At 41.9% G+C, this 72,089-nt stretch overlaps 1 protein-coding gene and 1 non-coding gene across 4 annotated transcripts; both read right to left on the minus strand.

Moving 5' to 3' along the window:
• Positions 1–32,456: 32,456 nt before the first annotated feature.
• On the minus strand, positions 32,457–52,720 carry LOC128067350 (serpin B8). Of its 3 annotated transcripts, XM_052660351.1 has the most exons (7): positions 52,588–52,720; positions 43,917–44,094; positions 41,469–41,606; positions 39,124–39,241; positions 38,391–38,533; positions 36,662–36,814; positions 32,465–33,246 (listed from the first exon to the last, which is right to left on the minus strand). In XM_052660351.1, the coding sequence occupies exons 2-7, from the start codon at positions 44,082–44,084 to the stop codon at positions 32,842–32,844; spliced, it is 1,125 nt and encodes a 374-aa protein (XP_052516311.1). In that variant the 5' UTR covers positions 44,085–44,094; positions 52,588–52,720; the 3' UTR covers positions 32,465–32,841. The 3 variants fall into 3 exon arrangements, with proteins under 3 accessions (XP_052516313.1, XP_052516312.1, XP_052516311.1); XM_052660353.1 differs by lacking the exon at positions 41,469–41,606 and having other exon boundaries at positions 32,457–33,246; XM_052660352.1 differs by lacking the exon at positions 52,588–52,720 and having other exon boundaries at positions 32,464–33,246.
• TRNAK-UUU (transfer RNA lysine (anticodon UUU)) lies at positions 49,592–49,664 on the minus strand. Its single transcript has one exon. It is a non-coding gene; the product is annotated as a tRNA-Lys (tRNA).
• Positions 52,721–72,089: the final 19,369 nt, after the last annotated feature.

A 72,089-nucleotide genomic window follows, 5' to 3' on the forward strand; every position in this document is an offset into this window, starting at 1 on the left:
TTGCCTTTGACAATACCTCCAGCCCTGTGAAAGGGGAAAAGCCTGGATTCTATTCACTCTGCCACTCACTGACCTGTTTTGCATTTACATATCCCATGACATAGCTTCTCATCCTTCCCTCTACACAAAGAACAGCACCCAATTTGCCTAATTTCAAAGGTATATTGAATGACCCTTGACTTTGATCAAGGATCAAATGTTATAGAAAGAATGGGAAAGATTGTTATTTTCAGGGTATCCATCTTACCCTATAGCTAGAGCTGGGAACCCATGAGTAGTGGAGTCCTTGAGTTTATACCAAGGGAAAAATGTTTGCAAGGGTGACCTCTGGTGGTGATTTTTATTTTACTCTTCTTTGATTACTTGATCTTTTCTGAATCTTACACTGATTACCTTCATAATATAATAACAAACAGAGGAAATATTTTTAAAAGCCTTTTTTGACTGGGGCCATTTTTAAAGTCTTTATCAAATTTGTTACAATATGGCTTCTGTTTTATACTTTGGTTTTTTCGGCCACGAGCCATGTGGGATCTTAGCTCTCCAACCAAGAATTGAACTGACATCCTCTGCCTTGGAAGGATAAGTCTTAACCACTGGACCACGAGGGAAATCCCAGTCAATATTTTAAAAATCAGTTTGAATACCAGCTAGGACTTTTCAACTGCACTCATGAAACTGGGATGGATGACCTAACCAAATTACTGGAATTTGCTTCTACTTACCTTCCAGCCACCCATTAGCTTAAAAGTATTTTTACTCTATCTTATCTCTAATGTCTACAAAATATATATATATATATTGGAAAGGCAGATTCTGATTTCTGTCCAGATTAGTCCTTTTAAAGCATGTCCCATAACCATTTAAAAGCAGTTAATTCATATCTATTTGTCTATCCACAGCTAGACCATCATCAGTGAAATGTATTTGTCAGTTATTTTCCCTCTTATTCTTCTTTTAAACTTTCTAATGCAAAATTGTGCTTGCTGGGAAAAATCCAGTGACCACAAAATCAATGCTTGTATTTTCTTTGGAAATGCCTTTTGGAAAATGCAGCCCCAATTACCTTATTCTTTCTATTCTTACGTTAGTAATCTAGTCTATGTCCCATGCTTTTTGGAATATGAAAAACAGTGTGAAATCTGAAGCTCTACCACCAATATCTAATAATGAGTGGTTGACCCTAAAAGCAGCTACATTTAAACATTTTTACTCAGTACACCTGAAAGTGGATCTTTGTTATATTAAAGAAATAAAATAGTATCACTATCTAAATGTGATTTATATATATATATATATACATACAGGACCTCTGGGTTCCTATTTCTAAATTCTGAATAACTCTGGGCAAATTACTAGAACTTTGTAAGTCTTGGGAATAAAGATATATAGAGTTCCCGGAGGTAAAGTCTGGTGTGCTACAGACAGGAACTATTTCTATGATATTTGAGCAGAAACCAGAGTGATGAATGGAACATGGGCATGGAAGATTTAAAGAAGCAAAAAGGGTAGAAAAGTAATAACCATGCCTAGAAGAATGAGGGAAGTTTAAAAGGTATTGTTGACTGAAAAAAATATATATATAACCTGAAAGTTGACACTTGTGTTGTAATCAACTTTCTTATGACTTCAAGCTCTGGACACATCTTCTCAGATAAATGCTGAGAATACTCTTCTGGAGAGGAAGAGGGGAAGTCAAGACATGGGGGTTTTTGCAACACATTATGGTCGGAACAAAATATCATTGTTAGTAAAAGAAAACTAGATATCTCAAATTAAGGAATTTAGTGCTTTTCTGTGTGGGGGAAGATTCAAGATTCTAGTCTCACTGAAATCATTCCTTTGATACACACCTTAGCTCTCTGAGGCCAGCATCCTGTGTTTTCAAATCCTGAGTTCCCTTAAGCTGCACCACTGGGGGTATCTGCAGTCTGATGATTGCTAGATGGCAGGCATTTCTTATTTCCATGATGAGTCCCTTCAGGTCTTACCATCTGGGAGGTTGTTAATGTGGTGGCTAGATCCTTTATTTACTGATATGACAGGCAATCTTTTTCTTTCCGCAATATTCTGGGTGGAAGAGAAAGCATGTACAAGTCTTCAATTTATGTATGCAACTGACATGTACAAGGGGCAACGAGACCATCAGTGTGGACTTATCCTGGGGCCCATAAGCAAGAAGGAAATTTGTGCAGCCTGTGCAGCTTTCCATAACTAAGTTATAGGTTTTGTTCTCAGCCCATGGGTAATGGATGCTGGGCAAACGAGAATAAGTCCCTCTCACTGGATGTTCTCAGAATATGAAAATAAGAGAAAGTGTTTCCCCAACCGATGGAGTGACGTAGAGCATATCTGAAAGCCTCTTCTAAGCAATGGTCAGAAGGAGGTCATGACAGGAACTGTCTCACCTTGTCTGAGAATAACTCATTTTAGATTTTTCTTAATGTGTTAAATCAATTTAAGGAGTAATTTCAGAATTGTGGTTTGCATCCTCAAAGTTGTGTCATTCCACAGTCAGTAGATGCTTTGATTCTGTTGGTGGAAGTGAAACAAACCAAAAATATGTGTGGACCAGTGATCTCCTGCTATTGAGATTTTTTGTTTGTTTGGGCTGTCTTGGGTCTTCATTGCTGCATGTGGGCTTTCTCCAGTTGAAGTAAGCAGGGGCTACTCTTCATTGCAGCGCATGGGCTTATCATTGTGTTGTCTTTTCTTGTTGCAGAGCACAAGCTCTAGGCGTGCGGGCTCAGTACTTTTGGCGCACGGGCTTAGTTGCTTCGGGGCAAGTGGCATCTGCCCAGCCAAGGATCGAACTGGTGTCCCCTGCATTGGCAGGTGGACTCTTATCCACTGGACCACCAAGGAAGTCCCCCTACTATAGTTTATTGCTGTTTAGTCTTCTTTTCTCCATTTACCTCCTGTCTGAGGCTAAGCTCACCCTTTCTTATTTCAACCACAACCTGCACTGCTGAATCTCAAGTTGTACCTCCAGGTAGACTTACCTGCAGGAAGTCAATTTTCATTTGAAGTGGTGCTGAGGAGTGTCTTTTCCCTTTGATTGCAATTTACAGAGCAGATATGGAGAACTGGTACAGAAAAAGCTAGTGACTGAATCAGAATGTTCCAAATCAGACAGCAGGCCAAAATAACAAAGAAAATAAGCTATTAAACTCAAAACAGAAAGCTCTGATTACCTCCACTTTTACATTTTGTTATACCTTACAGTGTCTTCTAATGTAACATTAGTCAAGCATTATTACATTTTCTATTTTCCATGTGTTTCTCTCTTTCTAGATTTTAATTCATCAAAGGGAGGAAATTTTACTTATCTTATATCCCTGGTGCTTAGACCAGGGCTTAGTACACAGAAGCACTCAAACACAAAACAAAAAACCCAAAATAAATGAATATAAAAATTAAAACTACAGCGGAAAGTTTTTGGCTCCTCCACAAGAGCCATTAGATCTTAGCAGATTCACAGCATCTCTGAGGCACAGAGTCCGCACTGAGAGAGTTCTTAAAGGTCTTCAGATGCAGCCCCACCTAACAAAGGACCTCCCTCAGTCAGTGCTGTCTGAAGACAGAGGATGTCAGAAGACACATTGCCTTCTGAAGCCCTTTGTTCATCCTTTGAGCAGCTTAAATTGTTAGAAAGTTGTTTCTTTTATGAAGCTGACATCTCTGGTTTCCTCCCACACATTCTAGTCATGCCCTTAAGGCTTTCAGTGAATAAATATAATCTCTCAGAAGTTTCTTTGCCATTGATTTGAGAGCCACGTCTAGGCCATATTCGATTTCAGACTCAACTTGTTCCTTGGCTTCGTCTTTTCATTCACAAACCCTAATAAAAGATTATTAGAAACCCAATTGAGATTGCTCAGCACAGCAATATCAAAGTGATAGCATCTCTCTTCGAGGCTGATCCTTGTTTAATCGAGGGAGAAAAGAACTGTAAGTTGTTTCATGCCAACAGTGTGTCAGCTTGTGTCCACACACTTCTAACTTCAACTAATTTAACTTCTCCTATTACAGTACAAATAGTATCTTCATTCTCCTCTTTAAGATAAGCTAATTAAGCCAAATCCAACCTCTGTACCCTACACTAAATTAAGTGTCAGAGACAAAGTTTTGGGTGATGTAGAAAATGCTTCCCGGGTGGCTCAGACTGTAAAGAATCTGCCTGCAGTGAGGGGGACCCAGGTTTGATTCCTTGGTTGGAAAGATTCCCTGTAGAAGGGAATGGCAACCCACTCCAGTATACTTGCCTGGAGAATTCCCTGGATGGAGGAGCTTGGCAGGCTACAGTCCATGAGGGCTGCAAAGTGGACATGATTGAGCAACCAACACTTTCACTTTCACAGAAAAAGAAGAGCTTTATCGCTTTGCCAGGCAAAGGGAGTCACAGTAAGCTAATGCCCTCAAAACTGTGTGTCCCAATCCAAAGGTGTAGTGAGAAGTTTTATACTAATGAGAGGGCAGGGTGTGATCAGCTCATGGACACTGTTCTGATCGGTTGGTGATGAGGTAATTGGGAGTCAGCATCATCAGCCTTCTGGTTTCAACCCGTCTGGGGTCCGTTTGCTTGTGGGCACTAGACAGGTAACTTCTCGCACCTAGTGGGGGCCTCAGCATCTGCAAAACAACTCAATGGTATTATTATGACCGTCCCTTGACGGGGAACCAGGACCTGCCACAGAGCTGAGCTGTTGTTTCTCCAGAAGGTCTCTGCATCCCCTCCCTTCCCTAATTAGCAACTGTTTAAACCCGCTCCAGGAACTCAGGGAAGGTCCTGGAGGTTGAATGAAGCCTGCTTCCTATCATCAAGAAATTGGAGACACAGAAAGGCTTTTGTGCCCTGAGCCCCACAGGGTCCTGCTCAGTATCACTAATAAGCATTAATAAGTTAAGGGAGCCAGTTGTCCCTGGTTTATTTGACTTTAGATAGATTTGATTAAGGATTGTCATAAATTAATGCATGAATTTTAAAATGTCATGAACTCATGCATCACTGGGCGAGATATTGTCTTCCTCTAGGAGGGCGCCATGGACTTTGGAATCAAAGCAATCTTGGTTCTGTTTCTTGGTTCTGCCTCTTTGCGCTAAGTAACCTAGAACAGCTCATGTCACTTCTCTGGGAGACAGTATCTTAATCTGTGAGGAGACGGAAATAACATACACTTGGAAAGGTTGAAGTGAGGATAAAGTGGGCTCATGGATGTAAAGACTGAGTACAATGCCCAGGACATGACACAATGAACATTGTGCTAAGTTGCTCCAGTCATGTCTGACTCCATGGACTGTCGCCCAGCAGGCTCCTCTGTCCATGGGATTCTCCAGGCAAGAATACTGCAGTGGGTTCCCATTCCCTTCTCCAGGGGATCTTACCTACCTAGGGATCAAACCCGCACCTCTTAGGTCTCCTGCGTTGGCAGGCATGTTCTTTACCATTAGCGCCATGTGGGAGGTGCAGCTAAAAGACACATAAAATTTTGGAGACAGTAGGCACTTTGGCAAATACTCAGTCAAATCTTAAATATATACATGAAATATATATTATAATTTGATATAATAAAACCGGAGAGGACCCAGGTGATAGAGCAAGTCAGCACTGACCATCTATCCTAGGTCCGAGTTCTTCCCTACAGTCAGAGTCTGCAGCCTGGGCATGTCCTGGTGGTCTTACACAGGTCAGGCCAGAAATCAGCAGGCAGAGGAGCCCCAGGCCCCCAGCTGAATACAGGGCGCAGGAGAGAGAAGACACAGGGTTCCCTTCCCAATTAATCACTAAAGACAGTCACATGAGAAATGAATCTCCCTTTCCAGGGGGTCTATCTGCTCCTACCACTCCCCTACACGTGACAGCTGCCTGCTCAGGAACGCATCAAACAGTCGAATAAAACACCGCCATCAAGGCTGCCTTACAGGGGACGAAAGTCAAAAGGACAGGGCGCCTCTGGAGGCAACAAGCTCATCTGCCTTCCTTGGCTCTGCAGCCATGCTCCCCGTTCATGAGGAGGATGAGAAGAGTCTGTCAAGGCGCTTCCCCAGGACGTGGGGCCCTCAGCCAAACAGATGTGCTGAGTGTGAAGAGGAGTTTTCAAAAGCCTTCCTCACGCCCTGCCTGGGGCAGAGCAAACAGGGCTGGGCCATCCCAGCCTCTTGCCTCCAAGACGGCAGCCCCAGTTACTGGATTTTAGCTTCACCCTCTTACTCTCCCCTGCCACAGTTAGTTTCATGGGTTTTGTTCTTTTCATTTGGGTACATTTGTAAGATGATTTTTCTTGGATCTTCTCTATCATACTGATGTGCAACAGAAAATAGAAAATGAAAACTGTAAGCTTCTGTCTAATCATGTCTGAGTGACAAAGGTGTGATATTGACAGGAAAGGAGGGATGAAAAGGGCTGAACCCTGTTTTCTAGTAGCTCTCGCTTCTCTTTATCCCTTTGTCCAAGGTGCCCAGTCTAAACAGCAGAGTGATGGTTGGAAATCATCGCTTCTGTACTCTGAACTTTCTATAGGGAAACCACATCTCTCCCATTTCCAATCCATCTTCTATTTCCAATCCATCTTCCATGCTCTGGTGGGCAAGTGACTCATGTCTGACCGTCAGAGGAGAGAGCTCACGCATACATACTGATGAACATAGGCATGACTATGTGATCCAGCCCTGGTCCATTGGTTGCATAAGGCTTTTTCTTACTAATGGAAAAGAACTACATTCTTGCATCTGCTGACTTTAATCTGGAAATACATGAGCCTAAAAATACTGGGGGCCACCGCATGGAATCAGAGAGCAAAGGCTACCCAGTAGAAGGCAGAGCCCAGAAATGAATAAAAACCGAACCTGATGAAATCGTTTGAGAGCTAGATCTAGCAATGACTGACACCATAAATTATCCTTCTTGCCAGTTTCTGAATTCTGTTATTAGTAAAACGAAAAGCAACTGGAACGATTTCATCTGATAGTCTACATTAATAAAGATTTTGGTACAGCAGATTCAATGTGAAGCTGCATGAATTTGCTAGCACAAAATATTGAAATAAAAACCTCATGGATTATTTCATAACATAATTTGGTTTTTGGTTTCATAACATAATTTGGTTTCTTTGGCTAGTACCACATGAGAAGAAAATTGTCAGGGATAAAATTATGTTAGTGATTTAGTTACTGATATGTCTTGAACAGTATCATAAAGTACCCACCCATTTATGACCCAGATGAATGTTTTTCTGAACTCCAATTCTCTCTTTGTAACAATGTTTTCCTTTTTTCCCTAGACTATGAGCATCCTGCCTGTGTTCCTTCAGATCCAAAGGGTCAGTCTGAGTGGTGTTCCTCCAAGGAAAGAGAATTAAAAGTGTTTTCAATACCAGAAGTTGAAGTGCTCTTCAGTAATAGCCACTGGTGATATCTGTGTGTGCTCACTCAGTCGTGTCCGACTCTTTGTGACCCTATGGACTGTAGCCCACCAGATTCCTCGGTCCATGGGATTTTCCAGGCAAGAATGCTGGAATGGGTTGCCATTTCCTTCTCCAACTGGTATATGTGGCTGGTAGTTTTAGGAGATAAAGAGACTACAGTTTCCAGCCTAGAAACAGTTTCCTCTAGATCCCAGTGAGAGACAATGGTCTTTCTTTTGCAGTGTGATGTCCAAATACTGGCACTGCATGCCAAAGCATTCTAGAATCTCAGTTTACATACAGAGCCACTCCTTGAGTAATGCCCAAACTACCAGGGTAACTGGATTATATGCAGTTTGTTAATGAGCAACATACTGTATCCAGAGATAACAATATGAAGTTGAGGGGAGGGAGAAAGCGAGCCTTTATTGACCTCAAGAGATCAGTTCTGATTTCTGTGATTGCTGACAGAACTAACATTCTCCAGCCACCTGGTGGGGTAAGATCTGGGGGAAGGAAGGCTCAGAGGTGCACCCAGAGGTGCTGGGCATTAGCGCACAATAAACTACCACACATCCTCATACAAGTCTGACATGTATACTTTTCCAAGACCACATAATTTAGGAGTAATTTAAATTTTTCTTGTTGACACCCAGAGCAGGATATATATTTTAAATATATTTATTTATTTGGCTGTGTGTGGTCTTAGTTGCAGCATGCAGCATCTAGTTCCCCGACCAGTGATCGAACCTGGGTCTCCCGCACTGGGAGCACAGTGTCTGAGCCACTGCACCACCAGGGAAGTCCTGGAGTATATTTTCTATGAGGAGTCAACTCTCTAATATATCAAAGACTAGTTTCCATCTGGGAGAAGGCAATGGCACCCCACTCCAGTACTCTTGCCTGGAAAATCTCATGGACAGAGGAGCCTGGTAGGCTGCAGTCCATGAGGTCACTGAGTCGGACATGACTGAGCGACTTCACTTTCACTTTTCACTTTCACGCAGTGGAGAAGGAAATGGCAACCCACTCCACTGTTCTTGCCTGGAGAGTCCCAGGGACGGGGGAGCCTGGTGGGCTGCTATCTATGGGGTCGTACGGAGTCAGACACGACTGAAGCAACTTAGCAGCAGCAGCAGCAGCAGTTTCCATCTGAAACTAGACTCCTCCATTGTGTTCTGCTTCATGCTTCATCACAACAGCGCTTCTCTAGTTTAGAACAATGTTAACATCCATCTGTGCCTGAGTCCCTAACCTACTTTCCACCCAGTGGTATCTCAGGAAATAACACACCTGCCAACCACTCTACGATATTAATAGCAATACCCCCAAATATCCCTGAATGCCAGTCTAGGCCTTCTACTTACCATCAAACAAGTTTTCAAAGTTCCACAGCCCCTCCCCACTGTCAAGGAAGGATTGGCCTCAACATGAATTGTCTTGATTCTATGTGAGAAGTACTTAGACTCAAAAGACCAAGTCCTAGTAGCAGTCAGCTTTGATGAGAATAATGTCTTAGAATGAGGGCAGTGAGAGCCACCTCCTGTGCACCAAGGACTTCTGAGATCCCAGCTGAAATGCCTCTGACATGACATAAATGATTGTAACATTTCATCCAGGATTTCTCACTCCACGGCTTGGAAGCCATTTGAGAATCGAGACCCGAAAGCCAGGCAATAACTAGCCATCAGCGACGGTCAGACCACCCTGAAGGACCACAATGCACTGAAAAGGATGAGGAGGATGAAAAGAAACACCTCGGGGGGTTGGACATGGATGCAGGAGATGAAGGAAGGAGACAGAGACTTTGCAAGGAACTCTGTGAGGAGACCTGGCCAGGTCTCCACCCAGTGGCAGAATGGGCAGAGTAGATAGACAGGTGCTACCCCAGGGAGACCTCCTCAGTTTAGATGACCTCATACTGAGTGTCCATGTGCCTTCAGGACTCCATGATTAAGTATCTTTTGGACCCTGCCAAACTAAAGAACCAGGATTTGAAGGGGAGGGAGTCGGAAGTGATTTGGTAGAAGAGGAAGGGATCTATTTACATCATGGGCTTCCCAGGTGGCACTAGTGGTAAAGAACCCACCTGCTAGGGCAAGAGACAAAAGAGATGCGGGTTTGATCCCTGGGTCAGGAAGATCCCCTGGAGGAGGGCGTGGCAACCCACTCCAGTATTCTTGCCAGAGTCCCCATGGACAGAGCAGCCTGGTGGGCTACAGTCCACAGGGCTGCAGAGAGTCGGACACGACTGAGGTGACTAAGCACGCCCGTCCTTGCTTGACATCCAAACGTTGCATCTCGAGCAGCTGTGGAGGTGGTGAAGGTGTCTCAGAGCTCCCCTATGGCCAGCTGAACACACTGATGTCCACCCTCTGGAAAGAAGAAGAATATAAGACCGTCCAACAAGCAAGATTGGAAGATGAGACCGTGGCTCTTCCGTATCACCTTGTGCTCAGTGAAGGAAGGGAGTGAGTGTTATGTTTGTTTGTGTTTTGAGTGTGGGCTTTCTTGTTTGTTTTCAGTGAAACCGTTAATTCTGAGAGTAGCTGTGAGGGAAGCAGAATCTGCTCCTCCAGATGGAGAGGCTGGACCCTGCGCCTGGCAGCGGGGCTGTGGGAAGGAGAACAAGAGGAAAAAGGACGTGGGAGCTGGTAGGCGGTGGGGAGAGGGAGTTGGGAAGGAGGCAAGGTGGGCAAAAGGGACAGACTTGTGTGGAAATCGCTGGTGTGAATCAAGATCCAGGCGGGCCTGAAGTTCTGGCAAAAGCTCTGGGTGAGACCTACCTTTAACCTGCAGCCAAAGGGGGAATGAATCTTGGACCCCAAGGGGGATGAAGTCTTGTCCACGAGGCAGAGCCATCTGTGCTTAGTCACTCAGTCGTGTCCAACTCTTTGTGACCCCATGGACTGTAGCTCACCAGGCTCCTCTGTCCTTGGGGGTCCTCCAGGCAAGAATACTGGAGTAAGTTGCCATGCCCTCCTCCAGAAGAACTTCCCAACCCTGGAATCGAGCTGGGGTCTCCTGCATTGCAGCCAGATTTTTTACCAGCTGAGCCACCAGGGAAGCCAGCAGAGCCATCAGCCTAGGCTTGAAACTGCATCGGAAGATGAGCAGGGCAGAGACTGGCTCCATATTCCTAATTCTTGGTTGATGAGAGGTAGAAATTAACAAAGGAAATGGACTCTCTGTGTTATACAGTCGTGTGTTAGTTTTCTGTTTTTGACCTTGGATGTCATTTTTAATGCTAACATAAAACCCTATTAATTACTCCTGGACCTACAGGGGTTCTGCAAACTCTTACTGTAAATGTGAAAGTCCCACTTAGGCTTTCAGACCGTGAACCTGATGGTGTACAAACAAGAGGAGAGAAATTAAAAGTTCAGTATGGCAGATAGCTATTAAATTCAAAATATTTAATTTTTTCATATTCAAATGTATTTTGGATGCAAATTTTGAAATAGAGATAAAAATTACAGATGAAAACACTAAAATATGAAAGACTAAAAATTGTACACCCAGACCAAAAAATGGCCTCAGTTAAGTTCAGTCGCTCAGTCGTGTCCGACTCTTTGCAACCCCATGAATCACAGCCAGGCCTCCCTGTCCATCTCCATCTCCCGGAGTTCACTCAGACTCACGTCCATCGAGTCCATGATGCCATCCAGCCGTCTCATCCTCAGTCGTCCCCTTCTCCTCCTGTCCCCAATCCCTCCCAGCATCAGAGTCTTGGAGCTTCAGCTTTAGCATCATTCCTTCCAAAGAAATCCCAGGGTTGATCTCCTTCAGAATGGACTGGTTGGATCTCCTTGCAGTTCAAGGGACTCTCAAGAGTCTTCTCCAACACCACAGTTCAAAAGCATCAATGCTTCGGTGCTCAGCCTTCTTCATAGTCCAACTCTCACATCCATACATGACCACAGGAAAAACCATAGCCTTGACTAGCCGGACCTCAGTCAGCAAAGTAATGTCTCTGCTTTTGAATATACTATCTAGGTTGGTCATAACTTTTCTTCCAAGGAGTAAGCATCTTTTAATTTCATGGCTGCAGTCACCATCTGCAGTGATTTTGGAGCCCAAAAAATAAAGTCTGACACTGTTTCTACTGTTTCCCCATCTATTTCCCATGAAGTGATGGGACCAGATGCCATGATCTTCGTTTTCTGAATGTTGAGCTTTAAGCCAACTTTTTCACTCTCCTCTTTCACTTTCATCAAGAGGCTTTTTATCTCCTCTTCACTTTCTGCCATAAGGGTGGTGTCATCTGCATATCTGAGGTGATTGATATTTCTCCCAGCAATCTTGATTCCGGCTTGTGTTTCTTCCAGTCCAGCATTTCTCATGATGTACTCTGCATATAAGTTAAATAAGCAGGATGACAATATACAGCCTTGATGTACTCCTTTTCCTATTTGGAACCAGTCTGTTGTTCCATGTCCAGTTCTAACTGTTGCTTCCTGACCTGCATACAGATTTCTCAAGAGGCAGGTTAGGTGGTCTGGTATTCCCATCTCTTTAAGAATTTTCCACAGTTTCTTGTGATTCACACAGTCAAAGGCTTTGGCATAGTCAATTAAGCAGAAATGGATGTTTTTCTGGAACTCTCTTGCTTTTTCCATGATCCAGCGGATGTTGGCAGTTTGATCTCTGGTTCCTCTGCCTTCTCTAAAACCAGCTTGAACATCAGGGAGTTCACGGTTCACGTATTCCTGAAGCCTGGCTTGGAGAATTTTGAACATTGCTTTACTAGCATGTGAGATGAGTGCAGTTGTGCGGTATTTATGGCCTAAGTAACCTTTAAAGAATTAAAATGTAATTGTTGTTTAGTCACTAAGTCATGTCGGACTCTTTTGTCACCCCATGGACTATAGCCTGCCAGGCTCCTCTATCCATGGAATTTCCCAGGAAAGAACAGTGGACTGGGTTGCCATTCCCTTCTCCAGGGGATCTTCTTCATCCAGGGATCAAACCAGAGTCTCTTACATTGGCAGGAGGATTCTTTACCAGTGAGCCACCAAGGAAGCCTAAAATATAAATACTTAGGACCAAAGTTTCGTAAGGCAGACTTCTAGTGTAGATGCTGGGGTAGACCACCTTGTTTGATTGATGGTAAAATATGTCTAAAACAAAAGCTCAATGAGTTATAAGCTTCAGTAGCCAAACCTGTTTACTGCTTTCCTTGGCAGGATGTAGATGTAATGTTACTACACAACTTCTAATGAAGAAAAAAGTCTTTATTCTCAAACTGTTCAATTTTAGTCATTATGGAGTATGTATGCACAAAGGACTTTTTAGCTATTTTCAAAACCAAAGGTAAAATATACTGGAATAATTTAAATCCTGTAATAAACAAAGGATATAAGATATAATAGCAACTCTAAAATACCAGGAAAAATTAACTCATTGTAAAATTGGTATTTAGCAGGTGTAATGAAGAAGATAAATTTCAACAATTAGGAACTAATGAAGTTTTGTAAAAAAGGCTATTTATAAAGAATAAGTGAGAAAATGCTTGGGAAACATGACATGTATTAAGCAATAGGTCTGAATGACAAATGCCCTGCGCTATTAAGGAAATTAGTCAAGAAACTTAATTAACTTACAATGATTTTTTTTCAAAACTCATAGGAGATTGGATACTGGCAACATGGTACCCATTATCTGAAAATGATTGAAAGGAATGAGCTCAGAAATTACCAGCTGGCAATTTTTCCACTAATTGTATTATTAGTAAAATCCTAAGACTAGAATTCAGTGCTTAACAAAAAGATCAGAGTGCCAGAGTCATAATAACCAGGAACATATTTTTAAAATTAACCACACAAAACCAAGTAACCTTTATTATTTTCCATTCAATATCACTGAAATACAGAGGAAAGGAAAATAAAATTCACATCAACTATTGAGTGTGTATTTTTTTAATAATTTTGGAATGTGAAAAATCTAACATTCACTTGCCAAAATGCTTTTAATTGACTTGTTTAGAAGTTGAGCTATGTAAATTGAAACTTGTCCTTAGCAGGGGAAGACTAATAGTTATTATCTTCAGTCAGAAAAAGTCTATTTAAGGGTCACAATAATTGATCAGAGGGCTAATTTTCTATTAGTCTATACCTTATGCTAATGAAGTCAATACTGAACGTTCCGACATTTGTTTGTGTCTCAAGAGCGAGACTGAGTTTAGGATTTAAACTTTCATTGCACAGGGAGTTTGTGGTTATCATTGATATGGGAAGGAAAAGAGTGTACCTAAAACCTCAAAGCCAGGGGAAAAAATAGATTTAAATGGGAAAATTGGAGACAAGTTGTTGAGAGGAAACAAAGTCTTTAATGAAGATAAATGGGTGGATGAAAGCAAGTAATCAGTGGAAGAGGGATGTTCCCCAGATGGTGGCAGTCCTAATGAATTATTCACTAGAACCGTGGCCAGCTAGGAGCTGTCCTCTTCTAGCTAGTTCTGCAGTAGTTAACTGGCAAAACAGTGCGAACTTGACTGGAGCACTCTGGGCCCAGCCTGGAGGGGAGTCAGACTGTGACACGTTTGGTGGAAATACCTTCTTATTGTTCAGATAGATAGTAACTTATGTCCACATTAGACACAGATTCTATGGAGAAGTAAATTCAGTGCCACCTTGAATAATATTAATATTAAATCACATTCTTCTAAAGGTTTTATCCTGATGTAAAACTGATAGTAACTTTGGGACTTAAGACTTGGCCTTCCAATGCAGGGAGTGTGAGTTTGCTCCCTAGTCAGGGAGCTAGGATCCCACATTCTAAGATCCCACAATATTACTTCCATCTTATGTTTTACTTTATGGCTGCCAGAAACCGAAAGGCCAAAGCACAAAATGGAAGCAATATTGTAATGAATTCAATAAAGACTGAAAAATGGTTCACATTAAAAAAAAAAAAGAAATGACAGATAGTAACTTCCTCAGTTCAGTTCAGTTCAGTCGCTCAGTCGTGTCCAACTCTTTGCGACCCCATGAATCGCAGCACGCCAGGCCTCCCTGTCCATCACCAACTCCCAGAGTTCACTCAGATTCACACCGTATAACAATTAAAATATTTTGGGACTTCCTTGGCAGTTCAGTCCTTAAGATTTCTGCATCTCCAAGGCAGGGGGCGCCAGTCTGATACTTGGTTCAGGAAGTAAGATCCCTCATGCCAAGCAGCCAAAAAAATAAAATTACAAAAAAAGTGAAAGATTTGTGTTAAAAAAAAAAATCTAACATGATGCTAATTTAGTCTTTAATCTTGGACAAGTGTCTTAGTTTCATTGCCTTTGTTTTCTGTTTTTCAGCAGTAAACAGCGATGAGTTTTGAAAAGCCTACTTAAAGTGAGCAAGAAGCTTAATGAAGTGAGTCGTCACATGTGAAAGTTATTCACAAATTTTCAAGTGTTATCCATTAGTTATTATTTTTGCCATTCTGGGTAGATTACATTTGTACTCTTCTCCAAAGTATTAACATATACATGGGCCCATTTAACAGACATTTATTTTACCTCCTAATCTGTGCTGCAATGACGGGTCCAAGGATGCAGTGATGTATAAACAGTTCTCTGCCCTCATAATTTATATTGTATGGGAGAAAGGACTATTACAACACTATGTGACAATGATTCTGATTTTTTTTTTTAAATGTGTATACATGAGAGACACACTTATTCCAGTCTTGGAATAAGGAAAGCATCCTGAAGGAAGTGACATCTAAGATGAGGACTAAAGGATGTGTAAAATTTAGAAAAGTCAGAGATTTTGATAGGGGAGTACAACCCAGATAGAAAACGCAACATGTGCAAAGACCTGGAAGGCACCTTCATTACATATTTCTGGAACTCCACACAGTCCAGTTTTCATAAAATGAATAATGTAATTTTGTGTATAAGGAGAGATGAGTTAGGACTGTTTTATAGAAATGAAATCTTGATGGTCTTATACAACATACAACAGAGGCTGGACGTATTCCAGTAGGCAACAGGGTTTTAGGCAGGCTATGGCATGATCAGATTCGAATTATTAAGGATTGAATGAAAGATTTAGACTAGGGTTATTGCAGTAATCCAGATAAAATTCAATAGCAAAACGTTCTAAGACAGATCTGCACACATTTACTGTTCATAAAGTTTTACTGAAGATGGTTATATTCACTTACATATTATTTTTGTCTTCTTCAGTGCTGCAGTGGTAAGGCTGTATGGTCATGACAGAGACTGTTTAGCCCCTCAAACCTGAAATACTCACTATCTGTCATTGACTAAAAAAGTTTGCCAACCCTTGATCTAAGGAGGAAATATAGTAGGAATGAAGAACAGAAGGCATTGCAGAAAAATCACAAATTGACAGTTTGTGACTGATTAAATGAAGAGTAGTACTCTTGCCTGGAAAATCCCATGGACGGAGGAGACTGGTGGGCTGCAGTCCATGGGGTCGCAAAGAGTCGGGCACAACTGAGCAGCTTCACTTTCACTTTTTACTTTCCTGCATTGGAGAAGGAAATGGCAACCCACTCCAGTGTTCTTGCCTGGAGAACCCCAGGGACAGCGGAGACTGATGGGCTGCCTATGGGGTCGCACAGAGTCGGACACGAGTGAAGCGACTTAGCAGCAGTGGCAGCAGTAAGAAAGATAAATCTAACAGATGTTTGACACGCACTGAATTAACAGGTACTAAATAAATAAATTGTATCTGATACCCTATCTTTGTGACTATTCAACTACTATGATATAATCATACTGAAATTCACAGCTTAGTGTTGAATATATCTAACATGAGCTTCTCTTGTGGCTCAGAGAGTAAATCTGCCTGTAATTTGGGAGACCTGAGTTCAATCCCTGGGTCAGGAAGATGCCCTGGAGAAGGGAATGGCTACCCACTCCAGTATTCTTGCTTGGAAAATTTCATGGACAGAGGAGACTGTTGGGCTGCAGTCCCCGGGGTGACAAACAGTCGGACATGATTGAGCAACTAACAATTTCACTTCTTTTAACATTCATCCATAACATACTGCAAAATGTTAAATCTCCCAAACTGTCGATCCATATGATTTAACACATATTTAACAGACCAGTATTTTATTTAAACTGAAAATTAGAATGAATATTATTTTCCAAATAAAGTTAAACATGCCCCTTCAAATCTGATTTTGTTTTTCTTGAATGAATCTTATAGAAGTTTGTAACTTTAAGTGTGTGTCTTGGGAAACCCTTTCAAGTCTTAGTTTTCTCATTTGCAGAATCACTATTTATATTATTCCTAACATCTAAAAATTCAAACTTTAATGATTCTAGAGCATTATGATTTTAGTTTAACTTGCAGCAGAGGAAAAGAGCAAAAATAGGGTGGAAGGGGCTATAAATCTGAGAAATGAAACATCAAGTGAGAGAATCATATGATAAGAAAGATATTCCTAAGCTAAAAAGGAAAGTTCCAGGCACTTGGGAGACATATATCCAGTTTAGTATAAAACTGGGCTGGATACACAGTATGTTTAGTTGGTTCACACTTTTAAAATGTTTTTAATGACCTATTTCTACTTTCGAGATGCCCTGATGATTTATCTCTATTGAGCCATGCCATGCCAAGTTGCTTCAGTCATGTCTGACTCTTTGCGACCTTGTGGACTATAGCCTGCCAGGGTCGTCTGTCCATGAGATTCTCCAGGCAAGAATCCTGGAGTGGGAGTTGCCATTTCCTCCTCCAGAGGTTCTTCTCAACCCAAGGATCAAACCCAGGGCTCCCACATTGCAGGCAGTTTTATTTCTCAGCTGCTCTATTGAGCAGCTCAATACAATTACTGACTTGTTTCTCTGTCTTTATTGTGTAGAACCAAACAGTGCAGTTGGTCTTTCAACTGACTGATCAGTGTCTTGGAAATATTGAGACGGTTCGACGGAGATATAAACCCTGGTGAGTTGCTTTGATTTTTGATGTTCTAGAGACTCTTCCTTCCAAAAGTTTCCTTTGCCTTGTCTTTATTTATTTATTTATTTCCTAAGTCCTGATAGAAGGAGAGAAGTTGGGTCTTTTGTGGTATGATACATTTGGTGGACTCTGAAATCATTATTCAAAAAAGGAGACTGGGGGAGCAAAAGTCACATGTACACAGGGTAAATGTTGCATTGTCTATAACTTGAGTACTTAGATACTTACATTTAAAATCCAGAGCAAAAATATTGTGAGTCAGGATCAATTTTGCTTTAAATCAGTTGGATAGAGGCAGGGCCAAGGCACACTGGCAGCCAAAGGACCTGTTTAGAGAGATGATAAATTGAGTCCTTAAGTCCTTGGCAGAAGAGCCGACTTATAGATAAGAGATAAGGAAATGAGTTTGCAATAGAATCTCGACTGATTAGCTGGGATGGAAATCAGAAGGTCTTCTGCAGTCTGGATTGCATTTTATATTATCTTTGCCACTTATTTAGTACATCAGCATATTTTGCAACTTCCCTCCCACCCCCACCACCAACTCAGTCCCTTCAGTAACATCTTTTGCTTGAGTGAGCAGTAAATAACAAGGAGAACTAGGGACAATTAACTATTATTGTAGCCCTATGACTAATGAAAACTCGTGCATTGCACATTGGGGAAAAATGTACTTATTAACATGCCTGTGGGGGGTAGGTTAATGTTGCTATTTTAACTTTGCTTGGGAGAAACTGAAGTCAAATAACTTACCCAAGGTTATCGAGGCGTCTGTGGCTGTGAGAATTACACAAGCTGAGTTCCTCCCGTCAGTGGCCCCAAGACACCTGGTGAAGAAAGTCCAGGGTCCCAGCAGCACCCTCTGGCCGTATCCCAGACTCTAAACACAGGATTCATCTCTGTGTAGTGAGGCTCATTAGCAGGATCACTAAAAATGCATGTAGCAACTAGTAAATCTTGCTAATCTCAAGGCTTTTCTCATGCACCCACACATTCACTGGATCATTCCGTTCTGAAGATTTTTTTTTTAACTGGAGTATAATTCCATTACAATGTTGTGTTAACTTCTGCTGTACAACTTGAATCAGCTCTGTGCATACATGTATCGGCTCCCTCTTGAGTCTCCTTTCCACTCCCCCTCCTCAACTCTCTAAATCATCATAGAGCACCGAGCTGAGCTCCCTATGGTATATGATAGCTTCCCACTAAGTATCTCTTTGATATGTGGTCATGTGTATATTGGGCTTCCCAGGTGGTGCTAGTGGTAAAAGGCTTGCCTGCCATTGCAGGAGACATAAGAGACGTGGGTTCACTTCCTGGGTCGGGAAGACCCCCCTGGAGGAGGAAATGGCAACTCACTTCAGTATTCTTGCCTGGAGAATCCCATGGCCAGAGGAGCCTGGTGGCTATAGTGCCTGGGGTTGCAAAGAGTCAGACACAACAAACACACAGTGTATATATGTCAAAACTAATCTCACAATTTATCCCGCTTTCTCCCTCCCCCTCTATGTCCACAAGTCTGTTCCCTACCTTTGTGAGGATTTTTTAACCCAGTAAAAATGTCAGGACCCCCAAAAGAAAGCTTTAATGGTGATGTGACAGTTGGCAGAGTTGGCAAGCAGGTTCGTTAGGCACAAATGACACTGTCACTTACTTCTTTATTAATTCGACCAAAACTTACGTGGCACTTATTGGGAAGTTCAGTGCTGCTGAAGTATAAATCTTAGTAAACGGAGGACTGCGGCATTAGGTGGGGCAGGTACTGAGGACTCTCTTTGTGACATAAAAGGGAGTATTCTATTGTATAGTTAACGGTTGTTGTTATTCAGTCGCTAAGTCTTGTCGGACTCTTTGTGAACCCATGGACTGCAGCATACCGGGCTTCCCTGTCCTTCACCATCTCGCAGAGTTAATGGTTAGCCGCTGGAAAAGTCTGAACAGGGGTGTGACTTAATTAGATTTTCTTGACTGCTACTGACAACAATCTGGCAGAGAAGGAAGAAAAACCAGAACTAGGAAATAGTCCTTTCCTGAGAGAGAAGATAAGAACTTGAACTAGATCTTTAGCCATGGGTTTGGCAAGATGAAGATAAACAGAGATATTAGTATTCACAGGACAAACAGAGAGGAAGACAAGAGTGGCTGGAGGTAGGAGACAAGAAGGGGGGCGAATTTGGGGATGACTTCTAGATTTCTGGTTTGGAGGATGGAGTAGATGATGCTGTCATTCAGTGGTTCCTCCTAGAATTACAGGAGGCAATTGAGGTGGAGGCTGTGTAGGGTACAGGAGATGCAGAATAGGAAAATGTCTTTGCTTTGAAATATGCTGAGCTGAAAATGCCTGCAGGCATCTGGACAGTTTCCAATAAGCAGTTTGCTATAGAGGTTTAGCCCTCAAGGAGAAATCTGCACTAACATCAAGATTTGACAGCCTTGATGTAGTGGCACTCGTGTATCTTGGCTGGCCTGGATTCCTCACCCACCCAGTGTCTGATCCTGAATTAAAGGTTATAACCTGTAGAACTGAAAAATTGGACATGGTCATTCACTTTCTCTTTGCCTTTGTTTTTATGTTGTTGCCTTTGTTTTTAAGCCATGAAAATATCTGATATTAGCAAGTGCTTGGGAAAATATAAAGTCAAATATCAAGATGTGTCTAAGAAACCTTGATAGACTTATAAATCCATTATAACCAAGAGTACAACTCACAGGTGTTTATTTTTTTCCCTTGGTTTCCTTGAGTTTTTTTTACTTTTGCCCTTGACCTCATGAGAGTCATTAGGATAACATATTTTGTAAGTTGCAAAACATTAAACAAAAGTGGAGGATTAAAACTATCATAATGATAAAGATGATTATATTTTAAAATGTAAACATTTTAAATGCAATGTCATTTAACACAATGGCTTCACACAATTGTTCAATCAATATTATTTTTCTAAGCCACTCCAATGGAACCAAATGCTTACAACATCTTCAGCACAAGAAAACTAGAACAATTCTAATAATCAAACCACTAGTTGTAAGAAATCAATTCTTAATGTTCCATTCACTTTGTATTGATTGGCCTTTAACAACATTTTAAGAATTCCTTCTGGTTCTGTAAATTCTGCTCAGTGCACCAAGATGATGGATGTAATTAAGGAGGCTTTTAAATTAGACAAGATTTATTTGTTCAGAAGTGTCTCTGGAAATAAACTCAAAGTTGACTACTATTAACTTTTGAAAAATAAAATTAAAAAGCAAATATTTTAGTTGAATTCTAATATATCTATTCTAGTTTAGCTCAAAAGTATTTCTTTAAAATAAACAAGTTGTCATCTGTCTAGAATATGTGAAAAGGAAATTGTGGTTCAGTTACCTACATACAGGCTAATAGCAACACCAAGTGGCAGCATATTGGAATTGTTTTCAGTCTGTTTCATGAACGCCTAAGAGAAATTACAATCTAGGAAAGTGGCTATTGTGAGCAGCGTAATCTGTAATTGGCCTTTAAACGGTTGCAGATTTGAAGTATAATTACAACTAGTGCTTCTGTAATAAAAGTTTTATTTCCAGTCCAGAGTCAGAGTCAAAAATGACTCTCCATATGGACAATCTTAGTATATAAATGAGCATAAGGAAAGTTGCTTATCTTTTGGAAAGAAAGAGAAGGCATGTGCAGTGCGGTGGGGCCATCAGCCTGCTACAGGGGTCACTGCTACCCCTTACTGATGAGAGGAACTAATGGGAATGGTAAATCACGCAAGGTTAAATCCTCTGCTGCTTGTTGGATATATGATTTCCAGTTCATTATCTTAAACTGAATAAGGTGTTGTGTTTTTTTTTTTTCCCCATCTTTCAAGTGGGGACAGCTACACTCCAGTTACGGAAAGGGGAAGCCAGCTACAGAAAGATCCAGACTGGACAGTGGATCTTTATCACTTTCAGATGACTGGGTTCCCCTTGTCTCACCTTTACCTGGGAACCGCACCTGAGAAGTTCTCCAGGTTGCAGGGTATATATGATGGGCAGATCCAGGGCGCAAATAGGAGATGACAACGAGAGGGCAGGAAGCATCAAATGTGGCAAAGACATGAAGCCACATGGAATATGAATCAGGCTACCAAGTTCACTGTAGCTGAAGTATAAGCGAGAGAAAAAAGGGAAGCAATGAGAGTAAAGAATTAGTGAGGGGACTTCCCTGGCGGTCCAGTGGTTAACAGTCAGCACTTCCACTGTAGGGGGTGTGGGTTCAATCCCTTTTTGGGAAAATAAGATTCCATATACCATGCAGCACAGCCAAAAAAAAAAAAAAATTAATTAGGGGGCAGATCATAACTGGTCATGTCACTTGAACAAGTTTGGATTTTATCATACGGGCTTTGAAAAATGGAGAGTGGTTGAACAATCTTTATTTTTCGGAAGTATGACCCTAATAACAAGTTAAGGATTAAATTCAGGAAAGAGTGGATGAGACTGGAGCAGAACTAGTGAAGCGTTGGCAGGGTGGGAGAAGCACATGAATTTATGAAACAGGCAGGGTTTTAACCAATCAGATATTAATTAATTGGGGAACCAGAGAGGTGGAAATCAAGGATGATGCCTAGGCATCTCTTGTTTTCCTATAGATGATATTCTATCAATGGAGAAGGGAGGGCAAAAACAGCTCTCTAATCACAATTTCTGGTGGTGAAAGTCTTAGGACTTAGAAAAGGAGTTTAAAATTCAAGGATTCTTGAATACAGGTCTATGTTTCCCATTCTTCTCCTTCCACAGTCCAGGACTGCCACCAAGATTTGTGCTACTGAACACTTAATCCAGAAATATTTAATAAACTACTATAACATGTGAGGTGATCTTCTGGATGATGGACAAGCTATACAAACTCCCTGGGTCTTAGATTCCTTAAAACAAGGGTTTTAAGGAGAAGTGAAAAGTGTTAGTCACTCATTAGTGTCTGACTCTTTGCAACCCAATAGACTGTAGCCTGCCAGTCTCCCCTGTCCGTGGAATTCTCCAGGCAAGAATTATGGAGTGGGTAGCCATTCCCTTCTCCAAGGGATCTTCCTAACCCAGGGATTGAACCCAGGTGTCCCTCACTGCAGGTGAATACTTTACTGTCTGAGCCACCAGGGAAACCGTAAAATAAGGGTGGGATTTGGATTATTCCTAAAAGCTCCCCCTATTCAAATACTGAATCTCTGTGACTTTCCAGTAAACCCCTTTTTATTCACTAGTCATCTTTAGCCATAATAAAACTTATTTATCCCTTCCATTCATCACTATGAATATTTCTGTCTGTGATGTCTACCTGAAGGTAAGGAAATCAACCTTGCTGCAACCTCCCTTGAAAGCAGAAGTCTCAAAACTTCTGGGTTTTCTAAGACAAATCTGATTTCAGATCAGAACAAGTATCGTTTCAAACCAGAACACACCCAGTTTCAACCAGAATAAGAGGAAAAAACAAACACAATTTCCAACCTGTGTTTCTGAAAACACATTTGCATTGTGCCCTGACTGAGGATAATCAAAGCTGTGATCTTCCAGTAGTTATGTATGGATGTGAGAGCTGGACCATAAAGAAGACTGAGCACCAAAGAATTGATGCTTTCTAATTGTGGTGCTGGAGAAGACTCTTGAGAGTTCCTTGGACTGCAAGGAGATCAAACCAGTCAATCCTAAAGGAAATCAACCCTGAATATTCATTGGAAGAACTGATGCAACCTGAAGCTCCAATACTTTAGCCACCTGGTGTGAAGGGTCAATTCATTAGAAAAGACCGTGATGCTGGAAAAGATAGAGGGCAGGAGGAAAAAGGGGAGACAGAGGATGAGATGGTTGGATGGCATCACTGATTCAATGGACATGAGTTTGAGCAAACACCGGGAGATAGTGAAGGACAGGGAAGCCTGGCTTGCTACAGTTCATAGGGTCACAAAGACTCGGACACGACTTAGCAACTGAACAAACAATAACTAATTAAGGTTTGAGGGAACTGGTCTTGGCAGAGACAGCTAGAAAGATTTTCTAAAGAATCGTCTATAAAGCTTTGTGACCTATTGGATAAACAAGGCCTCTCCCAATGGAAGGACTTTCTGGCAAGCTTCAGTCACCAGCTGTACTTCTCAGGAAGCATAACCAGATCAGCTGTCCTGCCCCCAAACCCTGGACTTCCAGGTGTTACCTGAAAGAGGCTTAGCAGTTCTGTGAATATAAATAATCTTGCTTTCTAAGAACTGCACAAAAGCCACGTGAGCCTCTGAGCCCTGTGGCAGCTTTTTCCTCCAAATTTTGGTCCTCTAATCAAATGTCGCTCTCTTTATCAGGAAGCGAAGAGACTGCCTGGAGCCCTTGGTTAACACGTAGCAGGCTTGCCTAGACCCCTGTCTCTGACACAAGCCGCAGCCCTGGAGAACTATTAGCAGATGCCTTCATTCTGATGCGAGGAACTTCAAAGATCCCCGATGAGGAAAGCAGTGCCCCTGGAAAATGTTAAAATGACAAATAGCAATATTTCCACTGACAAAAGATGAAGATGAAACAAATGTAAGAACAGAAAACATGATTTTATTTTGCTGGGCTCTCACTGAAAACTGTCATCAAAGTCTTTGACTGAAATGAAAAAAAAAGGCGTCACTATAACAAGCCCGGTAGAGCCAACTTAGATTTCTAACACTGAAAGTCATCTTTGAAATAACAAAAGCTTACAAAGTAATGAAAAATCTCAATGCAGAAAGTCACGTGTGTGGCCCCAAATAGTCTTGTGCTGCACATTTGGTAGACAGCAGTAGAGCTGGAAGTCTCTTAGGGATCATTCAGGGAAACCCCTTCATGTTACAAAGGAGGAGAAGACATGCGGGAACCCAGAAGACATGCGGTAAATTTCTCAAGGTCGCAGAACTAGTTAGTGACTTCCAAATTCTTAGCAACTGCCTTTCTACATCCTGGGAGCCGATCGCTTCTCCCTGCAAATCCAACTTCGCCCAGTGATTGAGGCAGCTCTAATCAGGTGGTGCTAGGGGTAAAGAATCTGCCCTCAATGCAGGAGACCCGCGTTTGATCCCTGGGCTGGGAAGATCCTCTGGAGAAGGGAATGGCTACCCACTCCAGTATTCTTACCTGGGAAATCCCACAGACAGAGGAGTTAATGGGATCGCAAAGAATCAAACACGACTGAGCGACTCAGCACACACAGCTAGGACTGAAATTCAAGTTCAGTAGGTCCTGGGGCCTAACATTTGTCCTGCTATCTCAGGTCCATTCTGTGTTATACTCATTAAGCCATAGACTTGCTGAAACCCACCTCATCACTGCCTCACAGCTGCAGAGTCAGAGGTCCGTGTGCAGACCTATGCCCTCTGCATCAGCTCTGTCTGATGACATATGACCTGGAACACAGGGGCCAAGGCTGTAAATTTCAAAAAAGTTATGGACAAAAAAGATGAAGGGCTGATGAAAACATGGTGCATCTTAAAATTTGGAGCCCACAGAGTTAAACATTAGGGATAAGACAAAAGATAGAAATCCCCAAAGATAAAATGACTTTTTTCCAAACACTGCTTAATATGAGAAGTCCTAAGATCAGTCAACAGGTGAGACATTCAGACAGTTCAGCCTTTTAAAAGTTGTAAAATATTTGGAGTTTTGTGGCTTAATCTGCTTTTCAGATATACAGATGACACATTTTTCAAGAATAAGTAATTTTTTTTAATTTTAAGTAAAAGGCATAGAGCCTATAGAGATGAACCCTCAGATCAAACAAAAAGAAGTGGCATGGAAAATACTCAGAGAAGGGCAATCTGAGAAGGCTCTCCTGCAGAATCTGAAGGTAATGGATGGAAACTGGCATGTACAACAGAAATCAAGTTGATGAGTTATTTATGAAATTAGATCACACCATCCAAGAGGAAGGAGTCTGCGGTTGAAAAACGAGATAATTGGCTTACGGAAGGATTGCTGAAAGGACTCTCAATTTATATTCTTTCCACCTAGGGCTCTGCATCCCCAACCACTTCCCTGGCCTTGCATCATCTGACACTGTTCTGTGCTCCAGATCCAGCTATGAAGCTACCTTCTTGAAATAACACATACTGTCGGCCTTCATGAGCCACAAGTTCCACATCCATGGATTCAATCAACCACAGATTGAATTCCACAGATATGGAGTGCCAACTATTCATAAATGTTGCAAGAATCTCAGGGTTAACCAGTTCAAAATGGGACACTTGGTCCCCATGCCACCTAAAACTGCCTAACCCTGCTCCCCCTTCAGCTTTTCCCCACTGCAGGGAAAGCACCTCCTTCTGTTCCTTAACTCATCCCAGACCCTTCCATAGCTTAAGTTGCCCTCCCCACCCCCACACGTATCCTGGTACATTTTGTTCCATACTGAGACCTGTGATAACTTCTCTAAAATATGTCTCTAATGCATTCCCTTTTCTAAGCATATTCCTCTACTACTCTAGCCAGATCAGCCCTCATTTCTTGCCAAGACTGTTAAAATTACCTCCCAACTGGACATCTTGTTTCTATGTTTGCCCTATTTTATTCTCCATACAGCAATCCAAATCTTTTTTAGAAACTGCAGATGATTTAAGTCTTCTACTTAAAACCCTTTTACTAGGTGCCAATAGCATTAATGAAAGAAAGTGAAAGTGTTAGTCACTCAGTCGTGTCCTCTTTATGACCCCCTGGACGGTAGCCCACCAAGCTCCATGGGATTTTCCAGGCAAGAATACTGGAGTGGGTAGCCATTCCCTTCTCCAGGAGATCTTCCGGACCCAGGGATTGAAACTGCATCTCCTGCAGCTCCTGCATTGGCAGATGGATTCTTTACATTTAAAGCCACCAGGGAAGCACACCAATAGTATTATTAGTTAAATATAAATTTTTCTGTGTGACACACCCACCCTTCATGACTGACCCTGCTTCATTTTGCTTCCTTTTCACCCCTCCTACTCTGGCTCAAAACTTCTCTCACACACTGTTCCAGTGCTCCTTCAAATAAGCATCTTTCAATATCAGGAGTTTGCACCTGCTGTTTCTTCTTCCGGGTCCATTTTGCTCATTAACAGCATGGTTATCGTCACTCAAAATTTAGATCTTAGATGGTACTCCCTCAAAGAGCTCTTCCCTCTTTGGCCACCTAAGTAAGTCTCCCAGGGGATTCTCTCACCTCCTTTTCCTGATATTTAGGAGACTTTGTAACTATATTGTTTTGCATTCCTTTGCTTCATCTTTAGGACCTTCACTCCACGAGAGGTAATGGCACAAGAAGACTAAAATGATCTCACTAAAATGCATTATTATTTCATGTTTTGCTAAGGAATTAAAACATGTGCTGACTGAATTATGATACAATAATTGATGCTTTCCAATTGTGGTGCTGGAGAAGACTCTTGAGAGTCCTTTGGACAGCAAGGGATCAAACCAGTCTATCCTAAAGGAGATCAACCCTGAATATTTATTGGAAGGACGGATGCTGAAGCTGAAGCTCCAGTACTCTGGCCACCTGATGGGAAGAGCCGACTCATTGGAAAAGCCCCTGATGCTGGGAAATATTGAGGGCAGGAGGAGAAGAAGGGGGCAGAGGATGAGATGGTTGAATGGCATCATTGACTCCATGAACATGAGTCTGAGCAAATTCCAGGAGATAGTGAAGGACAGGGAAGCCTGGCGTGCTGCAGTCCATGAGGTTGCAAAGAGTCAGACACGACTTAGAGACTAAACAACAACAGCAGCAGCAATACTTTATTTCACTTGAAATTTCATGATAAATATGTAAAAAGTTCCTTTGTGTTTAGACATATCTTTTGGTATATCTTATTCATATGTATTGATAGAATGCAATATTTGCAAAATAAATAAAGAAACCTTAAAAAACTTTAGAATCTGGTTCTTGTAAATGGTTATGGGGCTTAAAACCATAGATGCTAATTTTTCACAACAGTATTCTTTATTATGCTGGCAAGAATTTTGGTATGTGGGCATTACCAAACATGAACAAACACAGTGCTATTTTCGGGAGGTTTTTCTTCCAAGCTACTGACACTCTTCCTGCAAGCTTCGATGTTGGTGTGTGAAGTGCCACCCTCTAACACACTCACCCACTTGTTCTTTCTTAGGTCCTACAACGTTGCTCTGCAAGAAAATTGGGAATTTCACTCATTCTCCAAACCTAGATATTCACTTCTCTAATATCAAATTCCACATCACTGTTTCACTTCAATAATTTTTAGCATTTACAATAATGTTTTCAATGTCAGATATAATCTTTAAAATTAATGGCGACTATTCTCAACACATACAACACCAAAAATAACTTGAAATGAAAAAAAATAGATACCTTGACTAAAACAAACATGTACGGACCGTGACAATTATATCAAGATATATCTTACTTTCAGAGGTGTGAAAATGTACAAAAATGGGTCTTATTGTGAAGTATGGTATAATCTTTTGCTTTTTTATCAGTTTTTTAATTATTATTCTTTTGTGTGTTCTTCTGTCCCGTTTTGAAAGAGGCACAGTGAAATTTAAATTGCATCTTCACTATGAATCGTAACTTTTCTATATCAAATGACAGCATTTTTCCATTTTAATTCATTCCTTAAAGTCTGATTTTTCTGGTATTAATAGCTTGATTCCTGTTGTTCCTGTCTTTAAATCTGCCTGATATATCTTTGCTGATTTTATGTCATTTTGCTTGAGATATGCTAATGGAAGATAATATTTGACAAAACACCATATTTTATTTTCAATGTAAGAGATTTTTATCTTTTAATAAGGAAGTTACATTTAGTTCCATTATTAAATTTGTAACAGTCTTGTTTCTCTTAGCTGGCTGTTGTTCTTATGGCATCAAACTATACCATAATTTCTCCATTCTTTTATTAAAATTTTTATTGTGAAATGTATCACAAATACACACAATGGATATATTTTTATATATGCATATTTAAAGATTAATAGTTAAGTTGAATAAAATTCTAATAGTCACTATCCAGCTTAAGAAACAGAGTATTGGGTATAATTCTGAAGCTTCCTGTTGACTTGATTACACTCTTTCCCTGCACTGGATTTAGTACTAGCCTGTATTTTGTGTAAACTGTTCCTTTGCTTTTTCTCTATGGCTTTACTACATATATGTTGCTTTAAACAATTTAATGATCAGTTACTGCAGATGGTGATTGCAGCCATGAAATTAAAAGACGCTTACTCCTTGGAAGAAAAGTTATGACCAAGCTAGATAGTATATTCAAAAGCAGAGACATTACATTACTTTCCTGTGGTCATGTATGGATGTGAGAGTTGGACTGTGAAGAAGGTTGAGCGCCGAAGAATTAATGCTTTTGAACTGTGGTGTTGGAGAAGACTCTTGAGAGTCCCTTGGACTGCAAGGAGATCCAACCAGTCCATTCTGAAGGAGATCGACCCTGGGATTTCTTTGGAAGGAATGATGCTAAAGCTGAAACTCCAGTACTTTGGCCACATCATGAGAAGAGTTGACTCATTGGAAAAGACTCTGATGCTGGGAGGGATTGGGAGCAGGAGGAGAAGGGGATGACCAAGGATGAGATGGCTGGATGGCATCATGGGCTCGATGGATGTGAGTCTGAGTGAACTCCGGGAGATGGTGATGAACAGGGAGGCCGGGCGTGCTGCGATTCATGGGGTTGCAAAGAGTCGGACATGACTGAGCCACCGAACTGAACTGAACTGAACTTGCTTATTGTTTAACTTTGTACAAATGCAATTGACACATGATATCTTTGCTCTGGACCATTTTATGCTGATGGCTGTGATTAATTCATTTTCCCTAATATATGGTGTTCTGCAAAAAATCGTAGAAGCTTGTACATTGTGTTCTGTATCAAAGGTGCTGACAATGTGGCTGGTGCCCAGAGCTGAAGAAGGTCATAACCCTGATCGTTTGTATGAATACAACATAATCTATTCATTTTAATAATTCAGTATTTTTCCTAGGGTTGTTTTTCTAACTTTTTATTTCTTTCTTTTTTTTTTTGGCCATGCTGCATAGCATGTGGGACCTTATTTCCCTGACCAGGGACCAAAACCGCCCCTGCACTGAAAGCACAGTCTTAACCACTGGACCACCAGGGAAGTCCTCCTAGGTTTCTTGAGCTTTCTTTAACAGTTTTTCCTTAGCTGCTTGCAATAGTGTTGCCATGAGCATTATTTTACATGTCTCTGGAACATATAGCTTCTCTAGGGTTTCCAACTAGAAGTGGAATAACTGGTAACAGTGCATACAAATACATACATCAATAAACTTTTGTTTCGGGCTTCCCTAGTGGACCAGTGGCTAAGGTTCCATTCTCCCAGTACAGGGGTCCCGGTTTGATCTCTGGTCGGGGAACTGGATGTTACATGCAGCAACTGAAAGATCCCATGTGCTGCACCTGAGACCTGGTGCAGTCAAATAAATAAAAAATAAACAAACTGATTTTCTTTTGTTAATCTTTTTGTTAACGAGTCTCAGCTGGAAACCTAAAACAGTGGATAGAAGATTCCCTTCCTTACAACAGCATCAGATGGATGGGGGACCACCATTGCTGGCTTTGAAAATGGAAGAAGCCACAGGAAAGGCTCTCAGCTGACAGGCAAAGAGGAAACAGGGACCTCATTCCTACAAGCACATGGAGCTCAATGCTGCCAGTAACCTGAAAGTCCCCGGAAATGAATTCTCCCTCAGACCCTGCCGAGGAGGCAGCCTGGCTGACAACCTGACTTTGACCCTGTAAGACCTAAGACAGGGCAGACAAGTCTCTGACCTACAATGTTATGAGACAGAGATCTCTTACTCAGTGTTAGTCCATCAGTCTGTCTGACTCTTTGTGACCCCGTGGACTGTAGCCCACCAGGCTCCTCTGTCCATGGGAGTCTCTAGGCAAGAATACTGGAATGGGTTGCCATGCCCTCTTCCAGGGTATCTTCCCAACCAAGGGATCAAAGCTGGGTCTCTTGCTTTGCAGGTGGATTCTTTACCCCTGTACCATGTGGGAAACCCTTACCCATGCCACTGAGACTGTAGCAATCTGTCAACAATAAAAACCACCACATTTGATGAGCCTAGTTTATGATAGTTTTGATGATTCAAATGCTTTTAAACAGCCTGATCAACATTATTTCAAATTAATCATTTTTCTAGTTTTGTCAATCTTTAATTGGCAGGAGGAGGCCATGAACTAAGAAGCATCACTGTTCAATTAAAGGCAAAATAGGTTGGGCGGAAAGGAGACACCTGATCAGTCTCCCAAGCAGTTATTATAGTAACTGTCTCTAGTTCATCTCTGTGGTTCATCTCTGTGGTTTCCAGACACTTTGCCCCTGTTGTTTGTTCTGTAATGGACAGCTGTGGAGCAAAATTTGGCCAGGCCATACTGGGGTTAAAGGGTGGAACTCTGCTTCAAGTTCTGTGGGGAAAGAGAAGGAAGATGACACACAGAGAAACAATAAAACCCGAGATGAAGAAAGAACCTAAGACACTTGGGTCTATGTTTCTGATTATTCCTCACACTTTTCCAAACTTGATATCAGATAATAAACTGCTTTTCACTAAGACAGAAATGTGTTTCAGTCATTTGCCAATGAAAAGAACCAGTCTTGAATGCTATATTCATTTTCAAATGATAAATGTAATGACTTATTAGTAAAACACCACACATTCACTGTCTCAAAGCTCTGCGGGTCAGAAATTCAGTGCAGGTCTCTGGGCTAAAACCAAGGTCCCAGCAGAGGCACACCCCTGTCTCAGGGCTCCGGGCCAGAAAGCATGTCCCTGCCTTCCAGCTTCTCCATCCACACTTGGCTGGTCCCGTTTCCTCCATCCTCAAAAGTCAGCAACGTTGACTCTCTCTCTGCTTTCCTCCGTGGTCACATCTCCCTCTGACCTCTAATGTCTGTTTTAATTTGTTTTCTTTTATGAATGACACTGAGCATCTTTTCATGTGTTTACTGACCTTTTCTATTTTCTCTTTTGTGAGTTCTCCGTTTCAAGCCTTTGTCAACTTTTCTATTGGGTCGTTTGCTGCTTTTCTTCCCATTTCTTTCATGGAACTATTTCACACTTTGGAGATTTATCCTCTAGCAGTTAAATCTATTAAACTATCATCTCCTGTTTTGTGCTTGTATTTGGTAATTTTAAACTTAATCTATATTTTAATGTAGTTGATTTTGTCCATTGTTTGTCTTACTTTTCTATATATTGATGAAGAAATTCTTCTTTTTCCCTAAAGTCAAAGGATATTCTGCTATATTTTATTGTAAAGCATATAAATTTTTCTTTTCTCACTAAATATTTACTCTGTCAATAATTGTTTTCTCTTTTTTTCCCCAATTAATTAATTAATTTAGTTTTGGGGCTGCTCTCTCTAGTTGTGTGACTCACTGTGGGTTTAGTTGCCATAGAGCATGTCCCTGACCAGGGATCGAACCTGCATCCTCTGCATTTGAAGGCAGATTATTAACTACAGGACCACCAGGGAAGTCTCATTTTTCTCTTTTAAATAAGGAAGTTTGCACAGAACATTATACTGGGCTGTCATTTTCTTACTGGCCTCTAATACCAGTCCTTTTCTATTTCACATTTTCATACATGCATTAAGTATGCTTCTGGGCTCTTTATTCTATACCATTAGTTGGTATGTCTATCCCTGAATAGATACCACAGTATATTACCAGTATATTTATAATAAGCTTTACTGTTTAATAGAACCAGAGCTCTTCAACTTGATCTTTTTCTTTAGTGTGTTACATCTTTTTGACCTTTTGCTTACTCATATACCTTTTAAAATAAACTTGTCAAGTTCCACAGAAACATGGCTGGAATTTGGATTAGAATTACATCTATAGGACAAGTAGAGGAGAACTGACAATTTTTTTAACTCAAGGTCATTCTTGATATGGAATATGTCCATTTATTTTGGTCATCTTTAATGGGTATCAATAGCACTTTATAATTTTTAGTGTCTAACAGTCTTACTTAGCTTTTGTTAATCATTATTTCTGAGAACATTATATTTTTAGTGCAAAAGTAATTACATTTTCTAACTGTTGTTTCTTAGGTACATAAAAATGCAATTAACTTGTCCAATAATGATATCATATGCTACTCTAAAAGTATATAAGTGTCAGTCACAGTAGTGTCTGATTCTTTGCGACCCCAGAGACTGTAACCCACCAGGCTCCTCTGTCCATGGAATTGTCCAGGCAAGAATACTGGAGTGGATTCCCATTCCTTTCTCCAGGGGATCTTTCCCATCCAGGGATCAAACCTGGGTCTCCTGCATTGTAGGTGGATTCTTTACCATCAGAGCCACCAGAGAAGCCCCCACGCTCTTTATCAACCCATTAAATCCTCTCAACAACTCTATGAGGGGGCGATCTGTTACCCATAATCGCATTTTATTTCAGCAGTCAAACCACTGCATCAGTCTGGCCACTGGAATTTGGAGTAAGGCAGAGTGTGTAGAAGCGAGAAGACAGAAGTACAGCAATTGCACCTCCTACGGAGAAGAGAACCTGCCACAGAACAAAATGCTGTTGGTTTCCCGGTGCCTGATGAAGAAGAGGAAAGGGTGGTCTGCACAAAATTTCAGTTCCATTCTGCAGCACCGGGAGTTCCTGACCACGGCAGTGGCCCCGGCTGCCTCTGTGCCCTCCTCGTTGACCTCCACGAAGCACTTGTGTGCAACCTTGGACATGGGCACGTTCTTCTTAGCTGACATTCCAGAAAAGTCTGCCTTGGCTTCCTCGAAAGCATCAGTCATTCCTAAACTTCGAAGAAAAGCTTCCAAGTCATAACTCGCCTCCAGCTTTAATCTGGGAAGAAAAACTTGAACTTTCTCCTCAGTCAGATTTTCTGGGCTCGTCCAGGTTCTGAACTTCTCATATGTAAATTCTTTTTCCACCTGAAATAATGAAGAGTTAAGTCTTAAAAGCTAGACAATAATAGCCTGGTACCCACCCACCTATTGGAGAAGGAAATGGCAACCCACTCCAGTGTTCTTGCCTGGAGAATCCCAGGGACGGGGGAGCCTGGTGGGCTGCCATCCATGCGGTCGCACAGAGTCGGACACAACTGAAGTGACTTAGCAGCAGCAGCAGCAGCAGCACCCACCTATTGGCTCATTAGCCCCTCCCCTCATGACCTGTGACTTGATACTGAGTTCTGTTCCAGGATAATCTACAGGATATTTCCTCTTATAAACACACCAAGATTTTCCCTCTATTTCTTTCATTTTCCCTGTTTTATGGATACAAGAGAGCAACAGCTAGGAAACACCTGAGACAAAGATGGGGTTTTATTTTGAACTATCTGGACCAAATTAATGTCAAGTTGTTTTTTTAGTTTAGGAAATTCTCATAACCAATTTATTGTATTTATGTAGATGATACCACTTTAATGACAAGAAAGTGAAGAGGAACTAAAGAGCCTCTTGATGAAGGTGAAAAAGGAGAGTGAAAAAGCGGGCTTAAAACTCAGCATTCAAAAACTAAGATCATGGCATCCAGTCTTATCATTTCATGGCAAATAGATGGGGAAACAGTGTCAGATTTCATTTTTCTGGGCTCCAAAATCAATGTGGACAGTGACTACAATCATGGAATTAAGACGCCTGCTCCTTGGAAGAAGAGCTATGACCAACCTAGACAGTGTTTTAAAAAGCAGAGACATCACTTTGCCAGCAAACTACGTATAATCAAAGCTATGGCTTTTCCAGTAGTCATGTATGGATGTGTGAGTTGGACCATTAAGAAGGCTGAGTGCCAAAGAACTGACACTTTTGAACTGTGGTGTTGGAGAAGACTCTTAAGAGTCCCTTGGACTGCAAGGAGATCAAACCAGTCAATCCTAGAGGAAATTAACCCTGAATATTCATTGGCAGGACTGATGCTGAAGTGGAAGCTCCAATACTTTGGCCACCTGATTGGAAGAGCTGATTCATTGCAAAGACCCTAATGCAGGGAAAAATTGAGGGCAAGAGGATAAGAGGGCTACAGAGGATGAGATGGTTGGATGGCATCACTAACTCAATGGACATGAGTTTTAGCAAACTCAGGGAGATAATGAAGGGCAGGGAAGCCTGGCATGCTGCAGTTCATGGGGCTGCAAGAGTTATACAACACAGCAACTGAACAACATCAAATGCAATATAGTACCATGAGTTTGAGAAACTGTTGACCAAAGAGAAAAAAGCATGACTCAGAACTTGGCTGAATGAAAAAGGGAGAACTCCGTGATTCTAGGGGAGGAGGGCAGGATGGGAAATTCCACAGGACTGTTGCTTCTGGCATCCTTGCTTGCCCTCTGCCTATTCTGGGGGTAGCTTCAAACCCTCCCAGATCCAGCCTTCATTCTTGTTTATTAACAAGGAAAATATACAGAGGAGCATCTTCCCCCCACCAGCAGAAGTCCAAGTGAGAGCTCCTCTCCAGTGGCAGATGTTTGGATGTCAGTTCTGTTCCTAGACTCTCCTAATTTTCTTTTTTTGGGGGGGTGGGGAGCTTTTGAAAAAATTGAAATATATGTGATATAAAACATTGTGTAAATTTGACATGTACATGTTAGTGTCATACGTTTATATATTGAAATATAATTGCCATTATAGCAATGATTAATACCTCATATTATATAAATATCATTTATTTTTTATTAGTTTATTTTTAACTAGAGGATAATTGCCTTATAATGTAGCACTGGTTTCTGCCATTCATCAACATGAATCAGCCATATGTATGTGTGTATATATATATATATGTCCCTCCCTATTGAACCTCCCTCCCACCTCCCACGCTGTCCCAACCCTGTAGGGTGTCACAGAGCACCAATTCGAGCTCCCTGCATCATAGAGCAAATTCCCAGTGGCTACCTACTTTACCGCTTTACCTGTGGAAATGTGCATGTTTCCATGCTACTCTCTCAGTTCATCCCACCCTCTCCTACCCCCGCTGTGTCCACAGGTCTCCTCTCTATGTCTGCGTCTCATTTTCTTAAAGTTGCCATGACAGATCTCTTCCTTGCCTTATGCCAGGAGATTCCTGATTCAATAGAGAAGCCAAGGAAATCAGGCAGGCCCTATCCTCACAGGGGTAGGGAGGCGTGCACTGGTATGCTGGAGCTAGCTTGCATCTTCTGCAAAAGTCAACTGTTAAACCCTTGGGAGCCTAAACTTGGCCATGATGCAGGTATTTACACCACAGAAATCAGCAAACATTATAAATGAGGGCTTCCCCGACACCTCAGGAGCCAGATAACCAGCATGCTGTCACTCCTGCACCTCCCACCTTATAAATTTACTTTCCCCCAACCTGAACCCTCTTTTCCTGTCATAGGAAAATGTCCTTTTCCTCCTGTCTAAGAAAAATTCCTCACCTCTACTTTAGACTCTTGCTCCTCAAAATTGGGTTTATGACCAACAGCATCTGTAGCACTTGGAATCTTGTCAGATGTGCAAAATCTCAGGCCATAATCCCCCTAAATCAGAATCTGCATTTTAACAGGATCCCATTAGATTAACATGCACATTAATGTTTGAGGAACACTGCTCAGAGCCATCTTTATCTTTTTCCTATTTTTTTGTTTAATAACTACTGGGCTCTCAACTAGCCCTTCCCTTCAGAATAAATAATAAAGTTTTTATTTTTGGAACTCTCTTCTTCTAGGCTTCATCAGAATTTGTTTATTCCAGCAATTCCACTCCTAGTTGTACACTCAACGGAAATGCACACACATGTTCACCAAAAGTCATGCAGTGGTGTTCATTTAGCACTCCTTAGAATAACCCTCTGGAGAAAGAAATGGCAACTCACTCCAGTATTCTTGCCTGGAGAATTTCACAGACAGAGGAGCCAGGCAGGCTACAGTCCATCGAAGAGTTGAACACAACTGAGCGACTATCACTCACTTACTCACTTAGCACAGCCCTAAACTGGAAATGCCTCAAATGCAATCCAGTGGATACACTTTTAAAAATGAGCTCAGATTACTTAGGATTGCCACAGGGAAGGACAGGGGAAGAGATAGTTAGCGAGATTGGGGTAGACATGTAAACACTGCTAACATTTAAAACAGATAGCCAGCAAGGACCTAATGTAGAGCACAGGGAATTCTGCACAATGGTACGTGGCAGCTGGATGGGAGGGGAGGTTGGGGGAGAATGGATGCATGCATATATATACATATATGGCTGAGTCCCTTCACTGTTCACCTGAAATTATTAAAGCATTGTTAATCAGCTATATCCCAATACAGAATAAAAAGTTTTTAAAAAAACACACGCAGGCTGGATCCATAGACACTCAGACTCAGCATCAAGGGCTTACCACAGCAAGATCCGTGTTCTCATCAGGCAGAAGGATGAGCATGCTCAGCTCGGCCCCCACGTAGGGCAGCTCCAGAACCTGGGCAGGCACCTCCTCCACGCGCCCCAATTTAAACTTGGCTTGCTTGAACATCATCTGTACTGTCTTCTTCTCCTGATAAAAATAGGAAACTAAAATCAAATCACTGAAATATGAGCACAGGGTACTAAGAACTGGTATATCTAATTCACAGAACCCTTGTGGTCATTCAGTCACTAAGTCATGTCTGACTCTTTACAACCCCATGGACTGTAGCCCACCAGGCTCCTCTGTCCATGGGATTCTCCAGGCAAGAATACTAGAGTGGGTTGCCATTTCCTTCTCCAAGAGATATTCCTGACCCAGAGGTCAGTCCCATGTCTCCTGCATTGCAGGTGGATTTTTTACCAGGGAAGCCCACGGAACATAACATATAGGTACATATAATTCTTATTTCTGTACATTTACGCTGATTGATGCAAAATCTTCATTAGTACATAGTAGTGTTGAGTAATAACATTCCATTGTCCCAGCACATCAAGTACTACCATGTGGGAGAGAAAAAATTGATGAATAGAGACATAAAACTCTCTATATTATTCTCAGAAGAAATTGTGCTTTTCTCTCTTTTTAAAAGATAAATAGAGTAGCACTCACAGGGACCTTTTAATTAAAAAATTATTTCTTGAAGTTAAGAGGAAAATGAACTAATATTCAAGTCTTTGCACTGGAAGATTTATTTAGAAAAGGTATATAGGCCAGAGGGAGTTACACTTTTACTCTGAAAAGTTGCTCAATTATATAATTGGTGCTATGGCCTTGCTTTTCTTGGAGAAAAAACCTTGATGAGATGTCCAGAGTCCACCATTTTTAAAGACTGCAACAAATGTTTTCTGGGCATGTAAATTTTTGTGCAATATGCTATTATCAAGTGGATAGAGGTCAAATTCCAAGCTGAGAGTTATTGACCTCAGCCATTATCATATTCAAAACTGAATGGAGAAAAGTTTTTTAAAGTTAGGCATAGAAGTCTAAAAATCAAACACATAGCATTATGACTATTGTTAATCATGGATTAATAATAATATAATTAATATAACAATAATATAATAATATGGAATGCTGGATATTTGCTAAGAAGGTAGATTTCAGGTGCTGTCATCAAGAAAATACGTGGCAACTATGTGAGCAAAAGATATTTTAATTAGCTTCACTGCAGTAATCATTTCACTGTGTATCGCAAATCCTCATCTTGTACATCTTAAGTATGTAAAATTTTTTATTTTTAAAAAAAGATCCAAAAATAAGCAAAAACAAAGCTGTCTTGAACATTTGCTAACACTTTTTTTTCTTGTATTCCGAATTGTACAGCATGAATTCTAAGGCAATAGTCATAGTTGTCGTTGACAAGTGCAAGAAAAAGTCTAAATACACTAAGTGATAGGATAATACAAAAGTAACTCCAAGGCTTAGAAGAAATTTTCTTTCAATCCAAATAACATAAGCAGAGACAGATCAATTTGACCAAGGAAAAAGATCAATATAACAATTATTTTGGTATTTCTCTTTCCCATTCCAATAAGAAATATACAGGGGACATGAAATTCATTCAGAAATAAATTAAGAATCAAGAAGGGGTAAAATAAATTATTTTTTCCATTCCTTCACAATCTTCAGAAAGTAGCAATATGTCTGCAAAATGTTTTCCTACCTGGTTAGTCTTAAAGGGCATTCCCCTTGTGTGCTTTCTGTTAAATTGCTCATTCCACTTGCCTTTGAAATAGATGGCATTCACCAGGACCAGCTTAGTCAGAGGACCGACTGTCCCAGCCCCTAGTATCTCTGATATCTTACCTGTAAAGAATATGAGAGAAAGTTACTGCTATTGGGGGAGAATAAACATTTCTTTTACAAAAGTTCTCTCTCTCGATATTGAAAAAAGGCTGGAATTCTGCCGTTCTGGCTGCCTGAGGACTCAGGGGGATGGTGTTTCATGTGGGGCACACATGCAGTGTAGTATCTGTCTTTAAACAACAATCTTGAAGCAGAGACTAACACTAGGTTTAAGCATTTTTCAGAAATCACCACTTCATAAGCCCAAGAAAAATACCAGATTGGCCCTGGGGCTTCCCTGATGGCTCAGACAATAAAGAATCTGCCCACACTGCAGGAGATCCAGGTTCAATCCCTGGGTTGGAAGATTCCCCAGGAGAAGGGAATGGCTACTCACTCCAGTATGCTTGCCTGGAGAATCCCATGGACAGAGAAGCCTGGAAGGCTCCAGTCCATTTCAGAATGGCATTACCTGCTTCAAAACCCAGCAAACATACATATAGGCTACTGGAAACAGCGTCAGAGTGGTCACAACCGAGGAGGTCACATCTGGGCAGTCTTGGCTCTGTCTCCCTGATAACACCACCTTTCCCGAAATGAAAACCGCTCACCTTCCGTCTTCTCCATCACCCAGTCATTTATGTGTTTCCTGCATTCTTCAGTGTCTTCAGCAAAGGACAACTCCTCCAGGTCAGCCTGATAGAACTTCTGGCAGGATTCTTTAAAAGCCTACAAATGCAGAATACCAAGTGTGGCCATATTCTACTTGGCAAAATTCCCCTAAAAGTGTGAAAACATTTTTTTTTCTTAACATGTTTCTGGCATAAATGCTTATACAGGGCACCCTGTACTTTAAAACTCATTTTTGTAATTAATCAAAATGTACAGACCACTGGCACTGTGCCAGGTGCGGGACACTAGGGTAAAGACAAGACTTTGGACCTGAGATGGCTCACAGTCTGCGGAGAGAGAAATATATATATACAGAGAGCTACAAGATGTTTTGAGAATATGGACAGTGGCAGCTATGCACAAAACAGCCTACGAACTTTCCTGTCAAACACTTCAACTCCATGTTGACCTTCTATTTGATTTTTATCTCCTCCACTACGTGGTCTAACCATGTTTTACTCATTTCTGTATGACCAGAACAGACCAGAGTGTCCAAAACATCCTTATGGAATGATTGGAAGGCTTGAACTAGACTATCAAAAAATCTTCCAGGTCTTCCAGGAGTGGAATCATTGTGTGTGTGTGTGTGTGTGTGTGTGTGTGTGTGTGTGTGTGTGTGTAGGGAATTAGGGAAAAAATGAGCAAGGGATAAGCCATGAAATGTAAATTGGGGTCAAATCAGGAAGGGCATTACATGCAACACGTTAAAATCCACAGGTAACTCACCTCATGAAAACTTGTTTTCTGATATAATGTGCCTGGCAATTGGCTCCCACCCTCCGCCCATCTCCTGTCCTCAAACATTCTAGTTTCTATGGAGGAAAGAAGATGCAGAGAGAAGAAGAACCCAAGCGACCATGAAAAGTGGAGAATGATCCTCTGTGTCCTCAGTATTCCCCAATTACAATATTCAAAAATCTGGCTGATATTCAAAAATGAACATCCATTAACCAGGAGATTCCAGGAATCACAAGTATTTATCCTAGAAAATCTAACTAGCTGAAGGACTCAGAATCATCTCCAAGGATACTGAACCCCAGAGCAGGCAGTCCGCACTGGGTAGCACCCAACAGCAGCCAGGACAAGGTTATATTTGAGTCTTACATAATAATCCTTGGAACTGCCAACTGCTAAGATGGCCAGACTTACCCTGATCATTTCATTAATCAATAACATCCTTCTGTTTATTGTAGAGCACAATTTTTTGGATCTCACTTATTGAATAATGGCAGACTCTTACTGGACTAGGGACCTTTGGAATTATACACTGCAGTAAATAGGAAATACTCAGATTCAAAATCTTATTTTTTAGGAACAGATTTTAATTTTAGAAAGACTATTCTATCATTTACCAACAAAGGTCCATCTAGTCAAAGCCATGGTTTTTCCAGTAGTCATGTACGGATGTGAGAGTTGGACTATAAAGAAAGCTGAGTACTGAAGAATTGATGCTTTTGAACTGTGGTGTTGGAGAAGACTCTCGAGAGTCCCTTGGACTGCAAGGAGACCCAACCAGTCCATTCTAAAGGAGATCAGTCCTGAATATTCATTGGAAGGACTGATGCTAAAGTTGAAACTCCAATACTTTGGCCACCTGATGCGAAAAACTGACTCATTGGAAAAGACCCTGATTCTGGGAAAGATTGAAAGTGGAAGGAGAAGGGGACGACAGAGGATGAGATGGTAGGATAGCATCACTGACTCAATGGACATGAGTTTGAGTAAACTCAGGGAGTTGGTAACGGACAGGGAGACCTGGTGTGCTGCAGTCCATGGCGTCGCAAAGCGTCGGCCACAACCGAGCAACTGAACTGAATTGATTCTATCGGTGGTGTGCAAGGACCAGGTTGGACTTAAGAGAGATCAGATAGAAAACAATTAAAATAACAGTGTAGAAGGTGTGAGAACCTGGACACAGGCAATGACGATGGTGATTCAGAAGAGGGGACAAATTTAAGAGACTTTGCATGGTCAGCTCCACAGAAAGTGCCCAGTAAAGATGAGACAAGGGTTAGGGGTTGTGGTCATTGAGATGGGGGTGGGGGAAAGGCAGGTGTGGGTGCAGGAAGATGGACAAATTGAAATTGACATCTGGGAGTATGATACATCAGAAACAGTCATTTTTTAAAGGACACAGTTCAGAAGTAATCATAAAATTCTCAAATGCAGAAGTATAATTCTAAGCACATTTTTAAGGCAGCACAACTACACTTTATTTCTGCTCTTCCATAATTTCTGTTTTACTTTCAGTGTCTTTTTTCATCAATATGGGAGCACTACTTACTGGCAGGAAATCACATGTCTTTTCCCCAAACAGCCTGTTGGCAGTTCTGAGCAGGCACTGCGGGCCGGACATGCTGACTTCCCTGAGGAGTGACTGAAAACCTCGGTGGACATCTCCACCTTCATTCAGACAAAGTGCCTGGTGATAGAAGACAAGAACACTGACTTTTAACATGCCATTTTCTCCCTCGAAGAGCTCTTCCCAAACAAATTTCTGCGCTGAAAATAACAAAGGATCCTATTTTAAACCATCCTAAATGGTTTGACCATCTAGCACAGAGTTTCTCAACCTGGAAATATAGACTTTTGGGGCCACAAACCTGGGGGCTCAGTGGTAAAGAATACGCCTGCCAATGCAGAAGACCTAGGAGAGGTGGGTTTGATCCCCGGATTGGGAAGATCCCCTGGAGCAGGAAATGGCAGCCCACTCCAGTATTGTTGCCCGGGAAATCCCATGGACAGAAATCCCAAGGTGGGCTACAGTCCATGGGGTCTCAAGAGTTGGACCCAACTTGGCAACTAAACCACCACCACCACTTTGCTGTGAGGCTGTCTGGCACACAGTAGAATACATAGCTGCATTTCTGGGCTATGTCCACTAGATGTCAGCAGCACCTCTCAGGGATGACAACCAACAAGGTCCAGACCTTGTCAACTGTCCCGGGGATGCCGAATCACCCCCAAGTGGACAGCCCTACTCTAGCAGGTTTATCTATGCCAGGAAGGCAGCGCCCAGGAGGGAGACTGAATAGAACAAACAGGGATTTTGAATAACCTCTAGGACACAAAATGACTGCAGATGGTGACTGCAGCCATGAAATTAAAAGACGCTTACTCCTTGGAAGAAAAGTTATGACCAACCTAGATAGCATATTCAAAAGTAGATACATTACTTTGCTGACTAAGGTCTGTCTAGTCAAGGCTATGGTTTTTCCAGTGGTCATGTATGGATGTGAGAGTTGGACTGTGAAGAAAGCTGAGCGCCGAAGAATTGATGTTTTTGAACTGTGGTGTTGGAGAAGACTCTTGAGAGTCCCTTGGACTGCAAGGAGATCCAACCAGTCCATTCTGAAGGAGATCAGCCCTGGGATTTCTTTGGAAGGAATGATGCTAAAGCTGAAACTCCAGTACATTGGCCATGTCATGCGAAGAGTTGACTCATTGGAAAAGACTCTGATGCTGGGAGGGATTGGGAGCAGGAGGAGAAGGGGACGACAGAGGATGAGATGGCTGTATGGATGAGTCTGAGTAAACTCCAGGAGTTGGTGATGGACACGGAGGCCTGGCGTGCTTTGATTCATGGGGTCGCAAGGAGTCGGACACAACTGAGCGACTGAACTGAACTGAACTGAACTGAACTAGGATACAAGTATGAGCAGAAATAGACATGGGAATGTTTCATTGAGAATTCCACAGAAGTCCTCCAGTCTAGATGGGATTTAAATGTCAAATCAAAGTGAGAATTAAGGCTGTTCTCTTATCTCCCAACAACACCAGCCCAAAGCCCCGCTCCTCCAGGGAGCTGAAAGAAACAGCCACCAGGGACTCAGCTGTGGCTGGGGACTGATTCTGAGTAGGGTCGGTGCACCCTGATATGGAAATATGATGCATATATGACAGTTTTCTGGGACACTTTCACCAGGGAGTCTACCTCCCTAAAGCAACAGCCACTGCCTCCATGGTGCATGCGTGTGTTCTCAGTCACTTCAGTCGTCTCCGACTCTGTGTGACCCCGTGGACTCTAGCCCACCAGGCTCCCTTGTACATGGGATTCCCAAGGCAAGAATATTGGAGTGGGTTGCCATTTCCTTCTCCAGGGGATCTTCCTGACCCAGGGATTGAACCCAGTCTCCTATATCTCCTGCCTTGGCAGGCTGATTCTTTACCCACTGAGCCACCTGGAAAGCCCACTTCATTGATAGCTAAGATCATATATAAAGCATATCAGGTCAATCAGATTACATATTGATTGACTGATTACATATACATATATATATGGCTGAGCTCTCTCTATATATTATATATATAATAATCTAATATATAGATAGATTATATCTTAAAAATTCCAGAAGTCCCCATTTGTGCCACACTTTTTCCACTTATGTATAACCTTATACTAGAAACAACACATTAAACAAAAAGTTCATTTACACAGTTGCATTTCCATTTGAAATATAACATTAGCAAAAGTTTAAAATTGAACGAAATTGAAATTCTTGGCTTTTTTGTGGAACAGAATTGTAGTTTCCCTTGCTCATCAAAGATGCAGCAAAGAGCACTCAGCGTCTCCCATGAACACTGGCAGGAGATGTCTCTCACACAGTTCTTTCCACTTTCAGGTCTGCATTCTTTCCATCAGTCCAGTGCCCCTCCCAGCCTCACTGGGGTCCATCAGCGGGTGTGAGGCAGGAACAGAGCAGCCCTGTGAAAGCAGAGGAAGCCCACATACCTGGGACATCTGGGCCGCCGTGTTCCCCTTGGCCCCCATTAAGACCATGGTCAGGACGGAGGAGAGGCTCAGCGGAGAGAAGAACACGTTTCGCGAGTGGTCCTCTTCACCCAACATTTTTAGTAAGTTGATGGCAAAAGTGCCATTTGCTTTGCAGAGAGCATCCATCAGTGGAGGTCTGTATCAAAAGCCAAACACAGGCACGTCAGCCACGCCCTCCACTAGTCACCTGCTCATCCGTGCCCCATCTGTGGACGCTGGGTGTGGTCAGCAAAGTAGCTGCACCCTCAAACATGCGCTTCGAATCTCAGAAACCTGTGCTTGAGTCTGAATTAAGGATCTTACGATGGAGAGCGTCACCTGGATCACCGGGTGAGCTCAGTGTAGTCACAGGCTTCTTATAAGAGGACCGCAAGGGACTTCCCTGGTGGTCCAGTGGTTAAGCTCTGTGCCCCCAATGCAGGGGGTTCAGGTTCAATCCCAGGTCAGAGAACAAGATCCCATGTGCCCAAACTGTGATTTATTCACAGCCAAATAAATCAATATTTAAAAAAAAGAAGCAGGCAGGTCAGAGGCAGAAAAGGAGATATGAGGATAGAAGCAAAGATCAGGATGACTTGGGGTGAGAAACCAAAGAATGCAGGCAGCCTCTAGGAGCTGCAAAATGCAAGGAACTGGACTCTGCCCTAGAGCCTCCAGAGGAAAATAGTAGCTCTGCCAACCTCTTATAGAACTTTGACCTCCAGAAGTGTAAGATAAACCCCCTATTGCTGATCGTCTCCCTCAGTTTTGTGTCTCTGGCATAATCTTTAAGTAACGTTCTATGAGTTATTAACAATTTTGTATAAATAAAAATGTCATACATCTTCTTACATAGTTGCATATATAGTTCAGTTCAGTTGCTCAGTCTTGTCCAATTCTTTGAGACCCCATGGACTGCAGCACACCAGGCTTCCCTGTCCATCACCAATCCCCGGACTTTATTCAAACTCATGTTCATAGAGTAGGTGATGCCATCCAACCATCTCATCCTCTGTCGGCCCCTTCTCCTCCTTCCTTCAATCTTTCCCAGCATCAGGGTCTTTTCCAACGAGTCAGTTCTTTGCATCAGGTGGCCAGAGTATTGGAGTTTCAGCTTCAGCATCAGTCCTTCCAATGAATATTCAGGACTGATTTCCCTTAGGATGGACTGGTTGGATCTCCTTGCAGTCCAAGGGACTCTCAAGAGTCTTCTCCAACACCACAGTTCAAAAGCATCAATTCTCTTTATAGTCCAACTCTCACATCCATACACGACTACTGGAAAAACCATGGCTTTGACTAGATGGCCCTTTGTTGGCAAAGTAATCTCTGCTTTTTAATATGCTGTCTAGGTTGGTCATAGCTTTTCTTCCAAGGAGCAAGCATCTTTTGATTTCATGGCTGCAGTCACCATCTATAGTGATTTTGGAGCTCCCAAAAATGAAGTCTGCCACTGTTTCCATTGTTTCCCATCTATTTTCCATTACGTGATGGGACCAGATGCCATGATCTTAGCTTTCTGAATGTTGAGTTTTAAGCCAGCTTTTTCACTCTCCTCTTTCACTTTCATCAAGAGGCTGTTTAGTTCTTCTTTGCTTTCTGACATAAGGGTGGTGTCATCTGCGTATCTGAGGTCATTGATATTTCTCCCTCTGAGGTCACTGATATTCCTGACCTGCATAAAAATTTCTAAAGAGGCAGGTCAGGTGGTCTGGTATTCCCATCTCTTTAAGAATTTTTCAGAGTTTGTTGTGGTCTGCACAGTCAAAGGCTTTGGCATAGTTGCATATATAATATCTCTACAATTGTAGTATTCTGTTCCTTTTTATTCATCATTAGAGCACTTTTTCCATCATTAAAACTATTTGTAAACATGTTTTTTCTCTGCCCCCAACCCCCAAACTCTGTTGTTATTGTTGTTTCTCTGTTGGTTTTAACCACAGGCACAGAGGATTGAGTTAATCATCTTGCTCAGTTCATGGGCTTTGAAAAGCCCTCCTCCCCTCCATCCTAATTCCACTCCCATATTATGTCACAGGAAAACAGCCAGAAACAGACTTTCCTGGTGGTCCAGTGGTTAAGACTCCATCTTCCAATACAAGGGGTGTGCGTTTGGTCCCTGGTCTCAGATCTAAGGTCCATATGCTACGGGGTGCAGTCAAAATTTTTAGAAAAAGAAAACAGCTGGATGGATTTCAACAGATTTGTGGGGTTGGTTTGGGACAGCCTGCCCAAAATGCAAGTTCCTAGAAAAACACAAAAAGGACTTTAAATCTGAGGGACTAAAAAAAAAAAAAAAAAATGTATATATATATATATATATATATATATATATATATACACATCATTTTCCACTGATGTTGTTGAAATTGGACTGAGAGCTGTGAAATGGGCCCCCCTGGGAATGCAGATGGGATACGAAGCCCAGATATCAAGTCATCAGGTGGACAGATTGAATCAGGCACTCATTATAGATCCAGCCTTGACCTCCCCCCAGCTTAACTAAACTGCAGACAAGTTTCTTCCTGCCTCTGATCCCTGACCTCCCTTTCCTTAAAGAACTTACTTTAGGCAATTGGTCATCGTAAGTTTTTTCTCTGCTTCTTGGCAGCTAAACATTTTGGAAAGGCTCTTTCTTATTTTACAACCCCAGACACTCTCTCTCAAGCCCCTAGAAGCCAGCCCTTTAAAATATAATCATCAAGGAAGATGGTCTCCATGGGACAGGGCAAGAAAAATGTCAGCAGGCACCTTTCTGCCAGTTGTGATAAGTTTTTGCAGCTATTATAATTTTAGAAAAAAATTATAAAATGTGCATTTATTTCTATTAAACCTTCTCGAAACCTGGACTCCTAGTCAGTAAATTAATAAAACTCATCAACTCATCTCAGTTTCCCTGAGTCTCTTTGCTCTTACAGTTGAGAGCACTTTGAAAAATAAAAGGACAAATAATTACCCATAATCCCATGATCCTATAAGCTCATCTTTTCTATTATGTGATCTTTTTAAAAAAAGTATGTGTATCTTTTTAACTCAAAAATTTTAAGGTGATGCAAGAACAATATGTTCCAGTTTGAAAAACTAGCAAACAAGCAAAACCAAAAGTACTGGAAGCTCTACCTAGAAATAAGGGTCATCACACGTTTGTTCATTTTTATAAGCATCTTTCAGTCTCCTGGTGGACTGACCGGGCTTCCTAAAGCCGTCTTGAAAGTGAATCTCATTAAGCTTTGGAGAGGGTCAGACAGAAGGGGAAAGTGAAGGGGGTGGGGGGAAGGGTAACATTTCAACCAGAGCCTCCTCACTGTTGAATGGTTCCTTTGAAGCTTCTAAGAAATTTTTTCAAGAGAAGATGTCTTTGGCTTAAAAGAAACAAAAGCATGGTTGGGGGGAAAAAAAAAAGTATGACCTTCACCCGGTAAGTATAAAACTGTCCCATCCAGTACAGATTCCTTAAAGTTTGGCGGGAAAAAAGTATTAAGACGTCATCCAAGAAAATACAACAGTGCTCTATAATTAATACACTTAATAGAGGGACAAAATGTTGTTTTATTCTGCCCTCACTTCAGTAAGTCTCTCCAGACTCTTCAGCTGCTAGGTTCCAACACGAGGGCTGCCGGAGTTGGAAGGCTGATGTACCTGCAATGGGCAAGTCTCAACACAGAGCAGGACCCAGCCTGCCTCCTCGTCACTTCTGGTCAGAAAATAAAAACCTAGGAGTCAGGAAACTTATTCACTCAGTCATGTCAGACTCTTTGTGACCCCATGGACTGTACCCACCAAGCTCCTCTGTCCATGGAATTCTCCAGACAAGAATACTGGAGAGGGTAGCCATTCCCTTCTCCAGGAGATTTTTCCAACCTAGGGATCGAACCAGGGTCTCCCGCATTGCAGGTGGATTCTTTGCCGGCTGACCCACCAGGGAAGCCAAGAGGGATACTGAAACTTGATAGCACTGCACCTATCAGAAAATGGCACCAAAGAGATTCAAAGAAGGAGAGAGTTGGGTACGAGATGAAAGACAGGAATAAATTTGGATTGGATTTTACAGAAGCATAGAAGCTTTGGACTGTGGACTGAAACAGAAAAATGCACAGCATGACATTAAGTTGTGGTTAAGTTTTACTCAGGATCTCACTGAGGACTATAGTAAAGGAGATAAGTTCTCTGACATAGCTCCGAGGGGGCAGGCAGAAAAGCACGATTTGGGCTACAGAATGCCTATGGTCAGCCATTCAGCTCAGTAAAAGGTCACTGCTAGTCACGAGGACCAGAGGGCACAGCTAGTGTTTTTAGTGCCTTGTGATGTAGGGGAAGATGTAAGAATCTCGGCTTATTAATTTTTTTTCCAGTGAAATCTCTAAGGAGCCTGTTTTCCCGAAGTACAGAGTGGCTTATCCTGTTTTTCATTCTGAGTTTTGTTCAGGGTACACTGGCAGCCAGTGACTGCAGCAGCTAGACACCTGATCCTCGTAGAACTGGATGGTGAGCAACATTCTTTCTGTCATAGGAGCCAGGGTGAGGCTGGCATAAGCTTATGCTGGTGAGTGAGTCTGCACACGTGTCTGTGTGTGTCTGTGAGTATGTAGTTGTCCAATCTGCATAGGCAAAGGAATGAACTGGAATATCACATTAATTTCCTCTTTACATTTCAACTGCTCTTAATTGTAAATGTCTATTTCGGGTTTCTTCTACATTTCCCCTTTCTTCCTCTCATCTCCTCATATCCATTCCTTTTCAACATCAGGGTGCTAGTCAGCGGCTGAGTATTTTCCATCATCATGTCCCCCAAACACTGAAACACCCTTGCACACACTCACATACAAGTGCACCTCTCAGATGTGTCCCAGCTCACACCAGCGAAAAGATTTTACTTCTAGCCAATAAAATGGATTGGCATTAAACTTGTTTTCCTTTTACAGGTGAACAATGTCAGGACAATTAAATACTGTCCTCAGGTCTCAGAAGAAACTAGAAGATTCAGCCATAAAAGCAAGCCTTCTGCTTCCAAGGAGATGTCTCTCAATATCCATGAGGGGCTGGTTCCACAAGCCCCGTGGATACGAAAATCCAAAGACACTTAAGTCTCTTCTATGAAATGGGGTAGTATTTGCATATAAACTACACACATTCTCTTGTCTACTTTCAATAATCTCTAGATTATTTATAATCCCTCACACAATGTAAAATGCTATGTAAATAGTTGCCAGAGGGTGCAACTTCAAGTTTTGCTTTTGGGAACTTCCTGGATTTTTTTTTTTTTTTCAAATATTTGTAATCTCTTGCGGGTTCTATGGAAGCAGAACCTCTGATACAGTAGAGGACTGACTCTATTCAGCATCATTTCCTCCTGGGGCAGAACGCCTGTCACCCCCCTGCTCCACCCCCCACCTCCAACCCATGAAGTGAAGAAAGCTGCTCAGTCGTGTCCGACTCCTTTGGAGCCCATGGACTAAACAGTCCCTGGAATTCTCCAGGCCAGAATACTGGAGTGGGTAGCCTTTCCCTTCTCCAGGGGATCTTCCTCACCCAGGGATTGAACCTGGGTCTCTGGCATTGCAGACAGATTATTTACCATATGAGCCACCAGGGAAGCCCAAAATTCTGGAGTCAGAGGCACTACCATTGCGCCACAAGGTCACAAAAAACAGAGACGCCCAAACAGGGTCATGAACCCTGGCCCCTCAGATTAAAAGTCTGATGCTCTACCGACTGAGCTATCCAGGCATACATACATCCAACCCATACATACATACAAAAGTGAATTTTTCCAAAAAGCATTTATGTCGAACTTTCCTTATAAGATTTTGGAGGATTAAAAAAAGAACAAAACAAAGGCCATAATTCCTGACTATGAAGAGGAAAAGTTAAAATTTTATGTAACTTCCTGCTCCTTCTGCCTCTGTAACTCAGCTTGCTCCTTGCAAAGTCTGGATCACGCAGGTCACGCAGTCTCAGAAAGTGGGGACTTAAAATACTAAGAACTGGAGCTTATCTCAGTCATCCTCCTCCTGCTCTTTTCAGCTGTCCGGCCTCTGCAAACTTGCTTCATCCTGCCTGTCCCTGTAAAGGTCAGGCATTCCCCTCCCTATCTTGACTGCTCTCCCCACTCACACGTAACCCCATACCAGCCCGTTAACAGCTAGTGTTGCCCACTATAGTCTGTCTATAAAAACTCTGTAATCCCTTGTTTGGGGCTCAGAGCTTGGAGTGTCCTCAGTCCTCTGGGTCCACCGGCGTAAAAAGCCTGAGTTCTCCAACTCTCTCAGTGAGGTGCTTGGTTTCTCGAGTACTGGTTTCTGCAACAACTGGGAGCTCCCACCCTTGGGGAGATACACATGCGTAAATGCCTGGTTTCAAGCTGGCCTTGTACTCTGTACCAGGATAAACAACAAAGTGCTAAGGAAGCTAACAGTAAAGCAGAAAGAAATCTCTTCAGAAGCCCAGGAGAAGGGGAGCAATAAGCTAGTCCTTAAAGACTGGCAGGAGCTCGGGAAGGCAGTGAGTGTCAGGGCCAGCCGGTGCACAGAATGCACAGGAAGCGCGTGGTCTGTGTGGGGCCCAGGGAGCAGGTGACTGCAGCTTCCTACCAGAGGCACAGTGCCCAAGACAGGAAGGGGATGCCCCACACACCAGGTTGAGAGTTTGGGACTTGAGCTATGATCTAGGAAGCCAGGCACTGTTTTCAAACAAAGGCTTTATATGAGTTTTAGAAAAAGATTGTGGCTCATGGTTTGGTGTAGAAAAAAAAAAACAAAACTGGGGACCCCTGCTACTGACTAGAGACTACCCAACACAGAGGAAACATCTGCACTAGACAGTGAGTGAAAGATGGAACTGCCAGGCTGGGGGGCTGATCACCTGAGGATAAGGAGGAGGACAGAGTCCCAGGCAGAGGCTCTTAGCTAATCCATCCAAAGGGTGGGACACCAACCACAGGAAGTCATACAAGTCAGCTTGGAATGGGGAAGGTGCTACATTCCATCTGAGATGAGTGGAACATTCCATTTCAAGGGCTCCAGTAACAAAGACAGCTGGAGGGTGTTTATCAACAAAGGGAGGGGACTTAAGAGGAGAGGAGGCTCTAGAGCAAGAGATTGACAGCCCTTAGTCTGCATCCACATTGCAGGAACCTCTAGGTAAATGGATGGAATTAGAATCTACAGGTGGAAGCCTAAGAGAAAAAAAAAAAAAGAAAAAAATCCACTTTGTTATGGGTAATTTCCAATTTTCGCAGATAGTGAGAGGAAAAGCCAAGAGACTGGGACCCAGCAATCCTGATGTCCTGGGAGAACTGGACATAAGTGAGGGACCAGGGAAGTGGGGAGGATGGAGGAGAGGAAGGTAGTACCCCAGGCTGGACCGGGGAGCGGTGGGGGGGGTGGCAGTTCAGACCTCAAATCCCTCAGCAGAGTTAGTGGGAGCAGGAACCAGGGAGCTGGGGGTATGGGGGGAGTGTGCAATCCACACTGTGACTGCTGAGGATGGGGAGACGGGGAGGAAGCTGTTTGTTTCACGTGAGAGAGAGGGCTTCCCTGGTAGCTCAGCTGGTAAAGAATCCGCCTGCAATATGGGAGGCCAGGGTCGGCAAGATCCCCTGGAGGGAGGGCATGGCAAGCCCACCAGCATTCCTGCCTGGAGAATCCCATGGACAGAGGAGCCTGGCGGGGAAGACCCCATGGGGTGGCAAGGAGTCGCACAGGACTGAGCGACTAAGCGCAGCAGAACACAGAGAAAGGAGCCCATGAATAAGAACAGATGAACAGATGCTAAAGGAAGAAAAAAAAAAGAGGAAGAAATACAGAAATAAAGGGAGGGACACAGGGGAGGAGGAACACAGAGAAGAATGTGGAGGAGGGGAGGGGAGCGGGGCTGGTTACACCCAATAAGCTGGGGGCCCGGCACCTCCCTGAGCTCACCGGAGGTTTCACTCACCAGAAGTTTTCCAGGCGAGGCTGCGGTGGGCGCCACAGACCTCCCGCTGCGCCCCGCCCCACCCCTCGTCCCCCGCCTACTCCCCCTCCCCCAGCCCCAGCCCCCTCCCTTCTCCCCCTCCTCCCCCACCTCGTTAGAAGTATCACAGACTTTAGAACAATTGATAATAATCGTGGTCTATTAACCGTTTTTGCCCCAGGAAAACAAAACTATTCATGGAAATTCAATATAGTAATTAAAGAGCTTACAGGCTTCCCTCCCCCCTCTCACCCTTCACCCCTCCTCCCCCGGCAGGGCTCCTGCCAGTCCTCCAGAAACCGCAGCCGCGGCGGGGCTCCCGGCCGCACCCTCCCTGCCGGCAAATCGCAGCGCAGTGGAGGCCCAGGTCGCCCCCACTGCGGGGACCACCCTGTGATCCAGGGCGGTCTGCCCTCCGGACCTCGGGCCTCCGAGTCCCGTCCTTGGAGAGTCACCCTTGAGGCCCCAAGGAAGCGTGCCGGGATCCCGCGGGTGCGGCGGGGACCGGGGCGACCCCAGCGCCGCGGCTCTCCTGCCCGGATACCCTCGCAGGCCTTCCCCGGGTCCTCTCCACCTCCCTGTTCTGACCCGCGCTGCCTCCGGCCTCCCGCCGTCCCTACAACTCTCCGCTGCAGCTCCAGGCTAGAGGCAGCCGCCAGGGGATCCGGAGGGCTCGGGAGCCCCCGAGACCGGGTACCTGGGAGATTCCTGCTGCTGCGGCGGCGGCTCTTCCAGCTCGGTGGATGCTTCACGCCCGCTTTCAGTTCGGGCCAGGCTTCCGGCTGTGACTCAACTCCGGGAGATGGCCCGGCCTGTGCAGCGGCTGGATCGTGGGCGGAGGCTGAGCCTCGCGTCTATCTCCCTTCCCCGGGCCCGAGAGAGCAGACAGACTGGTGGCGGAGGCTAGCGCCTGGTCCTCTGAGGGTGTTTGCAGAAGGCCTCGCCCGTTAGGGCCTAGGTTTGCTTTCCTGGGTTAATTTACCTTAGTCTTAGGACTTCCCTGGTGGCTCAGATGGTAGTGTCTGCCTACAATGCCGGAGACCTGGGTTCAATCCCTGGGTTGGGAAGATCTGGAGAAGGAAATGGCAACCCACACCAGTATTCTTGTCTGGAAAATCCCATGGACGGTGGACCTTGAAGGCTACAGTCCATGGGGTCGCAAAGAGTCGGACAGGACTGAACACTTCACTTTCACTTTTCTTTAGCTTATTTAGAGGGCTCCGCAGATGGAGCTAAGTGGTATAAAGAACTTCCCTGGCAATGCAGGAAACATGAGTTGTGGGGTTCGATCCCTTGGTTGGGAAGATCCCTTGGAGAAGGAAATGGCAACTCACTCCAGTATTCTTGCCTGGGAACTCCCATGGAAGAGCCTGGTGGACTACAGTCCATGGGGTCACGAAGAGACAGACACAACTGAAGTGACTTAGCACGCATGCCCAGCTTGTTTAATACGCCTTGTTTAGTAAGCCTATGGAAGAGCACTTTAAAAATCCAGATTCCAGTCTGTCTAGTTTCGTTTTTAGCCACTACACGAATGTCTGTATTATTGAACATGTTGTTCAGTTGCTCAGTCCTGTCTGACTCTTTGTGACCCCATAGACTGTAGCCCCCCAGGTCCCTCTGTCCAAGGGATTTCCCAGGCAAGAATACTGGAGTGGGTTGCCATTTTCTTCTCCAGGGGATTTTTCCAATCCAGGGATTGAATTTGCATCTCCTGCATTGGCTGGCAGATTCTTTACCACCAGAACCACCAGGGAAGCCCATATGCTCTTTAGATAATAGTTTTGTTTTCCCTGGGGGAAAAAGGGAGATTAACAGACCATAATTATTATTTATTGTTCTAAAGTCTATGATACTTCTAAAAAGACAGGCTATATACATTTGCACTAAAGGAGAAAAACAAATATCAAGGAATACTTTAAGCCTCATTATTGAAAAAGCCTGATGAGTGCACACACATACATGTGTGTCCAGGATGACTGCAATTTATTTTGCAATCATTCTTTGTACTAGCATCCACTTTGAGTCTATTTCCCCCTCGAGTTTATAAGCTCCATGACTCCAGGAGACGGGACCAGGATCCGTCTGTGTTCAGAGGCATAGTCTTCATGCCCCAAATATCAACTGATACAGCATAGATGTCTAGTGACCATTTTTTAAATGAATGACTGCCTGAATGCATCTTACTAACCTGCAGTTTCTACTATCATTCTTTTTCCTCTTGTTTGTTTGGAAAATATTGTGTTGAATATTCTTAGACTGTCAGCTTCTGACAGAGTCACTCTGGTCTTCCTTTATCTTGGCTTGGTTTCCAGGCTCCGTGTTCACTTGTTAACCTACTTTTTTTTGAGTCCACATGATACTTAAAGCCTAAGGACTTTTAGTGCGATAGAACATGGGAGAAGGCAATGGCACCCCACTCCAGTACTCTTGCCTGGCAAATCCCATGGACGGAGGGGCCTGGTGGGCTGCAGTCCATGCGGTCGCTAAGAGTCGGACAAGACTGAGCGACTTCCCTTTCGTTTTTCACTTTCATGCATTGGAGAAGGCAATGGCAACCCACTCCAGTGTTCTTTCCTGGAGAATCCCAGGGACGGGGGAGCCTGGTGGGCTGCCGTCTATTGGGTCGCACAGAGTCGGACATGACTGAAGTGACTTAGCAAAACACAGACACAGGAATTTCTTTTGTTGTTACTTAATGTGAGGTGCTATGGGTAGAGGCAAAATGTTTCATGATGATATGATAAAATGTCATATATATTACAATTTCCCTTCTTTGGAGCTAAAGCAAAGGACCCAGGTCTCCTGTATTGCAGGCAGATTCTTTATCATCTGAGCCACTAGGGAAGCCCAAAGTATAGGATCTCTTTTTTAAAAATTCTATGATACCAAACCAAGATTTTATACAGAAAACATGTTTTCTTGTACTATTTTATACACTGTTCATGTCAGATCCACAGTAGATTATATCTTTCACTCAGTAGATTAAAAGGAAAAAAAGCAACCTAGAATGATACACTCAGTCTCTAAAATTAGAATAAGAGCTGATGAGACTACCAATAAGCCATTGTGTAGGAGCATTTTTAGTAGACGTTGGAAAAACAAAGGCAATTTTGTGGAGATAAAATTTTACCAAGAATATCTTCTTATACCTGACAATATGCATTTGTATAAACTAGAAATTTAGTCTTCTAGTTTATAAGATTTTTAAAAGCAAAGATGTTAATGTGACAACTTTTACCCTAATAATTCTTTCTAATAAAATTTTTATTTTAGAATACTTTTAAATTCACATATTAATATCAGTGATATCATTATATCACCTGTAAAAAGATTTTTCTTCACTAAATGATGCATGTGAAATAAAAATGACAATGGAAATATAGTGACCAGGTAGGTCAAGCATTGTAAGGCATTTGATTGAATAACCGAATTTCTGAAAGGTAAATAAAAGTCACATTAAAATAAAATGTTAAAAAAAATTAAATTAGCCATTCTCTCTAGCTATATAGGCCTCATAGGATCACTAGAATATATTATTTCAAAATAATTTTGCTAATATTTATGCATAAGAAAGAGTTAGGCTACAAACTGGTTTTATTAGAATTGTGTTTTCGATCATATGTGTATTTTTCACACTAAGATGCTCTTGTTTGATGAGAGATGCAGGGTTTAGGGGGAGCAGAATCTCCCATAAAATAGAATGCTGTTGGTTTTGTTGTGCCTGATGAAGAAGAGGAACGGGTGGTCTGCACTGAATTTGATGGAGGGGAGTGTAATTCTTACACTCACTTAACTCCCAGTACCAGCTGCAGCCTCTGTACCTTGTTCATTTATTTCCACAAAATACTTATGGAAAGCATTGGACAGAAATAGGTTTCTCTCTGAGGACATTCCTGAGAAATCAGCTTTGCTCTGGTTAAAGGCATCATTCATCCCTATACTTCTCAAAGTTGACTTGACAGAAGTCTCTTCCAGCTTGAACTTGGGAAGGTTTAACTGCACGTTGCCCAACTCCATCATGTTTGCACTAGTCTACTCACTCAGCTTCTTATAGGTGATCGCTGTTTCCAGCTGCAATTTGCAGCTGATGAAGAAAGAGTCAGTAATTTCCAATTAAGAAACAGAGGTTGAGTGAGACCTCTGGATATTACATAGATGAATTATAATCACTCCTATTACCAAAGGTAATAAAACACACACATTTGGAAGTTTTTTGTTTATAATGAGATCCTTAACCCTGCTGACATATCATTTTGCAGATTAATAGTTCTCAGGATATAGGTTTAGTAGATTAGACCTTGAAATGAAAGTGCTTCTGTGATAATTTGCATGACAGCAACTACAAACTCAAATATATTAATATAAATATACATTTAGATGTCATCAACACAAAAGCATATACTCTAGGACATATTGTATGCCAGGGAACAAAAAAAAATATTTTATTAGTTTTATTAACTAGTTTAAAACTAGTTTATTAATTAATAAACTAATTTAATAGCTAATTTGTTAAATTAGTTTTATTAACACAGCACACAATCCTTCGAAAACAAAATCTGAGATAAAATAAAATGTCTATAATCACATCAGTATGAAACTAGTAGCTATAAATCATGGAAAAAAAGAAAGAAAAGTAAAGAAAAGAAAATCCTTCTATCTTAAGAGTAATAACTTTTTAAATAGTAATTTTGAAGCTGCTTTTTCTCTTCATATTTAAAATTTTGAAACAATAAATATATATGTATATACACATGCTGCTGCTGCTGCTAAGTCGCTTCAGTCATGTCCGACTCTGTGCAACCCCATAGACGGCAGCCCACCAGGCTCCCCAGTCCCTGGGATTCTCCAGGCAAGAACACTGGAGTGGGTTGCCATGTCCTTATCCAATGCGTAAAAGTGAAGTCGCTCTGTCGTGTCCGACTCCTAGCGACCCCATGGACTGCAGCCTAATCCCTCCATCCATGGGATATGCCAGGCAAGAGTACTGGAGTGGGGTGCCATCACCACACAGGTGTACATATATAGACTATAAAGCAATGTTTGACTTTTTAAATAACATGCTTGTTTAAAGCACATGCTTTTGCTACTTTGAAGTTTTCTAGATCCAAATATTGCTATCAAAGACACATATGTAAATGATGTGCATTAAGTGACAATGTTTTCAGGTCAGGAACTTGCATTTTCTAAAAAAAAGGCTTCTCTTATAATGATGTAACTCAAATAGTTTAATATTCACACTTGGTCTTATTTTTACCATCCTCTCAAGTTTCACAAATTTTATGACACTATCTAGAAATCTTTCTAAACACTAGTAGGGCAGTGGAAGCAGAAATATAAACAATCTGGCACACATGAAAATTAGGCACAGGGCAAAGACAGACAGACCACTTATTGCATGTGAATTGCTCAGAAATGTGGTCTGACCAAAATCAGGCTTAAGAGATATTTAACTGATGAATAACTTAAATAATAACTTGAAGGTGCACTGATACAGACTATATCTTCTGAAGAGTGTTTACTTGATAAATAAAATGTTATTTAAACAATGTTTTAGACTCTATTTAATGTTTTTAAATGTATGTCTAAGGCTCACTTAAACATGAAGTTAATGAAATAGGTTCTACCAGAAGGAAGACAAAGACCTATACTACCTGAAAGATTGTTATGATCAACCTACACAGCTTCGTTACTCACAATAAATATCTCTAGCTGTTGTTTGTGTGACTACCCAATGCTAAAGGTTTCTGTAGACTACTTAACCTTCCTGAGGAATAGTAAAATCAACCTTACAAAGTTTTGTAAAGCTTAAATGATAATTTGAAAATACAGTACCTAGGGCTGAAAGTACATTGTTTGCCTTCCTGTACAGCAATTAAAGAACTGGGAGATCATGTCTTTATGTTTTTCTCAGAAGGGATAAACCCTAGAACCATCTTCATGTCAGACTGATGTCTTTTTTTTTTTTTAAGTTTTATTTTTACTTTATTTTACTTTACAATACTGTATTGGTTTTGCCATACATTGACATGAATCCACCACGGGTGTACATGAGTTCCCAAATATGAACCCCCCTCCCACCTCCCACCCCATATCATCTCTCTGGATCATCCCCGTGCACCAGCCCCAAGCATCCTGTATCCTGCTTTTTTTTTTTTTTTTCCATGTAAATAAATGTTCCCAGGTGGTGCTAGTGGTAAAGAACCTGCCTGCGAATGCAGGAAACATAAGAGACACAGGTTTGATCCCTGGGTCGGGAAGGTCCCCTGGAGAAGGAAATGACTACCCACCCCAGTATTCTTGCCTGGAGAATCCCATGGGCAGAGGAACTTGGTGGGACTATGGCACAGAGTCACACATGACTAGAGCAAATTTGCCTGCATTTGCAAAATAGACAGTGACTCACAGAGAAAAAACAAATATTACCAAAGGGGAGAGGAAAGGAGAGAGGTATGAATAGATCGATCCCTTTACCTGATCCAGTCCACCAATGTTTCCTGGCAGTAGCATGAGCAAACTGAGGTCATGGCTCTCGTAGTAGAGTTGAAGGCCTACGGCTTATGGGTTTTCTATGTAAAATACTCGAAGTTTTTCCTTCATGGATATCATTTGCACTGGTTTGCTTGTAGTCTGTAGAATGTATGCAGCAAAATCACTGGGGAGATCTCTCACCAAATTCTTAATTCTTTAGCAACATTGAGTCAAAGATGGTGATCCTCTGCCAAATGCTGAATAAAATTATCCAAACCCTGGTTTCTGGAAATATGTGTTCTACTGGATAACATCATCAATAAATGACGTGGGAGTTTCTTTCTCTGACAGTATTATGGCATCCTCTGTGAATCACGGCAAGCTGGATTCTACCAAACACTTAAAAGAGTATGTAATTTTATGCAAACTCCAATGATTCAGAAACTAAGTTGCATTTCAGATTCAAACATTCGAGACAGTCTTTTAATATCATAAAACAAATTCACTAAGAGAATGAAAACACAAGCAATAAACTAGGAGCTAAGAATTGCAAAACACGTTTGATAAAGTACCAGTATCTGAAATTTGTGAAGAATTCTTAAAACTCACAATGATAAAGCAATGAACCCTACTTAAAAAATAGGCAAAAGATATGAACTGATACCTCACCAAAGGCAGACCTACAGCATAAGAAAAGTTGTTCAATCCTATGTGCTTCTCCAGTGCATGAAAGTGAAAAGTCAAAGTGAAGTTGCTCAGTCGTGTCCAACTCTTAGCGACCTCATGGACTCCAGCCTACCAGGCTCCTCCGTCCATGGGACTTTCCAGGCAAGAGTACTGGAGTGGGGTGCCATTACCTTCTCCCCTGTGTGCTTAGGGAATTGTAAATTAAGAGAGAAGATACCACTCCACAGCTAATAGAATGGCTAAAAGTTCAAAACTGGGATGACACAAACCTCTAGTGAAGATGGAAATGACATTCTCTGCCACTGAGAAGGCAAAGTGTTAGTCATACCCAATGGCAGTGCAGTGGTTTCTTACAAAGCTAAGCACATCCTTACCATGTGATCTAGCAACTGTGCTCCTGGGTGATCACCAAAATGAGTCAAAAACATGTTCACACAAAATTTTGCACACAAATGCTTATAGCAGCTTTAGAGTGGGTAAACAAACTCTTACATCCATACAATGGGAGATTATTCAGCAATAAAGTGACATGACCTGTCAAGCCACAAAAAGGCATGGAGGATGTTTAAGTACATATTGCTAAGTGGAAGGTGGTCCGAGAAGACTGCATACTATGCAATTCCAATTATTTGGCATTCTGAAAAAGGCAAAACTATAGAGACAGCAAAAAGATCAGCAGTTGCCAGAGACTTAGAGGGAGGGATGAATGTGTTGAGTACAGGGCATTTTTAGGAAAATGAAATTATCCTATATGATACTGTAATGGTGGATACATGACATTATGAAATGTTAGTAAAGCTAATGGTAAACGAAAGTAAAACCCTGCAGTTCAGACACTGTAGACTTGTTATTTATCCACTCTATGTGGAGCTAAACGTCAATTACAAAGTCCTACCTTTCTGCTAAAGTAGTGGCCATGTGACCAGGGCTGTTCGTTCAGGATGCTCTGTGATGAAATGATTGTCTCAAGGATAAGCATATGAGTGGGACCAACCAGAGTCGTCTTTGGGAGCATTCTGTTAGAGCTAGCAGCCAAGACTCTCTATTAATAGTAGAGTTGTGAAGGTAGAATACAGGGCAGTCGTATTCCCTTGTCTTATGGATAAATTTCATCTTTAGTATTAGAGTATGAGAGTAATAATAATGGGTCAGGGGAAGGGCAGAGAGAACAGATTATGTTTGAGTCTCTAGAGGTCCCACTCCTGGTTCCTCTTAGTTGCTTTGATGTTGTTTAGTCTCTTATTCATGTCCAAATCTTTTGCAATACCATGGACTGTAGCCCTCCAGTGTCTTCTGTCTGTGGGATTTCCCAGGCAAGAATACTGAAGTGGGTTGCCATTTTCTTCTCCAGGGGATCTTCTTGACCAGGGGATCTGCTCGAACAGGGGATCGAACCCACATCTCCCACATTGGCAGGCAGGTTCTTTACCACTGTGCCATCAGAGAAGCTCTTGAGCTAACACTAATACAATTCTCATGTCACTGGAGCTAGTTTGGAATGCTTTCCTATCACCTGCAGCTGAAAAGTCCTAGTGATTTTATTAAGCCAAGTAACTATCCAGCTTATTTCTAGTCTGTTGGATTATAAATTCAGTCCCTTCTCCATCCTTATCCTACTGATTATCTAAAAACTGCCTATTGCACACAACCATATGGTTAGAATAATATGTCCTCAGCAGCACTGTTTAAGTGAGATCATCCACCCAGGACTACAACGTTTGCACAAACTTTGGCCAGTCAGTTCCTTACCTAGGAATTCGGAATGTGACCTATCAAACTGGTCTCTAAAATGGAGGTTAGACTTCAGATCGAGAGAAGAGGGATGGGAGAAACAGAGTTGAAAAGATAGAGAATCACTTCAGTTAAGTTCAGCCGCTCAGTTGTGTCCAACTCTTTGCGACCCTATGGACTGCAGCATGCCAGGCCTCCCTGTCCATCACCAACTCCCGGAGTTTACTGAAACCCATGTCCACTGAGTTGGTGATGCCATCCAACCATCTCATCCCCTGTAGTCCCCTTCTCTTCCTGCCCTCAATCTTTCCCAGCATCAGGGTCTTTTAAATTAGTCAGCTCTTCACATCAGGTGGCCGAGGTATTGATAGAGAATGAATCCTGACAATATTTGAATTCTTGTTTCCACTCAAGTCCCAAGACCCAGCCCTAGGGTGTATCTGTGACCTTCCATTAACCTCCCTTGTTACTGAAGTAAATTCCTACTAGAAAAACAAGTGTTCTGTGTGCCAGCCCAGAGGGCAACCTTAAAGAAAGAGATGAGCTTTTACAATGTTTTCTATTTATTTTTCTTCTGGAAAAGTAAGAGTTTGGCATAAGATATTGCTAGTTTAGTAGAACAAGAACAGAACTAGTAAGTGAAGAGTGGAATCTTGGTTCTGGCAGCCTTCTAACTGAAGCACAGCTCTAGTCACTTGGGGCTTCACCAATGGCTCAGCGATAGAGCATCCGGCTGCCACTGCTGGAGACCCAGGTTCGATCCTTGGGTGGGGAAGATCCCCTGGAGGAGGAAATGGCTACCCACTCCAGTATTCTTGCTTGGAAAATCCCATAGAAAGGGGAGTCTGGCGGGCTACAGTCACAAAGTCTTTGTGGGGTCACAAAGAGCAATTAACACATGCACACACACAAACACTAGACATTAAAACACTGGACATTCTCTATTGACTAGAGAAACTGTAATGCAACCAAAATAAATAAAATTGAAATGAACCTAGTCACTTAGCCACGCTGCATTTCTAACCAGGGAAATAAATGCAGTAAATGCCTCACCTACACTAGCATAGTCGCAGCAAGGGGTGAGTGATAAAATATGTGCATGGTCTATTTTCAGAGAATAAAATAATGAAAGGGTAATGTCCAGATGGGATGAAACTGGGGCTTTTAGGTCAGTCGTCCCTGCCTGCGTAAAGAGCCATAGTTTACAGGAATATATATTCAGATAGAATGAATTTAAAATAGAATTTCATTTGCAATATCTTATAAAATGCATACTGGTTACTAACAGGCTCCTACCTTGTTTATTTTGAAAGACTTTTCTGTGGCATTTTGGACTAAGAATTGATGTTCCCAGACTCCTTTAAAGTAAAGGGCATTCACCAGAACCATTCTGGTTGTAGGATCCACAGCATCATCACGTAGGAGATTCAGGATTTTTCCTACAGGAGCAAAGGGGCAGATTCCAAATGATCTAGTTACATCCTGGTGAAATGCCACACTTATAAAACTGATGATTGTGAAATACTATTAAATGGTAACATACAAGGATTCAAACCAGGAAGTCAGTATTGATAGAATATTTTTAATATCAACAGATCTATTTAGATTTCTTCTTCTAATTTTTTTTTTTTTAATGTAGACCATTTTTAAAGCTTTTACTGAATTTTTTACAATACCACTTCTGTTTTATGTTTTGTTTTTTTTTTGCCACAAGTCAAGTGAGATCTTAGTTCCCCAACCAGGGATAAAACCCATACCTCCTGCTTTGGAAGGCAAGATCCCATCCCCACTGGACTGCCAGGGGCATCCCCTGTTTAAATTTCATCTATTGTTTCAATAGTGTCCTTTTTTTCTAGACCAGAAATCAATCCAAGGGCTCAAGTTGCATTTAGCTATCATTTCCTCTTAGTCTTCTTTAATCTGAGGCAGTTCCTCATTCATTCTTTGTCTTTCATGACCTTCATACTTTTGGGAAAAAACAATTGTAGAATGCTTAATTCTCGGTTCAGATTTGTCTGATGCTTCCTCAAGATAATATTTAGGTTATGCATTTGGGGGAGAATATTACTCTTGTGGGCTGAATTTTGTCCTCCCCAAAAGATACATTCATTCCTAACCCCCAGTCCCTGTAAATATGATCTTATTTCAAAATAGGCTCTTTGCAGATAGAAATAAGTTAAAATGAAGTCATACTGGATTAGGTTGGGGATATAATTCAATGACTGGTGTTCTTACAAAAGAAGGGAAATTCAGAACAGACACACGGACTGTGAAAACACAGAGACAAAGGAGAGCAAAAGAAGAAAACCATGGATCAACAGAGGTAGAGATCAGAGAGATGCTTCTATAAGCCAAGGTTTGCCAGCAACCATGAGCGACTAGGAGAGAGGCATGGAATGGCTTCTTTCCTAAAACTTTTCAAAGAAGTAGAAGCTTGGTGTGCCACAGTTCATGGGGTTGCGAAGAGTCAGACACAACTTAGCGACTGAACAACAACAGAGCCCTGCTAACACCTTAATTTCAGATGTGCAGCCAGAATTGTGTTGTTGCACTGTTTCACACTAAGTCATGTCTCACTCTTTGTGACCCCATGGACTGTAGCCTGCCAGGCTCCTGTGTCCATGTGATTTCCCAGGTAAGAATACCGGAGTGGGTTGTCATTCCTTCAGGAGATCATCCCAACCCAGGGATGGAACCTGCGTCCCCTGCATCTCCTGCATTGGTAGGCAGATTCTTTACCACTGAGCCACTAGGAAAGCACCAGAACTATCAGAGACTATATTTCCATTGGTTTAAACCACACAGTTTGTGGTCATTTGCTACGGCAGCCCTCAGATTTATGGTACATTTCTATCATCATAGGGAGATCTGGACAGCTCTGTGATCTGGTGAAATGGATTCTGTCATGCTCCTTGAGTGTGTCAGCCTGTATGGGGAAGATGGCAAGACCCTTGCGCGAACCAATCTTGTGAGCATGACAGTTACTCTCTACTCAGCTCTGAAAGGCTTTGCTGGGGTGAAAGACAGCACATGAGTCATTCCCTGCCTTCCTGTCCATAAGGCCCCCTCCTGTCTTCCAGAGAACCAAGCAGGCAGAGGGTAGGAATTTGAGAGCTGAGATTTAGTTCAGCTCTGACACTATAGTTGCTTCCATTTTTAGTGGAAAGAACCTGCTTGTCAATGCAGGTAGACATAAGAGACATGGATTCAATCTTTGTATCAGGAAGATTCCCCTGGAGGAGGGCATGGCAACCCACTCCAGTATTCTTGCCTGGAGGAGCCCATGGACCAAGGAGCCTGGTGGGCAATAATCAAGAGGGTCGCAGAGTTGGACATGACTGAAGTGACTTAGCACAGCTACTATGTTGAGTCTGTGTTGTGTATTTCAATGTGCTTTTGCCTGTACAATCACATTTGTTTCTCATATGATCTGGAACAATGCAAATAGTTTCTTTCTGTAAATACAGGTTAATCTATAATTCTCAAACCAGACTCACATTTGGATAAATCCAAATCAGGCATAAGTTAGGGAAAACAGTCACTCCTGCCTCAGCATGGCTTCTGAGTCACTAGTTCAATGGAAAAAAGAACTGAGAATTTAGGGTTGCCAGCTTCCTCAATTCACTTCAATAAACATTACTGTTCAGGGCAACTACTATAAGCAAAGCAGTTATGTGTTAGTGATTCAAAGCAGAAACTTGAAAAAGTAGTAATATTGCACTTGAGTCTTTGAATCTAGTGGGAAAGTTAGGGACTTCAATGAACAACTGAAGAATTGTTAATTTTAGGAGCAACGTGGTGAGTGTCAAGGTAAAGGTTTCCAAAGGGGCTTTGAGAGCAAGTAGGAAGGCTCTTATCCCTGAGGGAGGCCCTGAGTTGTTATCCAGTGGCCATGAAGGGGCTAGGAGTGGCAGGAGAGGGGACAGTTTCAGACTGCGGGGACACAGGAGCAGGTGTGTGGGGTCGTGAGGTAGCACAGGAATCTTCCAGGATTCTGTGCCACTTAGAATTCCTGAGCATTAATTTTGAGTCAGAGAATGACTAGAGTTGAAGTGGAGAGACAGGCAAGACCCCCGAGGTAACGCTGAGCTTCTAAGTCAGTTTAGGAAGTAAGGCTTCATCTTTTATTACTAGTCCAGGCAACTGACTATCTTGGTTTGTCTAGGACTGAGACTTTCAGATACTAAAGTCAGGAAATCCCCAGCAAGCTAAGGCAAAATTGTTACTAGAGCATAAAGTGTATCATGTTCCCAAGCTTGGGATGTTGGTGGAATTGATGTACAAGCAGCAGCTGCGCAGTGGTGGAGCAGCAAGCAGCCAAGAGTTGTCCAACTCAATGAAACTATGAGCCATTCTGTGTGGGGCCACCCAAAACAGACAGGTCATGGTGGAGAGTTCTGACAAAATGTGGTGCACTGGAGAAGGGAATGGCAAACCACTTCAGTATTCTTGCCTTGAGAATCCCTTGAACAGTATAAAAAGGCAAAAAGATATCACACTGAAAGATGAACTCCCCAGGTTGTTAGGTGCCCAATATGCTACTGGAGATCAGTGGAGAAGTAACTCCAGAAAGAATGAAGAAATGGAACCAAAGTAAAAACAATACCCAGTTGTGGATGTGACTGGTGATGAAAACAAGGTCCGATGCTGTAAAGAGCAATATTGCATAGGAACCTGGAATGTTAGGTCCATAAATCAGGGCAAATTGGAAGAGGTCAAACAGGGATTTGACCTGAGTACAAGAGTGAATGTCGACATTTTAGGAATCAGTGAGCTAAAATGGACTGGAATGGATGAATTTAACTCAGATGACCATCATATCTACTACTGTGGACAAGAATCCCTTAGTAGAAATGGAGTAGCCATCATAGTCAACAAAAGAGTCTGAGATGCAGTATTTGGATGCAATCTCAAAAATGACAGAATGATCTCTCTTTGTTTCCAAGGCAAACCATTCAATATCACAGTAATCCAAGTCTATGCCCGGACCAGTAATGCTGAAGAAGCTCAAGTTGAATGGGTCTATGAAGATCTACCAAGACCTTCTAGAACTAACACTCAAAAAAGATATTTTTTTATTATAGGGGACTGAAATGCAAAAGTAGGAAATCAAGAAACACCTGGAGTAACAGGCAAATTTGGCCTTGGAATGTGGAATGAAGCACGGCAAAGACTAAAAGAGTTTTGCCAAGAGGATGCACTGGTCATAGTAAACACCCTCTTCCAACAGCACAAGAGAAGACTCTACACATGGACATAACCAGATGGTCAATATTGAAATCAGATTGATTATATTCCTTGCAGCCAGAGATGGAGAAGCTCTATACAGTCAGCAAAAACAAGACCGGGAGCTGACTGTGGCTCAGATCATGAACTCCTTATTGCCAAATTCAGACTGAAATTGAAGAAAGTAGGGGAAACCACTAGACCATTCAGGTATGACTTAAATAAAATCCCTTATGATTATACAGTGGAAGTGACAAATAGATTTAAGGGACTAGATCTGATAGAGTACCTGAAGAACTATGGACAGAGGTTGGTGACATTGTACAGGAGACATGGGATCAAGACCATCTCCATGGAAAAGAGATACAAAAAAGCAAAATGGCTGTCTGAGAAGGCCTTACAAATAGCTGTGAAAAGAAGAGAAGCGAAAAGCAAAGGATATAAAGAAGGATATTCCCATTTGAATGCAGAGTTCCAAAGAAGAGCAAGGAGAGATAAGAAAGCCTTCCTCAGCAATCAATGCAAAGAAATAGAGGAAAACAAAAGAATGGGAAAGACTAGAGATCTCTTCAAGAAAATTAGAGATACCAAGGGAACATTTCATGCAAAGATGGGCTCGATAAAGAACAGAAATGGAATGGACCTAACAGAGCAGAAGATATTAAGAAGAGGTGGCAAGAATACACAGAGAACTATACAAAAAAAGATCTTCACGACCCAGATAACCACAATGGTGTGATCACTCACCTAGAGCCAGATATCCTGGAATGTGAAGTCAAGTGGGCCTTGGAAAGCATCGCTATGAACAAAGCTAGTGGAGGTGATGGAATTCCAGTTGAGCTATTTCAAATCCTGAAAGATGATGCTGTGAAAGTGCTGCATTCACAGCAAATTTGAAAAACTCAACAGTGGCCACAGGACTGGAAAAGGTCAGTTTTCATTCCAATCCCAAAGAAAGGCAATGCCAAATAAGGTGCAAACTACCTCACAATTGCACTCATCTCACACACTAGTCAATTAATGCTCAAAATTCTCCATGCCAGGCTTCAGCAATAAGTGAGCCATGAACTTCCAGATGTTCAAACTGGTTTTAGAAAAGGCAGAGGAACCAGAGATCAAATTGCCAACATCCGCTGGATCATGGAAAAAGCAAGACAGTTCCAGAAAAACATCTACCTCTGCTTTATTGACTATGCCAAAGCCTTTGACTGTGTGGATCACAATCAACTGTGGAAAATTCTGAGAGAGATGGGAATACCAGACCACCTGACCTGCCTCTTGAGAAACCTATATGCAGGTCAGGAAGCAACAGTTAGAACTGGACAGGGAACAACAGACTGGTTCCAAATACGAATAGGAATATGTCAAGGCTGTATATTGTCACCCTGCTTATTTAACTTCTATGCAGAGTACATCCTGAGAATTGCTGGGCTGGAAGAAGCACAAGCTGGAATCAAGATTACTGGGAGAAATATCAATAACCTCAGATATGCAGATGGCACCACCCTTATGGCAGAAAGTGAAGAGGAACTAAAAAGCCTCTTGATGAAAGTGAAAGAGGAGAGTGAAAAAGCTGACTTAAAGCTCAACATTCAGAAAACGAAGATCATGGCATCTGGCCCCATCACTTCATGGGAAACAGATGGAGAAACAGTGGAAGTAGTATCAGACTTTATTTTTCTGGCCTCCAAAATCACTGCAGATGGTGACTGCAGCCATGAAATTAAAAGATGCTTACTCCTTGGAAGGAAAGTTATGACCAACCTAGATAGCATATTCAAAAGCAGAGATATTACTTGGCCAACGAAGGTCCATCTAGTCAAGGCTATGGTTTTTCCAGTGGTCATGTATGGATGTGAGAGTTTGACTATAAAGAAAGCTGAGCGCCAAAGAATTGATACTTTTGAATTGCGGTGCTGGAGAAGACTCTTGCAAGTCCCTTGTACTGCAGGGAGATCCAACCAGTCCATCCTAAAGGAGATCAGTCCTGGGTGTTCATTGGAAGGACTGATCGCTGAGGCTGAAACTCCGGTTCTTTGACCACCTCATGCCAAATGAGTTGACTCTTTGGAAAAGATCCTGATGCTGGGAGGGATTCGGGGCAGGAGGAAAAGGGTACGGCAGAAGATGAGATGACTGGATGGCATCCACCGATTCGATGCACATGAGTTTGGGTGAACTCCGAGAGTTGGTGATGGACAGGGAGGCCTGGAGTGCTGTGATTCATGGGTTCGCAAAGAGTCAGACATGACTGAGCGACTGAACTGAACTGAACTGAGATAATTTATTAATTTCAAACTGAAGCTGTTAATATTTAAGTAGCACTGAAATAAAACAAGGGTAGGCAACATCCAACAATACGTTTATATGAAATGGACCCAAATTGGAATTTATCTAAGAATCTATCACATTCATAGTTAAACCTTTTCATAATTAGCCTATTATTAATTAGTTGTAAACTAGGATATTTCTGTGAACCAAAATTCTGTTATTACTTGATTTAGGCCATTAAATATCTTGTAAATTACAAGCTTAAGGAGATATTCTCAGTCCAAACTGACAGAATATGCACCTTGCCTCTCTCATTCAGGATTATTATCTGTCCCATTTCCACATTTGTCATGGAGGCCACCCTCTTGGGTGGGAATTCTGTCACTTGGCCTTTGATTGCTGTATGATATAGAGCTGAATTTATTTGCTTCTATTTTTTTTTTAAACACACACATTTATGTTTACACATGCAGAGATACACGTATATATGGCTATTAGATTATATGTGTTGCTATATAAGGTCTTCCTTGGTGGTTCAGATGGTAAAGAAACCGCCTGCAATGCAGGAGACCTGGGTTTGATCATTGGGTTGGGAAGATCCCCTGGAGGAGGGCATGGCAACCCACTCCGGTATTCTTGTCTGGAGAATTCCATGAACAGTGGAGCCTGGCAGGCTGCAGTCCTTGGGGGTCGCAAAGAGTCAGACACTAATGAGTGGCTTTCACTTTTGCTTTGATATGTAAGGCTATGCCCATATACACACTGATTTGAGAATACTTACATCAAATTAATAACTGCTTATACAATAACACTGTTCTGCTATTTTAATGCTCTTCATGGATTCGTTAGATTTGTCCAGACAAGCAGGGACTGAACAAAGTAACAACCAAACAAAGCAAGAGGAACAGAATTCACCTGATTTTTCTATTTGTGTCTTTTAAAATCAATTTATTATTTTATTTATTTATTGTTGGTTGCACTGGGTCTTTGCTGCTTCGCACGGGCATATAGGCTTTCTCTAGTTGAGGCGACTGGGGACTACTCTCTAAGTGAGGTTTCCCTTATTTTGGAGTCTAGGCTCTAGACTCACAGGCTACAATAGTTGCCCTGTAGCCTGTGAGATCTTCCCTGAGAAACTGTGTCCCCTACCTGGGAAGGCAGATTCTTAACCGCTGGACCAACAAAGAAGTCCTCTATTTGTGTTTTTAAGAAAATCCTTCTAAGATTAAAAGGATGATGACTAATGCTGTTAAAGTATGAGCCATGATTTTCTTGAAATATTTTAATAATCAAAATAATTTTTTTAAAACATTGAACCAGACTTGATAACCTCATCCCTCCAGCTGATTTTGCCAGAGAACAGGGGTTCTTAAATGGTTTTCCTAGAAACAGCTGTCAATTGATTCCGTCTCTCAGACTTATTTTTTAAGGGCTGGAAAATTTATGTGTCTTTTACTTTGGAAGACATGATTGTAGAACGTGGATTATTCAGGTTTCAGGAGAGGAATGAAAGTGAAAGCCAAAAAAAAAAAAAAAGGAAAAGAAAGAAACATTTCATTTTAAGACAATAGAAGATAGTTGATCTTTCTTACTCACCTAGGCCATTTGGGCTGCACTGGTCGCTTCGGTGCCTAAATACACCATGGCCAAGGAAGCTGAGATGCCCCAGGAAGAAAAGAAGATATCTTTACCCTCAGCAGATTCAGCTAGCTTTTTGCCAAACTCCAGAGCAAATCGGTTGATAGATTTTGCTAGAGAGTCCAATGGGAAGATCTAAGAAAAATAAAGCAGTTAAAGATCGTGTTAATAATCCTTTCCATTTATTTTATTTTTGTACATGGATTTTTTTGGCTTACACAATCATCTTTTTTATCACACTTCATTGAAATGACAAAAGAATGTATTATCCAATGTAAAATCTATATGGGGCTTCCCCAGTGGCTCAGTGGTAAACAATTGGCCTGCCAATGCAAGACACATGGGTTCAATCCTTGGAGCAGAAAGATCCCTCAGAGAAGGAAATGTCAACCTATTTCAGCATTCTTGCCTGGGAATTCCCATGGACAGAGTCTGGTGGGCTACAGTCCATGTGTCACAAAGAGTTGGACACAATTTAGCAACTAAACACCAACAACAATAATCTGTGTATCTTTTATCCATACTCTCATAAGAACTGAATGAACATAATTCCAATATTATTTTAAATATTAGAAAACTGAAGTCCAGAGAGTTTAAGAGAACTCCCCCAAATTCTACAGCTGATACTCCTGAGAGAATACCTGGATCCTGGTCAGTTAGTGGCTCCCTGCTGAAAAAGCCAGAATATAAATGGTAGTGGAATCAGCCAAGTGCTTCTTTTTAATACAATACATACCTGCTGACTTTACCAGTAAATGAGGAATAATTATACACCTTTTTGACTTTGTACTCTTTCTCATTTATCTTTTACCCCTGTTTTGATACTTTTTAACCTTATTTGTTCACATCTTGATAAATGATATCCTGGTTCCTGGAGAGCCTTTATCCTCCTTTATAAGAAGTTGAAACCCAATTTTGCTTCAGATCTTTTCCTCTGGAAGCTTTTTCTGAACTTGGGGGTTCACAGGAGCATGTCTGCCTCCAAAGTCCCATAAAGTAAATTTCACCACTTGCTTGGCACTCATCACACTGCTAGTTCTGTTTTTATATATTTATAACTTTTCAACTCTAAGATAAGTTCCCTGAGAGCAAAATTTCCTTTCTCTTCTTTGTGCATCAACTAGCTCAGGACTTTGCGCAAAATGGAAACTTACAAATACTTATTTTTTATTTAGAGTGTTAATAGCTTGGGTTCTAGTCACCATTTTAAAAAATCTATTTACACCTGAAATTTTTCAGTTTAGTGGAAATGCTTATAGAGAAGTAGAGAAGTCAAGACTCTCTTGTATTTATTCTCACTCACTGAGTCTCCCTGAAACCGATCTTAATGAACAGAGAAACTCAAGCTTCCTCATATTTTTAAAATATTGTATTCAGCTTCTAAGTTTCACCTCTAATCACTCTGATATTTTCATTTAAGTTTTTTAAGACTGGATAGCTATCAAAGAAATAGTGATTCAAACTATTATCATTTTATAGCCAAATAATTTCTCAAACTGATTAAATAATTTAAAATAAGCCGAATTCCTAGGTCTAGAGAGTCCCATTAGGGCCACTGTTGTGTGGAACTTGGTCTTGCACTGATATCATCTGGCCCTCTGAGAAACCTAGAATGAGAACTTTAGAAAGTCAGGAGATTGTTCTAGCTAAATGGTTGAATCAAGGAAGAGACATGTGCAGACAAAGTCTTGATTTTATCATGATTTGAATTAACAGTGAAAATTGTTGAAGCCCCTCCTAGTCATAGGCTTACCCTTAACCAAACAGCTTCTCAGCCCCTAAATCACCTCTAGTTGATAATACAGAAGCATCATCATCACTTACTTATTGCAGAAGCTGATGATAATTCTAGCCTAACATATTTTAATAAAAAGAGCAACAACTCTAGTTTTGTAATAACTCTACACCCTCATAAAATGTTTGAAATTTACAAAGTGTCAAAGTGAATATAAGCACCTTCTCCTGACAGATCCAGTGCCATCTTGGAGATAAGCTCCCTGTTTTCTTTATAGCTATGTCCATTTAAATGATGCTTTGTTTACTGCCTATATATTAAGCTTTATCTTTTATTTTTCAGTTATTTTTTTGGCTGTACTGGGTCTTATTTGTGGCATGTAAGGTCTTTGATTGAGGCATGTGGGATCTAGTTCCCTGAACAGGCATCAAACTCAGGTC

Source organism: Budorcas taxicolor, chromosome 22 (assembly GCF_023091745.1).
Source record: "Budorcas taxicolor isolate Tak-1 chromosome 22, Takin1.1, whole genome shotgun sequence".
NCBI lineage: Eukaryota > Metazoa > Chordata > Mammalia > Artiodactyla > Bovidae > Budorcas > Budorcas taxicolor.

Coding starts and splice junctions, on each gene's coding strand:
- LOC128067350 (XM_052660352.1), bottom strand. CDS start 44,084: ATGGATGCTCTCTGCAAAGCAAATGGCACTTTTGCCATCAACTTACTA. Junction 41,607..43,916: donor CGGCGGCCCAGATGTCCCAG/GTATGTGGGCTT, acceptor TTCTATCACCAG/GCACTTTGTCTGAATGAAGG. Junction 33,247..36,661: donor AGAACACGGATCTTGCTGTG/GTAAGCCCTTGA, acceptor TCATTATTTCAG/GTGGAAAAAGAATTTACATA.